This window comes from Panthera tigris, chromosome C1 (assembly GCF_018350195.1).
Source record: "Panthera tigris isolate Pti1 chromosome C1, P.tigris_Pti1_mat1.1, whole genome shotgun sequence".
NCBI lineage: Eukaryota > Metazoa > Chordata > Mammalia > Carnivora > Felidae > Panthera > Panthera tigris.
In genome coordinates, this window is record NC_056667.1 from 178,048,239 (window position 1) to 178,120,327 (window position 72,089).

The 72,089-nt window shown below is 34.5% G+C and overlaps 1 long non-coding RNA gene across 1 annotated transcript; it reads right to left on the reverse strand.

Annotated features, from left to right (window-relative positions):
* Positions 1–1,975: 1,975 nt before the first annotated feature.
* Positions 1,976–38,928, reverse strand: LOC122241552. The gene is made up of 3 exons (XR_006221787.1): positions 38,825–38,928; positions 12,237–12,308; positions 1,976–2,043 (listed from the first exon to the last, which is right to left on the reverse strand). It is a non-coding gene; the product is annotated as an uncharacterized LOC122241552 (long non-coding RNA).
* Positions 38,929–72,089: the final 33,161 nt, after the last annotated feature.

Sequence of the window (72,089 nt, forward strand, 5' to 3'; positions counted from 1 at the left end):
TACCCCTTCCCTAGGTCTCTTTACGTTGTCTTCTTTCTATCTGTGTCTGTATCCAAATTTTCCTTCTTATAAGGATACCATTACGGTGTAGATTAGGACACACCATAATGACCTCATTTTGTCTTGATTACCTCTGCAAAGACCATATCTCCAAGTAAGATCACATTCTGAGGTAACTGGGGATAGGATTTTAACATGAATTCTGGACACATTCAACCCATAACAATATTGGAATGTGTAAACTTACAAGAAAACAAAGTCGTGTAACAAACTGGTGATCAATATTTATATTATTTACATTCCTACCAGTAATTAGTAATTCCTTGCTGACACTATTTTTAGACTTACATTTTTTCCTATCCATTGGATATAAAGTGTTAACTCATCAAAGTTTTAATTTTCATTTTCCTGACTAATAGACAATGAACATATATACAATGTTTATAGACATTCACCTTTTTTTTCTTTTTATAGTTGCTGCTATAGAGTTAGGTAGAAAGTTTATAAGTGTTAATAGAAGAAATAGAAACATTGTTACATTATCCTTACCTCTTTAATTCGTTATAAAATTGAACATTTTAACTCTGAATTCATTCATGATTTCATTCTGATCCCTAATAAAACAAAAAAAATATTTTTTAATGTTTATTTTGAGAGTGAGGACATGAGTCGGGGAGGGGCAGAGAGAGAGGGAGACTGAGAATCCAAAGTAGGCCGCTTGCTCTCAGTTGAGCCTCACCTGAAGTGAGGCTCAAACATAGAGACCAGGAATTCATGACCTGAGCCAAAGTCTGACATTCAACTGAGTGAGCCACTGAGGCACCCCAAAACAACAAAAAAACATTTTTAATATATAACTATTAAAAAATAATTTCTTCTACAAAGACATTATATTTGCCAGGTTTTATACTTTGATACCAATGCACGGCATTAGAAAGGTTTTCTTTTTTGAATTCTATGACTTCTTCCCTTCCAAAACCTGAGGTTTTTTTTTTTTTTTTTTAATAATTTATGTATTTTAGCGCTTTTTCTTAAATTTATTTATTTTGAGGGAGACAGTGACACTGCAAGTGGGGGAGAGGCAGAGAGAGAATCCCAAGCAGGATCCACATTGCCAGTGCAGAGCCCCATGTAGTGGTTGAACCCATGAAACTGTGGATGAAACAGAGAGTCAGATGCTTAACCGACTGAGCATCCCAGGAGCCCCAAGTGTTTGTGTTTTAATTTCATACTATTTTTGGATTTTCCCATACATAAAATTTACATTTCAGCATTTGAATCCTATGTTTACATATTATCATCCAATAAAATCATTTGTTATGTTTATTTGCTTGCTTGAATGTACTATAGTGGTACCCATAGTTCATGAAAATCTCCTTCCTGTGCTCCTTTATATTACCTATGTTGATGTATTTGCTAAAAATTATCTACTGTATTTTTTTATGAAGTATAGTTGATATACAATGTTAGTTTCAGGTGTACAACATAGTGATTCAACAATTCCATACATTATACTACGCTTACCATGATAAGTACAGTTAACCATCTATTACCACATAATGTTATTGCAGTATTATTGACTATGTTCCCTCTGCTAATTTTCATCCTATGCTAATTTTATGAAAATTCCCCAATTTTCATCTTTGTGACTTTGTTTTGTAATTAGAACTTTATACTTCTTAATCCCTTTCACCTGTTTTACTCATCTACCCAACGCTCTCCCTTCTGGCAACCACCAGTTCTCTGTATTTATAGAGTTTGCTTGTTCTGTTTGCTTGTTCATTTGTTTTCTTTTTATTTCTTTTTCTTTTTCTTTTTTTAGATTCCACATATAAATGAAATCATATGATATTTGTCTCTCTCTGGCTTATTTCAGTTCACCTATTTCAGTTCCCTTTAGATCCATTGTGTTGTCCCAAATGGCAAGATCTCATTCTTTTTTATAACTCGGTAATACTCCATTGTATATATTTACCACATCTTTATCCATTCATGTACTACGGGTCCCTATTTGCTTCCATGTCTTTGCAATTGTAAACAATGCTGCAAGAAACATAGGGATACATAAGTTTTTGAATTAGTGTTTTTGCTTTACTTGGGTAAATACTCAGTAGAATTACTGGCTCATAGGTTATTACTGGTTTTAATTTTTTAAGAAGATGCCATACTGTTTTCCACAGTGGCTGCACCAGTCACCAGTCATTCCCAACAACAGTGCATAAAGCTCCCCTTTTCTACAGGTCCTTGCCAATACTCATTATTCCTCGTGTTTTTGATTTTAGCCATCCTGACATGTGTGAGATGATCTCTCATTGAAGTTTTGACTTGCATTTCGCTGATTATTAGTTATGTTGAGCATCTTTTCATGTATCTGTTGGCTATCTGTATGTCTTCTTTGGAAAAATGTCTATTCAGATTTTCCCATTTTTAATCAGATTATCTGTTTGATGTTAAGTTGTGGAAGTTTTTATGTATTTGCTATATTAACCCTTTATCAGATACATAATAATTTACAAATATCTTCTCCCATTCAGTAGGTTGTCTTTTCATTTTGTTGATGGTTTCCTTCACTGTGCAAAACATTTTTATTTTGGTATACTCGCAACAGTTTATTTTTTTGCTTTTGTTTCCTTTACCTTAGGAGACATATATGGAAAATGTTGCTATGACTGATGCTTAAGGGATTACTCCCTATGTTTTCTTGTAGGAGTTTTATGGTTTCAGGTCTCACATTTAGATCTCTAGTCTGTTTTGAGTTTATTTTTGTGTATGGTATAAGAAAGGATCTAGTTTCATTTTTTTTATTTTTATTTTTTTACATGTAGCTGTCTAGTTTCACAATACCATTTACTGAATATTCTTCATCATATATTCTCCAATGAAAACTGCACACCCCATTGTGTATTTTTTTCCTCCTTTGTCCTAGAAGAATTGACCATATAAGTGTGGATTTATTCTGGGCTTGCTATCCTATTCCACTGGTCTATGTATCTGTTTTGTGCTAGTACCATACTGTTTTGATTACTATAGCTTTGTAGTATATCTTGAATTCTGGAATAATGATACCTCCAGCTTTTGTTGTTGTTACTCAAGATTGCTTTGGCTATTCAGGGTCTTTCATGATTCCATATGAACTTTAGAATTATTTGCTTCTAGTTCTGTGAAAAAATAATACTGGTATTTAATAGGGATTGCTATCAAATCTATACATTGCTTTAGGTAGTACGGACATATTAACAATATCAATTCTTCCAATCCATGAGCATTTTTAAAAAATACTTCAAAGTTTATTTATTTTCAGAGCGTGTACACGTGGAAGGGGCAAAGAGAGAGGGATAGAGATGGGGAGAGAGACAATCCCAAGAAGACTCTCCCCCATCAGTGCAGAGCCTGATGTGGGGCTTGAGCCCATGAGAACCATGAGATCATGACCTGAGCCAAAGTCAGATGCTGAACAGACTGAGTCATCCAGGGACTCCAAGGATTTTATTTTTTAAGGAACAGCACGAGCCCAATAGCTGGAGGTAACCCTGCCAGAAATTTTACTTATTTAAAAAATAAGGGAATTTTTAGTATTTAACTGACAGTATTAATGGAATTAAATAAGTTAGCGGGGAAAAAAGAAACACATTTATGTGCTTAACACATAGTTAACATCAGAATCATCAATGGTTATTGTATTATTCTAATTGAATTTGTTTTTTTAATAGAAATAACTTTTATCATTTCTGAGTTCTCAAATATTCTCTTTTCTTTTTTTAACCCTGACAAATGATTGATATTTTAAGTGAATGTATGAGTTTTTAATTACTGTACATTTTTCTTCCTGTGTTGTATATGTTCTTCCAAGAGGGCACTGGTGACAGAAGTATAATGCTTGCCTTCTTTCTTTTTTCTTAAACCCATGTTTTATTTACTCAATGTTGTAGTTTTAAGTTTGATTCATCTTCTTTAATTTCTGGGCTGGCGATAATGTGTCCAGAGCCAAGAAGTGCTAAGAACTCATTCCTGCTCTCAGTTCTCTCTAAGACCTTTCAGGACAGAGATGCTTATCTCATAACCTGTAAGGACTACAATTCAGGTCATATTTGCAATAATCCCACCCAAAGATCATATACCATGGGGAAGAAAGACAAGATTTTCATCAAAGCCTCAGTAGTGTTCATATTTTGAAATTTAATGTTTCATATTGTTGCTACACAATATTTTTCTCCTTATGATTCTGATCTATTTTAGATAATCTCAAATGTTTGAGTCACCAGATGACTAATTTGTACTTAATTATTATTGACTTGCAAACAGAAGAAGACAAATGATTCAAATATTAGATACTTCTTAGAATATAGGTTAACCTAAAGCAGTAGACATCTGTTGATGAGAAACATTTTGTGAAAGCTTAAATGATATAATTCTTCATCTTAACAAGACTAAAAATAGTAATTAGCAACATTTAGTTTTGACCTTTTTTGTTTTATTTTGCGAAATGATCTTTTATTATAGTACAATTTATACATATTATCAGTTATAGAATTTATAATATGGAAATTGCTAGGGCTGACAAGTACTGCAATTCAGCAGAATAGTCATTTGTGAATGAAAGGAATATTGATTCCTTGTGGTTTGAAGAGATTAACATAACGGATAGAAAGCAAAAACATTGTGAAAAAACGAATAGTTCATCCACTCCCATACATTGTCTCATACATAAGACTCAAAATATATTTTGTTATTTGTTTGATTTTGTGAACTGACAGTAGTTGCTGTCTTGACTACTGATGCCAAGAATTTAGGGCTATAGCAGATACCTTTAAATTCTCACTACTGAGTGGAAGAAATGTGTTAAAGCAGCCAAACTACAGTTATTTATTTCTATACTGATACGTTTACTTCCTTGACTTGGGAGACACCTCCAAGAAAAGGAAAAAAAAAAACCAAACAAACAGGTGACCTCCTTGTCAATTGAAATTATGGGTAAAATAGCAGTTTTATATATATATATATATATATATATATATATATATATATATATATACACATACATACACACACATACATACACACACACATATTATGCACACACATATATATGTGTGCATATATATACATATATTATGTATATGTGTATATATACATATATTATGTATATGTGTGTGTGTGTGTATATATATATATATACACACACACACACATATATTTTGCAATGATAGTTTTTAGGAGGAAGATGGCTTATTTATTAAATACACTCAATAGGACTATATCCAACTAAGGATTTCTAGTGGCAAATAAAACCTGAATCTATGAGTCATGACTTTTTGGAGAATGTCATAGAAGCTATTACAAAGAGGTTAGCCAAAACAAAATTAGGGGGCAGAGCCTCCACATAAGATGTCCATCACTTCTGACATCAATTTCAAAGTTTGGGGTTCCTGAAACTACCCTCAGGATTAATAATTGGTAAGTAGTACTCAGCTACACTCCTAGTTGCAGTTTTTTTTATAGGAAGAAGATACATATTAAATCAACCAAAAGAAGAGACACAAAAGGTAGGTTTCAGGAGGGATCTAAATACTGGCATTTCCAGTTTTCTATTCCCCATTGATCATGCACAGTGGTAACTCCTCTTGGCCACAATGTGTGACAAAATGTATAGTGTTGCCAGACAGGGAAGCTCGCTTGAGCCTTTGGTATCCAGAGGTTATTGGGCTTCAATCACATTTCCCTTGTGGCTGACCTTTAGTCTTCAGCCCCTCCTGGAAGTCAGGACAATACTTTTTAGTCTCAAGTTTCTCCAGAGATCAGAAATATTAACACATGGTCTAAACCCCCATAATAAATCACATTGTTAGCTCAGTAGCCAAACACCCAGGCACGTATGAGATCATGACTCTCACTTTGAAGCTTTGAGTTAAAGTTTCTCCTCATCTCTTGTCCTATGCTTCAAAATAAAAGCTGCATGGTTTATGGCCTGTGCTGCTAGCTGCCATGAGATTCAGACATTGCTTCTGAGTGTAGGGAAGATTTAACCAGCAGATGTGATTATGTTAAATAAAAGACTTGGCAGATCATTTTTTTTTTTAAATGTTTGTTTATTTTTGAGAGACAGAGAGAGACAGAGTATGAGTAGGGGAGGGGCAGAGAGAGAGAGAGGGAGACACAGAATCCAGAGCAGGCTCCAGGCTCTGAGCTGTCAGCACAGAGCCCCATGCAGGGATCAAACCCAAGAACTGCAAGATCGTGGCCTGAGCTGAAGTCGGCGCTCAAGGCGCCCCTTGATCTTCTTGCTTAGATGGCAGTAATGCAGTACATGCCCAGTACTTTTGGGCAATCATCCTATTCTCATCTTGCTACAATGTGTGGTTCCAGAAGTCCTTAAGATGTAGTGTGGGATTTCGCAAGAGTTATGTATGAACAAAGAATCATTCTGTGATATTAAACAACTATTTTCAAGGTAGAAAAACTGAAAGTATTTTATTTAACAGTTTATTATCTTTTTTTGTAACTTGAACATATTTAAAACATACCATCATCTGTCTTCTATTTTTACTCTTGCTCCAGGCTCTTCAAATGTGAGGGATTAGACTGTTTCTAATTATGAACACTGGAGAAACCTATGCACATGTAAATGGAAACCTGTAGAGAGGCAAGCCCAAAACTAAGAAGTAGTCCACATTTCCACTAAGATTTTAATGGGTTAAAAAAATCTTTGGTGTTCTCTTAAAATCTTATGTATTAGTGAAAATGACTGCTTGAAGTCATTGATGAGTTTCTTAAAGTTTCACTGGTTGAACTATAAAACATAAAGAAGCAAAAAAAATATCAAGTTTCAAGTAGGAAAGGTAGAGTATCCCTTCACACAGGGCCATCTGCATAGGTATGACCTGTGCTGATACATAAGGCCCCACTCTTGATTAAAGGCTTTGCTGCTATCATCTTAGAATTCTTAGAAAAATTTTGAATAAGGACCCACCATTTTCATTTTCACTGGGCCCTATAGATTATGTAGCCTGTCCTAGTTCCTGTTAGAGTATATTTTAAAGACAGGAATTACATAATTTAGGAACACAATCATATGTCATGTAGACAATCTGTACAGACATAATTGTTATATGATTCATGTATTACAACTTATAATTGACTTCTGATGGTCAGTGATTCAGGATAGTGTTTATACCTGTGAGGGATGAGCAAGGATATAAACTGGAGGGTATACACGGAGTTTCAAAGCTATAAATAATACTCTATTTCTCTAGCTGAGTGCAAAGATTTAGTTTGTGGTATTACCAATATAAAATGTGACATATATATGTATATATGTACATGATGCATTTCACAGTAAACAGCTAAAAAGTATAAACATAATATAGATTACAGAAATAATAAAATGCAAGGGAAAATGTAAAAGACAAATTGGGAAAAGATAATTTCAATATACATGCAAAAGAGTTATTACTTATATTACTGTATGCACAAATCTTATATAAGAAGAAATCTAAATGAAATAGTGTAGCAGGATATAGGCAGATCATTTCAAGAATTGAACTGTAATTGAAAAACTGTAATTGAATAAGATACAGATATTCATTATAAAAATAGTGATATAAATTTAAATAGGATTCTATTTTTGCCTATCTAATGAGAAATTGCATATTTAAAATTTTTTTTTAACGTTTATTTATTTTTGAGACAGAGACAGAGCATGAACGGGGGAGGGTCAGAGAGAGGGAGACACAGAATCTGAAACAGGCTCCAGGCTCTGAGCTGTCAGCACAGAGCCCCACGCGGGGCTTGAACTCACGGACCGCGAGATCATGACCTGGGCCGAAGTCGGACGCTTAACCGACTGAGCCACCCAGGCGCCCCGAGAAATTGCATATTAAATAAGTACCTGAAATTTATAAAGATATAAAATGTGAGCACTCTAATATACACACTAGCAGTGTAAATTGGCATGGTCTTTTTAAAGGCCAATATAACAATATGTTAAAGCTTTTTAAATGTTTTTTTTAATGTTTGTTTATTGAGACAGAGTGCAAGTGAGGGAGAAAGAGGAGAGACAATCTCAAGCAGGCTCCACACTGTCAATGCAGAGCCCAACATGGGGCTTGAACCCATGACCCACGAGATCATGACCTGAGCCAAAATCAAGACAAGACTTGGAAGCTCACTGACTGAGCCACCCAGGTGCCCTGTGTTAAAACTCTTACAATGTGATTAACATTTTCGAGAAATATGTATAAATATTTTTTTAAATAAAACTTATAATTTCATTAAAATAAACTAAAATCAATATAAATTGATTGTCTCATAATAGGTTACAGGCTAAGTAAGGTGATTATGTGTTATTTGTAGGGGATAATAACCAGCTAGTAAAATTTCATCATAGAAACAAGTGGTAAATTGATCAACACTCAAAATAGCTAGTGGTTAATTTCTATGGATGAAAGCTAGACAGAGATATTATTTGGTAGTTAGTGAATTCATATAATTTTCAAATTTTCGTCAAACAATATATTACAGGGGCGCCTGGGTGGCTCTGTCGGTTAAGCGTACGACTTCGGCTCAGGTCATGATCTCACAGTTCATGAGTTCCAGCCCCACGTCGGGCTCTGTGCTGACAGCCCAGAGCCTGGAGCCTGCTTCAGATTCTGTGTCTCCCTCTCTCTCTGACCCTCCCCGTTCATGCTCTGTCTCTCGGTCTCAAAAATAAATAAACATTAAAAAAAATTTTTCAAAACCATATATTACATTGCTGTGAAGTTTCTTGCCTTTTTTTCTCCCAGCAAGTCTTCATTTTTTGCGCGTAAGCAAACAAATATTTCAGAGACTTTTCCAAAGGTTTTTGAGTGTTTGCTCTTTTTTCATTTTGTAGTTTCCAAAGGCTCATGTCCATTGAAGGGTTTCTTTTCTTAAACTTGTCAAATGGAAGCATCCCATTTTGCTATATTGCAAACCACTGGTAAGAAACATCCAGAGCAGCTCTCCATCCATCCATATAACCCAGCACACATGCAATGCAAATGATTGGAGAATACAAAGAGTCATTAGCTTACTTACTCATCACATCCTTTAAAATTGTTCTATTTTCACAATTACATTTGGCATCATTCTCTCTGGTAGGTAACATTGTTAACCATGTGTGAAGGGAAGACAATTATTTTTTTTTTCATTTACCAGTTAGGAAGAAAAATAAAATAAAACTGTCAAGCCAATACAAACATGGCCCTATTCTTTAAACTATATAGGGGGTGAAGGATACTAGTTTTGCAGAGTCCAAATCTGTCGTGGAAGTAATGCATGCAAGAAGTTGTAGGTTCACAATTATGGGTGTTAGCATCAAGAAACCAAACTGAGTTCTTATAGGTTCCCTCTCCCTCTCTCTCTCTTTCCAATAGAGTTAATATTTGTGGAATCCTTCATTTACACTCTAATGTAAATAGATATTTGCATATGGAATATAAATCTCATAACACATATATGTATATATAATTAAGTCTCTTACTTAAAGATATTTACCCATATACTGTAGCTTTATATTGTTTGTTGGTCCATGCCTATAACCTGGAATTTACTTCCATAGCTCTAGCTGCAAATAGGTATTGCCACAGGATTAAAAAAGAAAATATGTTTAAAGAATTGTTCCTTAGCAATTAAAATGGAGGAAAATTATAACCTATTTAACTGTATTGAAGGCTGTAAAATTATATGCTAGTGATTCACATATTTTGTATTTTCTACAGGTATTAAACTCTATTCTTAGAAGCAAATATGCAGTTAATCTATCATGAGCCCTGGCTTAGTAGTTCTTTCCTACAGACTGCCAATACTCTCAAGTTGACATTCAATAAAGCAGTAGTTAGTGCAGCAACAGATTTGGTATTGCTTTAGTAAGTGTACATATAGCATTTGAACAAATTGACAATTTGACTTAAAGTCCTAAAAGTTTGATTCACTGTTAATTGTGTTTCAATCAGTGGGGACTTGTTAAGGAAAAAAGTGCCACATTCAAAAGCAATCTATTCCAACCTTAGTAAACTTTAAAGAGGTTTGTGCACCTGAAGCATTTCAGAGTTTCTGCATATTCCATTTGTGCACTCTTTTTTTGACTTATTTTTTCACATGCCAGCCACATTCATCTGATGATCATATCGTTTTTTATTCTTAACCAATGAACTTGGAATTAAACCTCTATTTGGCAATAATATGAGATTTCCCATGAGTGGCCTGACTAGGTAGAACTGTGTTCAAGAACTCAGAGCAAAGTTTTAAAAATTGGGTAGTTAACAGATGGCAGTTAATTTTATATTTTTTGTTCTATTTAATACATCAAAAGCATTATTTTTTTAAGAAAGTAAAATGATAAATTCCTAAGAAATAGACCAGTTTTTCAGGCTAGAATATCCCTAAAGATACTGTGTTAAGTAAACATCATTCCCATGACATAACATACTGCTCTTAATTTTGGCCAGCCTTCTGGCATTAAGGTGAGTGTAACTTTACATTCTCCTAAATTTCGAGTATTCTTATTTAATCCACTGTGATAGTTTAGGATAGGATAAGTTTTTATAATCCTCTCTGAAAATGCCTAACACATTTATCTCATTTTAGATTTGTTAATAAATGTTGGTAGTGATATCCACAAAATAGAAAAATATATTTAAGTAAGGATTTGTTCTTATCCATGACATTGATTTTTTTTGTTCACCTCTTGGAATATTAATCAGCCTTGGGTTAAAAATAAATTGTATCCTTACCAGAGTAAACTGTATAGAGCTTTTTTTTTTTTTTTTTTTTTTTTTTAATTTATTTTGAGAGGTAGGGGGTGGAGAGCAGAGACAGAAGGAGAGAGGAGAGAAAGAATCCCAAGCAGGCTCTGTACTGTGAGCACAGAACCTGACATGAGGCTTGAGCTCATGAACCCTGAGATCATGGCTTAAGCTGAAACCAAGAGTCTGATGCTTAACTGACTGAGCCATCCAGGTGCCCCTAGAGTTTTTCTAAATAAGAGTTTTTATTTATTTATTTTTTAATTTTTTTTAACATTTTATTTATTTTTGAGACAGAGACAGAGCATGAACGGGGGAGGGGCAGAGAGAGAGGGAGACACAGAATCGGAAGCAGGCTCCAGGCTCTGAGCCATCAGCCCAGAGCGCGACGCGGGGCTCGAACTCACGGGCCGCGAGATGGTGACCTGAGCCGAAGTCGGACACTTAACCGACTGAGCCACCCAGGTGCCCCTAAATAAGAGTTTTTAAATGAAGCAATGTAGTCATGAGCATATCTTGTACATTAAAATGCACATTCCTCACTATTTTTAGCTGCAGTGGAATAACACCTAAAGGGAATCTGTCAAAGGTAAACAACTCAAATAAAGATAAATCAATTTGGAAGAGGCCAATTATAAAACATATGTTATTTTATTTAAGGCACTTTTTCTTCTCTCGTGTATGAGAATAGTAGACTTCTAACTGTGCTCCATTGTTAGGCTGACCATGTATCATGGTTTATCATGGCAATCCTGGGTTGAGCTTGATGTCTTTGAGTTCCCTTTTATCTCAAAAGTTTTCCTGTTTAATTTATAAATTATGTGGTCATCCTAGCTACATGTAATAGGGACCGGCAGAAAAGAAATGATGTACTAGCCAAAACACAGCAAAGCAACTAGAAAGCAGAAGGGTTAGGAACACGTTTGTGAACAGGGCAGACAGTATACTTTCACAATTGCCACTAGGGTATTATATATCAGTCCAGAAATACTACATGAAAAACAAATGTGTCAAAATAAGATTCGCTAATATGTCATACCAAATTAAGCTTTGGAAAAAAAATCATGACATATATTATCATAGTAAATTTTCAGAGAATAATTTAGAAAATAAAAAAAATAAATAAATGAATTACATTATTCAAATTTCTTTAACCCAGCATTCCTTGGATGTTTATGACCATCAACAATTACTTCATATATAATATGAACTAATGTCTATAAGAAATAATATTTTGGAACTATGGTTATTATATCATTTATTATCCAAACCTGGATACTTGTGAGAGGGTATGCATCACTATTAAACTGGGAGAACAGTGTAAATAGGCATTTACGTGAATAAACCAGAAACAGTTTGGGGATGATCCTGGAATTAAGATCACCCTATACATTGCCCATGGAAACAAGGTCACTGAATCTTTGCGTTACTATCAATATTGAATATAATGCCCAAACCAATGGATAAACTCACCATTAGTAGTAAAGTAGTGCCTGGTCGTCACTTATATGCAGTATGGTATAAATAGAGATGGGATCCTCATTCCTGTTGCAGAGTGGTAGAAATTGAGACAGAATAAGGCTAAGGCATTTATTTTTCAGCCAACAGTTGGCCTGGGCAGTGTAAGCTGGGGAATTCATGTGATAATAGTTTAATAAAACAATAGGAAGATTTTAATGCCATATGAAACGTCAATGAAATCTCAAATTAATTCAGTAATTTGAAAGGTGTTAACATGTTACATATTCTTAAATGTAACTAAATTGCACATTCTGAATATGTATACATAGCAAGTGAATGTTTTAAAGGTATTATATATATAAGTATATGTAAGTGTAGGGGCGCCTGGGTGGTTCGGTCGGTTAAGCGTCCGACTTCGGCTCAGGTCATGATCTTGCAGTCCGTGAGCCCGAGCCCCGCTCGGGCTCTGTGCTGACAGCTCAGAGCCTGGAGCCTGTTTCAGATTCTGTGTCTCCCTCTCTCTGACCCTCCCCCATTCATGCTCGCTCTCTCTCTGTCTCAAAAATAAATAAACGTTAAAAAAAAAATTAAAAAAAAAATATATGTGTATATATATATAAGTATATATAAGTGTATATATATATAAGTATATATATAAGTTTATATATATAAGTATATATGTATAAGTATATATAAAAGTATATATATGTATATATATAAAAGTATGTGTGTATATATATACACACACATACATATATACATATATATACACACACTAACTTGCCTAAAATGTTCACGAAAGGATTTGAAGTTAAAAGAATAAGAAAATTATTAGAAGTCAGAAGTTTTTCAGATTATGGTACCTTCATTAACTCATAGTCCTAATTTAACCTAGTTAAATATGGTGATGAGGCTTACATTTAGGCAGTCTGAAATCTAATTTTCTGACTTCATAGCTGATTATTTCATCCCAGGCCAGATAATAGAGGAAAAAAAAAAAATCAGAGCACTGGTAATGAGTCATACAGCATTTGAAGTCACAACACAGCACAAGGATCCATGATGGAAGGGGAGAGGGGGGAACATAAAAGAAAAAGTAAAAATGGAGAAAAGAAAGTAGCATACCTAAATCTAAACCTAAGGTTCTTACAGAATGATGACATTCAAAGTAATTTTTCTTGGCTCCTGTAATTGAACATATGATGAATTCTTGAAGGTTGACCAGTCATTATGAGTTATTTTCCACTGGTCTCTTTAGTTTTACCCTTTTCCCAACTGGCTCTTGTCTCTAGGTGAATGGGCAATATCAACAGTCTCCTTTGTCCCCCACTTCCTATTGGGTATTCCAAGAGAAGCTTCTACATGAGATCAGAAGAAGGAATAAATAAGACTAGCCTTTGTTCTTCTAGCCACACCCATGTGGTATCAGCTTGGGCTGCATCCTCTGACCAAATATGTCTTTCAAAGTAGCCTTATTTCCTTCTTTATTTCAATAATCCTACTGTCCCTGTCCCTCTGGCTCTGGGGGGGGGGGGTGGCGTATGCCGCTCCATTTAGTAGTCTGAGTGCATTATCCCTTGTGGGTCCCCTACACACACCTTCACTTTGTGAATAGTCCCTTTATTAAACATTTCTGAAATCATCCTAATTTGAGTATGCCATCTGTTTCCTATTTGGACCTTGTGCAATTCTAAGAAAAAAAAATAAATGTCCAGTTGGGCTATATTTCTGTGGTTAGACTCTATGATTGTTTTGGACATTTTGTTTAATTTATATCTTTTTCTTCATTCTTCGGGTTGACTTTTTGACAGATGAGAAAAGTAGGTGTGATCAAGTCTTAGCAGTTATGTGGTATATCAAATCTTTATTCTTGATGATCTGGTTCAGAAAGGAGCAGTGACATAAACAGTGTTTTGCCAGTTTTCTCTCTCAACCAATATGCCCTTGCATCTTAGGGCAAGGATTCAGTTTATAGAAAAATATCACATTTACTAAGAGAAAAATTGGGCAGATTTGCTCAAGAAAATAACCAAATTGTTTTTCTGGATATATAAAAAGGCTGTCTGGTTAAATGTCCAGCTTTCCTGTGATATATAATAATGCACAGACTATATGTATAATTTGGCTTTGTCAAACCAATGTAATGTGCTTCCTCTATTGTCATTCTGTAATGAAAAAAAAACTTAAGCGAGCTAAAGACATGTTGGTTATTTAGACTCTTTCGGAAGATATGCAGACTATGGTTCTTTAATTCAGCAGACGTTTAGTATCAGTTCAACACACAAGAGCTATTTGCCTTACCATTATGATAAATAAAATAGGATTTTTGTTCTATTTTCTTTATTCTCAACTGCATATCATTAGAGAAAATCCTATGAGAAATTCCCAATGCCAAAGGCATTTCTCTGGACACTAATTCTGAAAAATGTCCATGGGAAACAAAAAAGAAAGGATATGAGATCACATAATTCTAGGAGATAATGTAAGATATATCCTGAGCATCAGATTAACAATACACATTAAAAGGTCTAAGCAGTACTGTGTTAAAGAAACCTGAACACCTATTTTAAACCAGGCGTATATTTTTTGTAAAACTTGACATCTAAATTATTTCTTTCAAAGCATGTATTTTACACAAAATTGACTTATAAAGGTAATGATGATGCTAATTAGCAAAACTTCATAATTCCCTTTAAAATATTTTACTTCTCGCAATGAGATTTATTGCCTAAAGGGCAACAAGTTTATGATCCCTAACTGGTATCATCCCCCAAATCCTTGAAAAATATCCAGACTGGACAGTAATTAAATTAGTAAAATCTTCAATTAACTGTTAATTTTTCTGATAATCAAGAAATACTCGAATGGGAGGTTTAACTGTCCTTGTGGTTCCAGGGTAAATACAGTGCTCTAACAACTTGAAGCAGTACCCCTTTCTTTGCATCCTCACCAACACCTGTTGTTTCTTGTGTCATTAATTTTAGCCATTCTGACAACTGTGAGGTGGGATCTCATTGTGGTTTTGACTTGTATTACCCTGATGATGAGTGATATAGAGCATCTTTTCATGTGTCTCTTAGCCTTCTGGATGTCTTCTTTGGAAACGTGTCTAATCATGTTTTCTGACCATTTCTTAATTGGAATATTTGTTTTTTCAGTGTTGAGTTTGATAAGTTCTTTATAGATTTGTATACTAACCCTTTATCAGATATGTCATTTGCAAATATCTTCTCCCATTCTGTTGGTTGCTTTTAGTTTTGTTGATTGTTTCCTTCACTGTGTAGAAGCTTTTTATCTTGGTGAAGTCCCAGTAGTTCATTTTTGCTTTTGTCTCCCTTGCTCCAGAAACATGTCTAGTAAGAAATTGCTGCAGCCAAGGTCAAAGAGGTTGCTGCCTATGTTCTTCTCTAGGAATTGGATGGTTTCCTGTTTCACATTTATGTGTTTTATCCATTTTGATTATATTTTTGTGCATGGTGTAAGAAAGTGTTCCAGTTTCATTCCTCTGGAGGCTGCTGTCCAGTTTTCCCAACAGCATTTGTTGAAGAGACTGTCTTTTTTCCATCGAATATTCTTATCTGCTTTTTTGAAGATTAGTTGACTTTATATTTGTGGGCCCATTTATGGGTTCTCTATTCTGTTTTATTGACCTATATGTCTGTTTTTGACCAGTACCATACAGTCTTAATGACTACAGGTTTCAAATATAGCTTGAAGTCTGGAATTGTGGTGCCTCCAGCTTTGCTTTGCTTTTCAAAATTGCTTTGACTATTTAGAGTCTTTTGTGGCTCTATATAAATTTTAGATTCATTTATTCTAGCTCTGTGGAAAAGTGATGTTGGTATTTTGATAGGGATTGCATTAAATGTGTAGATTTCTTTGGGTAGTGTGGACATTTTAACAATATTTGTTCTTCCAATCCATGAACATGGGATGTTTTTCCATTTCTTTGTCTCATCTTCAATTTCTTTCCTAAGTGTTCCATAGTTTTCAGAGAACGGATCTTTTACCTTTTTCGTTAGGTTTACTCTTAAGTATCTTATGGTTTTGGGTACAATTGTAAATGAGATGGATTGCTTTGTTGCTCTTTCTGCTGCTTTGTTATTGGTGTATAAAAATGCCACAGATATCTGTACGATGATTTTGTATCCTGTGACTGCTGAATTCATGTATCAGTTGGAGAAATTTTTTAGTGAGGTGTCATCTGTGAATTGTGAATGTTTGAGTTCTTCCTTGCTGATTTGGAGAACTTTTATTTCTTTTCATTTTCTGATTGCTGTGGCTAAGACTTTCAGTACTATGTTAAATAACAATGGTGAAAGTAGACATACCTATTTTGTTCCTGATCATAGAGAAAAAGCTCTCAGGTTTTCCCCATTAAGGATAATATTAGCTGTGTGTCTTTTGCATATGGCCTTTATGATGTTGAGCTGTATTCCCTCCATCCCTATTTTGTTGAGAATTTTTATTAAGAATGGATGCTGTACTTTGTCTAATGCTTGTTCTGAATCCGTTGAGAGGATCGTATGATTCTTATCATTTCTTTTATTAATGTGATGTTTCACATTGATTGATTTGCAAATCTGGAACTAACCTGACAGCCCAGGAATAAATTCTACTTGATCATGGCGAATGATTCTTTTAATATACAGTTGCATTTGATTTGCTAGTATTTTGTTGAGAAATTTTACATCCATGCTCATCAGGAATATTGGCCTTTAATTCTTTTTAATGGGATCTTTGTCTTCTTTTGAAATCAAGATAATGCTGGCCTTCTAAAATAAGTTTGAAAGTTTTCTTCCCATTTCTATTTTTTGGAATAGTTTGAGAGTAATATGTATTAACTCTTTAAATGTTTTACAGAATTCCCCTGGGAAGCCATCTGGCCCTGGGCTTTCATATCTTGGGAGATTTTTGATTATTGGATCAATTTCTTTACGGGTTACGGGTTTGTTCAAATTTTCTGTTTCTTCCTGTTTCAGTTTTGGTAGTTTATATGTTTCTGCAAATTTGTCCATGTCTTCCAGATTGCTCAATTTTGGAGATATATATATATATATATATATATATATATATATTTATATTTATATTTATATTTATATTTATATTTATATTTATATTTATAATATATACTTATAGTTGTTTGTATTTCTGTGGTGTTAGTTGTGACTTCTCCTCTCTCATTCATGATTTTATTTTTATTTGGGTCCCTTCTCTTTTCTTTTTGATAAGTCTGCCTGGGGGTTTATCAATTTTATTAATTTATCAAAGAACCAGACTTTGGTTCCATTGATCTGCTTTACTGTTTTTGTTTTTTGTTTTTGTTTTTTTTTTGTTGTTGTTGTTGTTGTTTCTATATCACTGATTTCTGCTCTAATCTTTATTATTTCCCCTCTTCTCCTGGCTTTATGTTTTGTTTGTTCTTTTTCTACCTCTACTTGATCGTTTGAAAATACATCTTGTTTGTTTGTTTGTTTTTTGCCTGTGTTCTAACATGACTGGAGCTCATATGGGTCTGGGGTTTGTGGATCCCGGGCTCACTGAGTTCACAAACTCCCTGTGATGACTGGACCCACCAGATATGGTGTTGGGACCCAATAATTATTATCTGAGCCTGCCTCTTATAGTGTCCAAACATTACTCTGGTCTAGGCTTTTGAGGTGGGGTGGGAAAATAAGTCATTCTTTAGTCTCTCTGATCTAGAGAGATTTTCCACAGCTCCTTGGACATTTGGCAAAGTTCTAGTGTTGTCTCTTTCATATGCTAGTTGCTCTCTAAACCTTGGTTTTTCTGTGCTCAAGGACAGACTGAATCTGTTCCCAGTCACTCACGACTATTCCTTCCCACTATCATTAATTGTTTGGGGGTGGAGTTTCCTTTGTTACCGTGTTCACATCTCTCTCCCGGTTTTCTTGTCATTCTCTGTATTTTTGGTTTGTTCCAGGGAGAAGGTGAATTCAGTCATTTAAAAAAAAAAGTTTGTTTATTTATTTTGAGAGAGCATGGGGGAGAGGCAGAGAGAGAGAGGGAGGGAGAGAGAATCTCAAGCAGGCTCCACACTGTCAGCGTAGAGCCCAACCTGAGGCTCAAACCCATGAACTGTGAGATAGTGACCTGGGGTGAGATCAAGAGTCAGACACTTAACTGACTGAGCCACCCAGGATCCCTGAATTGTCTTATATCATCATCCTGAGCCAGAATTAAATGAATCTCTTAGAATAAAATTATTCTATTGAAATTAATATATGTGTGAGACTATAAGTGTGTGTGTGTGTGTATTGAGTACTCAGACACTTAAACCATAAAGCAAATACATTTCCTCATTTCTATAGGTCAATTACACTTGAAAATGAAAATACTCATTATAACTGCAAGTCCCCATAATGAAACACATATTCATGAGCGTTCTTTTTTCTCCATAGTCTCACCAATACATTATTTTTTATGTGGTTATTATTTATTTGATACTAGCCCTTCTGACAAGTGTAATGTTTTATCTCATTGCGGCTTCAATTTGCATTCCCCTGATTATTAGTGATGTTGAGTATCTTTTCATGTGTTTGTTGGCCATCTGTATGTTGTCTTTGGGAAAATGTCTATTCAGGTCTTCTAATTTTGTAATCAAATTGTATATGTGTGTTGAATTGTTTGCATAAGTTATTTCTTAATCTTATTTATTCATTTTGAGAGGGAGAGAGAGAGAGGAGAAAAAGTAGGCTGCACTTGTCAGCCTGGAGCCCACTGCAAGGCTTGATCTCACAACTGTGAGAGCACGACCTGAGCCAAAAATCAAGACCCAGACGTCTAACTGACTGAACAACCCAGGTGACCCACGAGCATAAATTCTTTATGTATTTTGGATATTAACCCCTTATCTGAAATATTTTAAAATATCTTCTCCTGTTCATATGATTACCTTTTTGTTTTATTGATGGTTTCCTTTGCTGTGCAGAAGCTTTTACTTTGGTGTAGTCACTATAGTTTAATTTTATTTCCCTTGGTAGACAGGACCTATCTAGAAACATGTTTCTATAGCCAATATCAAATAAATTAAAACTTCCTATGTTTTCTTCTAAGAGTTTTATAGTTTGAGGTCTCACATTTATGTTTTCAATCTATTTCGAGTTTATTTTTATGTATAATATAAGGAAGTGGTCCAGTTTTTCCATCTCCATTTGTTGAAGACACTGTTCCTTTCTTACTGTATATTCTTGCCTCTGTTGTGGATCAATCAACAATATAACCATGGGTTTATTTTTGGATTTTCTATTCTGTTCTACTGATTTATGTGTCTGTTTTTGGTCCAGTACCATACTCGTCTGAGAAATAAAGCTTAATATTTAAAGGGGATTAGGAGTATACTGATCTTGGTGATTACTGAGAAATGCATAGAATTGTTAAACCATAATATTGTACAGCTGAAGCTAATATAAAATTGTGTGTTATTTATACTTGAATAAAAACTTCTATCTTGGGGCACCTGGGTGGCTCAGTTGGTTGAGCATCAAACTCTTGATTTTGGTTCTGGTCATGATCTCATGGTTTCTGAGATTGAGCCCCATGTTGGGCTCTGGGTTGTCAGCGCAGAGCCTGCTTGGGATTTCCTCTCTTTCCCTCTCTCTCTGCCCCTCTCCAGCTTGTGCACCCTCTCTCTCTTTCTCTCTCTCTGTCCCTGCCCCATGCAGAGCCTGACACTAGGCCTGATCTCATGAACTGTGAGATCATTACCTGAGCTGAAATCAAGAGTCAGACGTTTAACTGACTGAGCCAGCCAAGCCAGCCACTCCTGACAAGGTCTTATAAATAGATTATTTAAATAGTCATTTTAATAATTTATTTTCATTATTTTTTTCCTTTATGATAGCAGTGTTTCTGAAATTCCACTTAATTAAAATACAGTGTAATATTAGTTTCAGGTGTATGATAAATTTTTTATAATTTAGACTTCAATTTTTAGAGCAATTTCAGGTTCACAGTAAAATTGAAAGGAAGGCACAGAGAATTCCTTCATGCCTCCTGCCCTCTTATGTGAATATCCTCCCCCATTCGTCCATTTATACTTAATTTCATTTTTGACAATGTTTGGCAGTTATAGTCATTGAGCAGTTAAAGATTTTTATTCCATTTTTATTTCTGGATTCCATTGTTGATGCTGAGAAGGCATTTGCCAATTTTACTGTTCGTTAAAGGTGATAATCTTTGTTCTGTAGTTGATTTTAGGAATCACTTTGTCCTTGCATTATAGAATTGCTTAATGCTGTTTGGTATCGTTTATTTGTGTTCACACTGCTAGCACTTTTAAAATCTGTAGTTTAATTTTTTTCCAGTTTTGGCCAAAAAACTCAGTCTTGTCTTTTAAATATTGCTTGCCTCCTATTCATTCTTTATGAGAATTCAATTAGTCACATGTTATTTTCATTATACCCAATATGTCTCTTAAGATCTTTTTAATTTTTTTCTTACTGCTTTATTATCTTCATGCTTCAGTTCCAAATTATCCTATCTATCTTGCACTATATTAATTTCTTCTTCAAATCTATAATTCTAATTTGCATCCTAAAAAAAATTTCTATGTGTTTTGGGTTGTCTTGGTGGCTCAATCTGTTAGATGTCTGATTCTTGATCTCAGCTCAGGTCATGATCACACAGTTTGTGGGTTTCAGCCCTGCATCAGGTTCTGTGCTGGCAGCGTGAAGCCTGCTTGGTATTTTGTCTCTCCCTCCCTGTGCCCCCCACCCCAAATAAATAAGTAACCTTTAAAAAAATTTTAAAAACTATGTGTTTTGGCAATACCTATTCAATTATTGCAATCATTTATCTTCCTTTGTATTCTTGAGCCAATTATATAATAAGGTATAAAATATTTATTGATTACAATATCTAGGCCATCTCAGAATTAGACTTATGCATTTTTTAAGAATTATGTTTCACATTTCCCCAATTTTTGGTAATCTTTTGTAATGTTTGGATTGTATGTTGAATATTTTGAGTGATACTCTTTCTTCAAAGAGTATTGTTATTTGTTTTTCAGAGTCATTTTTCACGGTTGGACAAAGTTTAAACTCCACCTCCTTTGCAGTGCAAAAAGAATCTCTGATTTGTTTCTCTGGTCTTAACTGGGATTCTTGGAGTTTAATCCCCATATACATAGATCAGGGATCAGTCAGATATTTACACCCAATAAATGCAGAATTTGGGAAGAAGTAGGAGATGAGAGTTTTTACCCCAAATTTGCTGTTTATCTGTTTTGTCTAGAATATCCACCTTCTTCTACACCTGCTATATTCACCCTACACTATGCTCTAGTTGTTAAAGCCTGTGGGTATAGTGTCTATCTGATAGTTTTGCCACCCCACATGGTACAAATTGTTGTCAATTTTCACACATGGAATTTTAAACAAGTAAACATACCAATGCTTTTCCTTTTTTCCAAAACTCTAACCCTTCAAATCCACCTTCCTTTGGTCACTAACATCACCCTCAAGTACCAGTTGTATATTTTTTCTAGGGTTTTAGTTGTTATCTATAGGGTGGTTGGTCTGATAGATGCTATTACATGTAAATTCCAATTCTTTCTTCAGCTGAATTAATTGCACTGGATGGTTAACTTTAGCTATTTGTCATAATTATTTAGTTAAGAATAAATCACTGAATAGAAATATACTTTTAAACCTAATCTTCTCATTTTTATTGTTTATATAGAACCAACTTGTTTTAACTATTTTATTTTCACACAATGTTTTAAAAACTATATATTGTTTGGAGCAATTACTACAGATATTATAGTTCCCTCCTTTATTACATATTTTATTAAATTGTAGACTAAGGTCTGGATTTACTGTGTTTTATTTTTTTCCTTTTGTAACAGCTGTTTTGCTTGATTTTTCTATTCCTGATACCCAGTTCTTGCAGTCTTCTAATTATGATTTGCAGTTTTGGTATGCAGAAGTTGAAATTCTAATGCAGTTTTACAAATCTATTTTTACAGTCAAGGGGGATTCAAATTTTAGATTTCAGAATGTCTGCACTTATTCATATTTCTATTCAATGAACACAAAATAAAATCTCCTATGCTGGAGTATGTACTAGTTATTATGAACACAGTGATGGATAGGAACCTAATATTTGTCCTTAAGGATTGAGGCACATGCAATTAAACCATTACAACATAATCAATGTGATACGATGTCCCACGCTATCCAGAATTGGTAGGTAAAAAGTGCTAGTGTCCCAAATCTTATCTTACAGAAAATAGTTGGCTGTATTTAACTGTAGATTCAACCACAAATTCTTTAGGAGAGCTTTAGCATTTCTCATAGATATTTTCTTTCCCTTTTAAAAGAAATCCTTCAGGATCTTTCTCATTTATTACCTTTCGCAAGGATTTTGCACATCACGTAACATGTAAGATGCCTTCAACCCAATTCTGTTTTTAGACTCACAAAATCACCTTGTGCTGTTCTCACGTAATGCTGCGATGATTGAAATGTTGGCAGTTCATTTATTATGATTTTAACACTTTGAAAGATGGGATTTATAAAAAAATGTTAGAGGCTCTAGAATACTAACACGTAAATCGCACTTTGCTTCTAAGTTAATATGTGTACACATTTCTGCAAGGTCAACTGCAAGAAACTATATCTACTCACCGAGAAAGGAATGGAAAGTTGTCTCCAAGACAGCAAAAAACACAGCGACAATACCCGAAGGCCACTACTTCAAAGAGAATAATTGTCAACTAGTTCTAATGAATTTATTCATCATTTCTTTCACCAGAGAGAGTGAGAACTCTTTCTTATATGTCTTTGTGCTTTCAGTTCCAAAGTAAGTTTTACTTTCAAAGCAAGAGTTAGGAAATATTTGTTTCCCTAAAATGACAGCCTACTATGTGCCAAACTGAGTTTGGTGAGAATTATGAGTAAATTCTAATACACTTGTTGTCCTCAAGGAATTCACAAAATTGGAAGAGACAGGCAAATGAGCTAAACATTTACTTGTGATTATGTAATTGAAATCACATTAATGTGACTGTGATCTGATACTACAGGGTATTATGGGACAACAGTGAAAGACCAACCTTAGCCTTTGTGTAAAATAGCCCCTTAATGACAATTATGAGTCGTGAATGACAAAATAGGAGATTTCCAACTTAGCTAAGATGCATGACCCTGACAGCAACCCAAATCAATGTTTAAATAGAATGGAAGCCAGATCTCCTTTTTAGGAAATTTAAGCAATTCTCTGTGTTGGGAAGTCAGCTGCTATCAGGTCAAAATGATTTATAGGTTTATTCTTAAGGTGATCTGGAATGATATAACATACTTAAATTAGGAAAAAAAACATTTTGGATGTGTGGTGAATGTTTCTGTTTGCTTAGTACCTCCGTGTGCCATAACTCTTACTTCATTAGCCAGTTACCTACATTTTTAACTTAGTCATTTTGGTTTAGGGAGATAAATCTGATTCTAGGTTCAGGGGTGAGCATTGATTGTTCTCAACACCTAGGGCTTCCCAAAATTTTTTTATCATCACACACATACATAATGTAGAATTTCAAGTTACATTAGGATAAATGGCTGAAGCTGCTCTCAACAGGAAGAACCAGATGAACCTCCACTGACTATGCTCTGCTCTTTGGAGGATAGAAAGATGCCGGCATCTCAGCACATCTGTAATGCAGTCACAGTACTTCATTGGAGAATGATTTCTCTAAACAGTTTATATTAATTATAACTTTTTGTACTTTATTGGAGAATGACTCATTTAAACAGCTTATATTAATTATATCTTTTTGAGTTATGAGACCATGACATAACTCCATTAACATAAGCTTTATCTTACTGTTGTTCTTCAGAAGTAGACACATGGCTTATGTTTGACAAGATTAGATTGAAGGGATGAATTGGTGGAGAGTGAAGCTCACTTTTGTGCATGAAGGAGCTCTATAGCCCTTGTTGATATGCACAGCCATCTCATTATCATGAAGGGCACAAAACACAAGAAGAAACTGACACGCAAAAGATAGAATGGAGACCCAGGGTCTTTGAGCAGATTGCAAAGCAGTTGTATTAACCGCCATGAAGCCTCATTCCATATACTACCAAATGAGCCTACCTAGTGTTCAAGTCCAAAAGTACATGTACTGGGCCACCTTCATATTTACTTCCTAAAATCAAATTTAAAAAAAAAATCCTAAATGCCAAGTTTTTACATCAAATGTGGTGGGGAAGAGATCGCCTTTTCTCTACATCTTGACCAATACTTATTTCTTGTCTTTTTTATACTAGTTACTGACTGTTGTGAGATGTTATCTCATCATGGTTTTCACTTGTATTTCCCTGATAATGAGTGATGTTGAGCATATTTTCATGTGTCTGTTGGTCATCTGTATGTCTTCTTTGGAAAAATGTCTGTTCACGTCCTCTGCAATTTTCCATGTTGGGAAGTCAACTGGTATCAGGTCAAAATAATTTATAGGTTTATTCCTAAGGTGACATGGAATGATGTAGTGTACTTGAATTCTCTATGGTTTTTTGGTGTTAAATTATATTAGCTTCTTATATATTTTGTATATTAACCCCTTATCAGATACATCATTCGCAAATATCTATTACGATTTAATAGGTTGCCTTTTTGTTTTATTGATGGTTTCCTTTGTCATGACAAAGCTTTTTCTTTTGGTATACTCATAGAATTAAAAATAGAAATACTGTAAAATCCAGTAATGTCACTACTGGATATTTACACACACACACACACACACAGAAAACACTAATGTGAAAAGGTATATGCATCCATATATTTATTGCAGCATTATTTATAATAGACAATATATGGAAGTAACCCAAGTTATAACAATGGATGAATGGATCAAGAAGACGGGGTATATTTATATCTATATCCTCTATATTATCTATAATGGAACACTAACATTTAAAATTCTGGTAGAAACAGATGATTTTGCAAATGGAATTCAGGAATGCCAAGTGTTCAGAAAGACCCCAAAGAAAATAAATATGGGTAAGAGAAAAATTCAGGAAGAGACAGTTAACTAAATCAACTGCTTGAATGAGTATAGATGTGCCTATGTGTGAAAACCAGCAGTGATAAAGCAGGGAAAATAGAATATGAAAATAAGTCACTCTGTGGCCTAGTGTAAAAGGGTGGGTGCTATTTTCTAAGACAGGGAAAATCTGAGCATTCCTATACCAGCCCTCCCAAAAAAAAAGGAGTAAATAGACATGGAGAATGTGAAAATATGGAACAAAAGAGACATGAGCTATGCCTATTGGAAATATAGGAAGATATTGATTTTGAGTAGGTGAAATAATAGACAAATAGATCAATAATAGACAAATAGATCTGCAGAATAGAGAGCCCAGAAATAAACTCACATAAATATGGTTGACTGATCTTTGGCAAAGGGCAGAGCAAATGTAATGAAGCAAAGATAGTAGTTTGAGTAAATAGTTCTGAAACAATGGGATATCTCCATGGAAGAAGAAGGAGGAGAGGAGGAGGAGGAGGGGAAGAGGGAGAGGGAGTAGAAGAAGAGGGTGAGGAGGAGGAAGTGGAGAAAAGGGAAGAAAGAAAACTCTAGACATAGACTTAATACTCTTCATAAAATTAACTTAGAATGGATCATAGACCTAAAGGAAATGCAAAAATATAAAAATCCTAGAAGTTAACATAGAAGAAAATCTAGGTGACCTCAGTTTTCGTTATGACTTTTTAGATACAAACCAGGGGCAAGATCCTGTGGGCAGCTCACTCCCAGTAGGGGAATGGGAGAGGAAGAACACTGAAAACACATGCTAAAGAAGGAATTGGTAAGCTGGACTTCATTAAAATTAAAAACTTCTGCTCTGTGAGACAATATCAAGAGAATAAGACAAGCCACAGACTGAAACTACTTGCAAAAATATATGATAAAAGATTGTTAGCCAAAATATACAAAGAACTCTTAAAAGTCAACAGTAAGAAAACAAACCACCGGAAAAAATGTGCAGAAGACATTAGCAGACACCACACTGAAGAAGATATACAGATGGCAAATAAGCACATCAAAAGATGTTCCACATCATATGTCATCAGGAAAATGCAAGTTAAGACAACAATGAGACATCACTATACACCTATTAGAATGGCTAATATCCAGAATGCTGACAACACCAGATGACAGTGACGAAGGGAGTGGAGTAACAGGAACTCTCATTCATTGCTGTCAGTAATGCAAAATAGGACAACCATTTTAGAAGTGATTTGAATTTAAAATATTATCATTAATCCAGCAATCACATTCCTTGATATTTACTCAAGGAGTTGAACATTCTTTTTATCTTCATTTTAGTGCGAATTTAGGGATTTGCTGGACCAATAGATTGGGATGTAAGTGACACTTTGAGTTTTGGGACAGTAGGTCCTAAGATGATTTTCAGCTTTTGCTTCCATATTTAAACCTGTTTTTGAAGGCTGTCTCTTGGAATGCAGTCACCATGACAGGAGAAACCAAAGCTGAAAAATAGGTCTACAAGTTAAGTGTCGATACTGAACACTGAATAACCTTCAGAAGACCTTACCCCCAGCTGACATCTGACTGAATAAAAGAGCCAAGTGAGAATCTACTCAGTTGAGACCAGTCAACCAGAGAACTGTAAGAGATAAAATATAAAATTTTTCACCCACTAAATTTGGAGTGTTTTTATATAGAAACAAATGGGACACATGGAAATATGTTTTATATTCATTAATCTCCTTTTAAAATTCATATTTCTCTCAGATATATGTATAAATAAAACACATAGTAGTATTAGAAATACTTTTATCTGTCACCAATAGAAACCACAGGTAATTTTATATCACATACAGTTGGAATAGATTTTTATTAAATGCTTTCCACAGATAGCACTACTACTTTTGAGATTGTAATATTACTAGGCATGCAATAATTATTGTTATCAGTGTGTTAATAAAAATACATGAAATTACACATTCATTTTTAAAATTTGCTAAGTCTTTATACTTGATTTCCTTTTAATTCTATAAATTTAATTGAAGGCATTTAAAAACATTATTCTAAAAGAAGGTTCTTAGGCTTCAAAAGTCCTCAAAGGAGTTCATGACACAAACATTGTTAAAATATCTGCTTTACAAGTCTCTTTTTTCTTTTTTCTTCTTAATTTAATTTTTTATTTTTTTTAATTTACATCCAAATTAGTTACCTTATAGTAAAACAATGATTTCAGGAGTAGATTCCTTAGTGCCCCTTACCCATTTATCCCATCTACCTTCCCATAATCCCTCCTGTGACTCTCAGATCTCCATATTTATGAGTCCATTCTGTTTTGTCCCCCTCCCTGTTTTTATATCATTTTTGTTTCCCTTCCCTTATGTTCATCTGTTTTGTCTCCTGAAGTCCTCATGAGGAAAGTCATATTATTTTTGTCTTTCTTAGACTAATTTCACTTAGCATAATGCCCTCCAGTTCCATCCATGTAGTTGCAAATGGCAAGATTTCATTCTTTTTGATTGCCGAGTAATACTCCATTGTATATATATACCACGTCGTCTTTATCCATTCATCCATCGATGGACATTTGGGCTCTTTCCATACTTTGGCTATTGTTGATAGTGCTGCTAGAAACATGGGGGTGTATGTGTCCCTTCAAAACAGCATACCTGTATCCCATGGATAAATGCCTAGTAGTGCAATTCCTGGTCATAGGGTAGTTCTATTTTTAGTTTTTTGAGGAACCTCCTCCATACTGTTTTCCAGAGTGGCTGCACCAGCTTGCATTCCCACCAACAATGCAAAAGAGATCCTCTTTCTCCACATCCTTGACAACATCTGTTGTTGCCTGAATTGTTAATGTTAGCCATTCTGACAGGTGTAAGGTGGTATCTCATTATGGTTTTGATTTGTATTTCCCTGATGATGAGTGATGAGCATTTATTTTTTTCATGTGTTGGTTGGCCATCTGGATGTCTTCTTTGGAAAAGTGTCTATTCGTGTCTTTTGCCCATTTCTTCACGGATTATTTGTTTTTTTGGGTGTTGAGTCTGATAAGTTCTTGGTAGATTTTTGATACTAACCCTTTATCTGATATGTCATTTGCAAATACCTTCTCCCATTCTTTTGGATGCCTTTTAATTTTGTTGAGTGTTTCTTTTGCTGTGCAGAAGCTTTTCATTTTGATGAGGTCCCAGTAGTTCATTTTTGCTTTTGTTTCCCTTGCCTCCAGAGACGTGTTGAGTAAGAAGTTGCTGTGGCCAAGATCAAAGAGGTTTTTGCCTGCTTTCTCCTCAAGAATTTTGATGGCTTCCTGTCTTACGTTGAGGTCTTTCATCCATTTTGAGTTTATTTTTGTGTCTGGTGTAAGAAAGTGGTCCAAGTTCATTCTTCTGCATGTCGCTGTCCAGTTTTCCCAGCACCACTTGCTGAAGAGACTGTCTTTATTCCATTGGATATTCTTTCCTGCTATGTCAAAGATTACAAGTATCTTTTTTTCAAAAATTTTAGCATTTTTATTGCAATTGTCCACTCATTTAGACTTAATAATATGGTTTAAAATATGGGAGGAAAATATACTTAGGTACACTGCTAAATTGAAAATGTAGAGTCTGTGTGTACTTGTTTCTGTGTACAATGCATCTTTATTAGCACATCTATTATAGAAGCTATTAAATTTACCCTTGTGTGTACATCAGGTATATCAAGTGGTACCTCTCTTTTATTTCAACAGGAGCATGATTAACCACTATTCTGAACTAATGCCCTAAACAGAGATTTTTAAACAAAGTTTTTGCTGAGAGAACATAAGAAAACAAAAGGAAAATTAGTTTTTGCACCACCAGAGAGGTCATCTTCTAGTTAAATGAGTAATAGAAGGGGTGCCTGGGTGGCTCAGTTGGTTAAGCATCCGATATCAGCTCAGGTCATGATCTCATGGTTTATGGGTTCAAGCCCCGCACTGGGCTCTGTGCTGACAGCTCAGAGCCTGGAACCTGCTTCAGATTCTTTGTCTCCCTCTCTCTCTGCCCGGCTCCTGCTTGTGCTCTATCTCTCTCAAAAAAATAAAGAAACATTAAAAAATTTTTTAAAAATGAGTAATAGAATACCTATTTCTAAGGTAACATTCTTCCTTACAATAAATATTTTTATAGTTTTATGAACTTTAAAATAATCTACAAGTGAGAATAGACTATTAGGTCACCATGACACCCGCTCCAGAACTCAGTAAATAAGACAAGTGTATTTATTGCTAATAAATAGTTGCAATTCCATGTGGCATTCCAGGGGAGCCAGCTCCATAGGAGAGAGAATGCCATGCTGGCTTCCACTGTGTCTGCAACAGGAAAGAGTGCTGGACATGCCCATACCAGAATTAAATGCAGGTACCCAGGGTGAAACATGTCGTATCACCTCACTCTAACAGAAGTATAATCATGCAAATGTCCCATGTGTCCAGAAGGGGGAGAACTGGAACTCTGGCTGAGCAGTGTTAGTTTCGACCATTAAACATATTTATAGACATTTAAAGTTAACACAGTTCTTGGGCTTACAGGGCTATAGACAACTATTTAATAACGGGGTTCTGAAGTAAAAGAACTTAACAAAAATATTCTTATACCTTTATACTGATTACCAGAAAGATAAAAACGATCTGTAATTTACGGTACCCGATAGAACACTATAAATTTAATTCCTGCGAGAAATTCACCCAAGCGTGTTTAGTCATCTAACAAGGCAATGCCTTTTAGCTCACAGGATTGTCAAGATTTTGTGTTCTTCTTCTTTCTTATGCCACAGAGAGACAACTTACCACATAGCATTTGAATAAGCAGTATTTTTAGGTCCAATGCATATGTGCAGAGCTCTTGATTTATATGAGAATTGTGACTTTTCATAAAGGTTGAATGGCCAGACTTATATGTTAATTGTAATATTTCTTGCCGAAAAGGGAGCCTTAATTTTTTCTGATTGGATTATCTACCTATTATTCTCAGCACACCACCCCCTCCCAAACACACACACACAGAACAAAGCATAGCCAAAGACAAAGGAATAGTCAGAAGCATGTAGGGGAGAGAAAAAAAATAAGTAAATAAACAATAACAAAAAGTAATATTATCAGCAAAGTGTGCATAAAAGATGGGATTTCTAAATTACAAATCCATTTTAAATAGCAATGTAAAAATGAAGAAAAATGTCAAGCTTACCAGGTTTTCACCACTTGTTCGTAGTGGGAAAAGAGCAACTTTCACATGTGGTTATTATTTTCATAAATATATGTATCCAGAGACATAACGAAATCAGGGAGAAATGTGTTATTCCTAAGAGGTCTAGGTTTGTGGAAGAAGGTCAAGGATTCATTATTTTGGGGACCAGAGTCACAGTGAATGACCTCATTATTATTGGTTTATCTTAGTGTGAAAATGTTTATTTTTTTTCTTTCCGACTGTGAAAGTGCCTAGCATAATGAAGCAGAGCAAAGTGTCAGCTTCTGCTTCTAAAACAAGGGTTGTGAATGTATATCCTAGAAGAATTTCTGGGCATAGAATAAGTAGCTTTTTCTCACAGTGATTAAGAGAGCGAGATCTTTAAAACCAGACTACCCGAGTTGATATCCTATCATAACCTTGCTATGTCGGCAGTAGGTTGCCTCAGCCTTTTAGATAATCTATGTGTGCCTCGATTTCCTCACCAGTAACGTAGGGATAATGATAGTGCTGAACTCATTAATGTTAGTACTGAACTCATTAAAATTTCTGAGAATTAAATACAAGGCAGTATTCACATAGAATAAACACAAGGCAATATTCCCCAAATACAAGGCAATATTCCCCAAATACAAGGCAATATTCATATAGAATAAATGTTTCCTATTTACTTTTGACCGTTATTTTCATCATAATCGCCCTCCTCATCATAAGCCTCTCCTCTGATGGCCTTAGAATCTTCTGCCTCGGATAGCCCTTCCATTCACATGGACGGTCTATCCATCGTCCTATCATTCCACATAGCTGGACACACACTGAACTTGTTCTGTATCTATATCATTGCATGTAGGTCATTTAAAAGTTGGCTATTTAGAGTACAGGATTTTCAAACATTTGGTGAGACTTCAGTGTCTTTTGGAGGTTGGTATATCATATTTCATTGGGGTCAAAAGGTGGCGCTTTCTCCTATTGCTTTGTATATATTTTTGGTTGAAAAAACTGTATATTGTAACTTGATGCCTTGCATGTAGAACATCCAGTAATGTCCATGTATTGATGCATAAAAAAGCGTATGTACACATACTTATGTAGTTGCTGGAATGAAGCCTTGATACATAATACGCTTATTAAGTGTTCATCATCAGCAAGATATTTTTACGCACTGTAAGTGTATAATTTGATTTACTTGATCTTTGCAATTACTCTGTGAGGTAGGTGTCATAAGGAATCATATTTCATAGGTACCTATTTTATATACACCCTGTGCCTAAGGATAGTAACTTAGCCACTATTACATAGTAATGTGTTTTTCCAGGGTAACTGACTTCATGATCTGTGCCCTTAACTAGTATGCTATTGCACATACAGCTTTATAAATTTTGCCCCGTACAATGGGATCTCATCTTGTTCTCTGTTGTCTCTGCAGTGCTACATCTACTATACTGTGCTGCTCAATAATTTTTCATGATTAACCTATTAGATTAAATTCCTTTATCATTTTTATTAGGCGGCCCAAATGTTACTTACTTCTTGTCTTGCTTTCCTTGTGTAAGAGAGGACTGTCTTAACATCTTTCAGTGTGTTTGTGGATTTGTAATATTTTTTGCCACAATTTGGGCACATGTGATTTGATTTTGTTAAGTGTGTTTTGGTAGAGTGTGTTAAAATTATTACAGTTTTTATTTACGGTTGGCTTGTCTCTCCATCATCATTACATGTATAGATTCTTTCCCCTTATGCTATGTTGTCTGATACTAGTATTTACTCAGTTGCTGCTGTTCTCCTTGGCATTTCCCATCAGATGGGCACTGCTTGTCCTGGAGAACAGGGTCTCATTTGGGAGTTGTCTTGCCTCAGGAGAGAGTCCGCGTATGAAAACCCCATCCTGCTTTTGAGGACGGTCCTCTGCATCCTGTCTCAGCCTCTGCTGCCCTAAGCTCTCACCATGTCAGGAGCGGAGCTGAAGCCGGCTGGGATCATGGTTTCTCCCATGAGCTCTGGCTGCTTCATTCTACTCTGCCTGCTTTCAGCTCTGCTGGAATCTCACACTGTCTGGCCATTTGAGAATTCTCCTGGTTTGGGGCTCGTCATTTAAGCTAGACTTAACTTTTGTGCACTTCTGTGTTTGTCACAGGGTCGTGCTAATGAAGCAGGTGCTCACTGATACTTCTTGAAACCTGGCACTTAGCATGGACTTGAAAAGGGACCTGCTTTTCCATCTCTGGACAACTATTTGTTATTACCTAAGTGTAAAACAAAAGATTTAAGTTCTTTGTTACTAGTCCGTGTTCCTTTTACCTAAGTGTAAAACAAAAGATTTAAGTTCTTTGTTACTAGTCCGTGTTCCTTTTTGAGACCAAATGGATATTGGAGATCATTCTGTTATTTAATGTCATGATATTTGTACAAAGGATATGCTGAATTCATAGTATTTTAGCAAGTAGCACTATTTCTATTAAAATCAGACATGAAATACCATTTTTTACACTTTTAACTATGGAAAAGTGAGACTCTGCTAAGGAACGTCATCACAAAGTATGGGAAGAGCTCCTTATCTTAAAATAAGTGTCTATACATTCTGTCACATAAATAAATGAGCTTACGTATAAATAGTGATTGACATTCATCTATGTAGGCATATAATACAGCGTCTGTATATTAATATGACATTTATTTTGATATGTTTATTTTAAAAATATTTCATATCTAAAATTTCATATTTTCACTGATATGTACAGATACCAAATATTCTTCTTAAACTGAGTAAATCAGCGGTATTTTATATATTAATATACTGAAGAGGAGTATGTCTTTTAATCTGGTTCTTTTTTTACTTTTTTAAAAATTTAAATCCAAGTTAGTTAACATACAGTGTAATAATGATTTCAGGAATAGAATTTAATGATTCATCACTTACATATAAGACCCAGTGCTCATCCCAAGAAGTGCTCTCCTTAATGCCCATCGCCCATTAGCCCAACACCCCACCAGCAACCTTCTGTATTTAAGAGTCTCTTCTGGTTTGTCTCCCTCTCTGTTTTTATCTTATTTTTGCTGCCCTTCCCCTATGTTCATCTGTTTGGTTTCTTAAATTCCACATATGAGTGAAAGCATATGATATTTGTCTTTCTCTGACTGGCTTATTTTGCTTAGCATAATACACTCTAGTTCCATACAGATTTCTGTACATTGATTTTACATCCCACAACTTTGCTGAATTCATGTATCAGGTCTAGTTTTTTTTTTTTTTTTTGGTAGTGGAGGTTTTCGGGTTTTCCACGTAGACTGTCATGTCATCTGCAAGGAGTGAGAGTTTGATTTCCTCCTTGCCAATTTGGATGTCTTTTATTTCTTTTTGTTGATGATGATGGCTGAGGCTAGGACTTCCAACGCTATGTTGAATAATAGTGGTTAGAATGTACATCCCTGTGATGCTCCTACCTCAGGGGGAAAGCTCTCAGTTTTTTCCTACTGAGAATGATATTAGCTGTGGGGCTATGTTCCTTCTATCCCTACTTTCTTATGGGTTTTTTATGATGCTACATTTTGTGAAAATCTTTTTCTTCATCTATTGAGAGGATCATGTGGTGCTTACTGTTTCTTTTATTATGGTGACATAAGACAATGATTGATTTGCAGATATTGAACCAGACCTGCATCTCAGGAATAAATGCCACTTGATTGTGGTGAATAATTCTTTCAATATATTGTTGAATCCAGTTTGCTTGTATCTTGTTGAGAATTTTTTCATCCACGTTCATCAGGGAGATTGATCTGTAGTTCTCTTTTTTAGTGAGGACTTTGTCTGGTTTTGGAATCAAGGTAATGCTGACCTTGTAGAGTGAGCTTAGAAGTTTTACTTCAATTTCTTTTTTTTTTTTTCTATTTTTTATGTTTGATAGAATTCCCCTGGGAAGCCATCTGGCCCTGGAATCATTTGTGGGAGATTTTTTTGATTAATGATTCAATTTCTTTACTGGTTATGCCTCTGTTCATATTTTCTACTTCTTCCTGTTTCAGTTTTGGTAGTTTATATGTTTCCAGGAATTTGTCCATTTCTTCCAGATTGTCCAATTTGTTGGCACATAATTGCTCATAATATTCTCTTATTATTGTTTGTATTTTTGTGATGTTTGTTGTGATCTCTTTCATTTGTGATTTTATTTAAGCCATTTCCTTTTTCTTTTTGATAAATCTGGCTAAGGGTTATCAATTTTGTTAATTCCCTCAAAGAACAAACTCCTGGTTTCATTGATTTGTTCCACTGTTTTTTTTCTTTATTTCGATATCATTGATTTCTGTTCTAATCTTTGTCTTGAGAAGGTTATAGAATGAACACCAAAAATTCAGTCAGTTGGTTTAAATAGTATGTGTGAACATTTGCCAGTTTTTTCCTCCTTGAGTTAGTGAAGACAATGACTAACAAACAATTAGACAAGAAAAATAATAAAAGTCTATTAAAAATACTGAATAAGTGACATTGTGGTCTAGAGTAATAGGCAGTAGAGAAAGTAGGAAATAAGCCATGACTAAGTGACCTATCTGAAATTATAAGAAAAAAAATTCCATCACATTCCATCACAGAGGTCAATTTTTATTTATTTTTATTTTGTATGTGAAATTTTTTGGCAAATTGGTTTCCATACAACATCCAGTGTTCATCCAACAGGTGCCCTCCTCAATGCCCATCACCCATTTTCCCCTCCCTCCCACCCCCCCATCAACCCTTAGTTTATTCTAAGTTCTTAAGAGTCACAGAGGTCAATAGAATGTAGGATATTTTAGATAAAAAGGAAAATGGGAAAATTGGAAATATATAAAAACTTAATAAAGCATTCTGTACTAACATAGACTTCAAATAGAACCTTGTGTTAAGTATTACCATTAAACTATCAAAGAATTGGGGTTTTAAGTATTTATAAACATTAATAACTTTAGCATGTTTATAAGCATTAAAATCTTAAGAGTATAAATAGTTTTTCTATGTTATCTTTCTTACCTTCATCATAATTTATTAAAATATTTTTTAAACTTTATATCTAAAAACAAATACAAACTAAAAACTATAGTAATGAGGATAGTCTAGTAGACATTATTTTTTTTTATGCTTTTCAACATTTTATTCAGTATGCTAACAGAAAACAGAGTTTTCCTTTCTGGAAGTGAAGAAAGAGTAGTGATACCTGAGGAGACTACCCAAACACGTGGCACTTCCTTCTGTTCTGTAGGTTTAGAAACTCCATTGAGATTGCTCAATAAAAAATCATCTCATTTAGGGGCGCCTAGGTGGTTCAGTTGGATAAGTGTCTGACTCTTGATTTTTGCTCAGGTTATGATCTCACTTTGTGTGTTCAAGTCCCGCATCATGCTCTGCACTGACAGCAAGGAGCCTGCTTGGGATTCTTTCCCCCTCTCCCTACCCTTCCCCCACACTCACTCACTCTCTCTCTCTCTCTCTCTCTCTCGACATAAATAAACATTAAAAAATAATAATCTTATTTGTCAGGTAGTTGGCAAATGACCCAAATCAGGACAACCAGAACTCTTATGTAGGAGTAGCTATTCATTTTTGATTCAGATACTTTTTCTTTCCTATGGAATCTTCAGATGAAAGAAAGATTGCAATAAATAAAAATTATATAGGAAATAGGAATGCATTCCTATTTCTTGTCATTAAAAAAAAAAAAAAGGTCTGAATGGAAATCTTGAAGAATTGTGTTGCAAGCAATATACCCTAAAATATGGGCTTTTCTGTATCACTGTGGAATTGACACAGTGAGGCTTCCCCATTTTCCCCTGGGAGGACATTGATCATTGTAATGTGGTACAAATAAACAAACAACAACAACAACAAAAAACTGTTGGCTAAATAATAGTTTTTAGGTTCATGAGACACAGAACAGGTGGAGACTGAGGTAGGTAGACTTAATATGAAAATATTGGAGTAATGGAGCTATTTGGCTAATTTTCTCAGCTTTTAGTAAATTTATACACAAACAAAATAAATTTTATCACATTGGTCCTATGAAATTACAGAGAAAAGGAAATACAACCCAGTTAATGGTTGATCTTTCAGCGTGAGGCCAGAAAAACAAATGAGGAAATTTTAAATTTTGTATGCCTTTCAGGGTTTGAGAACCCCAACTTGGGGCCCAAACTAAATTCAGAATAAGGCAGAGTGGGGGGGAAACACCACTGGAAATAAATTTAGCAAAGGAGCACAGTAAGAAATTTGATTCCCCAGTGTTCTCCCTGCATCTCTCATGACTCATGTTACCTTGCTTATAAATACTAATATCCACTTACAAAAAGCCATCTTCTCAGTTACATCTATGGGCACGTGGCAAATCACCATAGCCTCGGTGCATTATTTCCTTAGCAGAATTAAGAATTAAGGCAAGCCCTTGGTGTACAAGAGAGACACAAGCCCCAGGGCAGATATAACTTTGAGACCATGTATGCACTCAGTGAAAACTGAATAAAAACCTTCTAAAGGTTGAAGGAGATTGTTTTTTGTAACTTTTAATTTAGTTTTTGTTTTGGTTTGTTTTGCAGAGTAATGCCACGCCCAGTAAAGAAAGCTACATGACATTGTTGTCCTTTACAGCAGTCTCCTGGTCATTAAACCCACATACTCACAGGAACTATCTTATTCAAGTGGTTAGTCTTTGAAAGAGCAATCCTCTGCATCCCCCTGTCAGATATGGCCTTTAAAAGCATAAGCATTGGGGGGGGGGTCCCAGAATTCTAAACCATCCATGGAATTACTCCAATATCATTTTCTACTGATGTTACTGAAGACCTTCCCAGAAGACTACCTAGCACCATCCTGCTTTCTTACAGGCTACAGTGGGTATGTTTTGATGTTCATTGAAAGGATAACTTTTGAGTACTCTTTCTACCTTTTGGCCAAAGCCATACTTTTATCTTTCTTCCCTTGGTTGGCTTCTTAGACACACTTCAGTCGCTGTCCTTTTCCTTTGTGTCCCTGGGATAAGATCCCAACAGTTCTCACAACTCATGCCATAAGCTTCTTTTTCTTTCTTTTTTTTTCTTTTGTTAAATTTATTTTTTTAATATGAAATTCATTGTCAAATTGGTTTCCATACAACACCCAGTGCTCATCCCAGCAGGTGCCCTCCTTAATACCCATCACCCATCCTCTCCTCCCTCCCACCCCCCATCTTTTTAATATTTGTTTGTTTTTGAGGGAGAGATACAAAAGGGAGAGAGAGAGAGAAGGGGAGGGGCAGAGACAGAGGAAGACAGAATTGGAAGCAGACTCCAGGCTCCGAGCTGTCATCACAGAGTCTAACACCTGGATCAAACTCATGAACCATGAGATCATGACCTGAGCCGAAGTCAGAGGCTCAACCGACCGAGCCACCCAGGTGCCTCCTTAAGCTTCTTTTTCCAATCACTTTCCTGTTGTCATTGAGTACTAAATGGTATTCTACCTATTAGGTATCCACAATGTGTGTTTGCACCACAGAATGTGTGGGGCTGTATCCCTCAGACTGTTACATTTATGCAGGTAGGACATAATGATGGTTCTTCCTTGCTTGCTGCCTTGCACATAGGACACTGTTGTTCAGTGATTAGAATCTGGCTTCCCTAATGACATCTGATGGATTTGGTGACATGTCTCTGAAGTGCCTGGAAGCTGTTATCCTGTAAGTGAACATTGACCAATGGAAGATAGGAGCCAGGGATAAATTCCCTCTCCTTTCTGCCATGGTTGAACCGTTCAGAGAATGCTATCTCTGCAAACAATTCATAAATCTGAGAGACAAACTCAGTAATATATATACATTATACATAAATATTTTTCTATTTCCTCCCCACCCTCATTCTTTGTTTCCCTTTCTCTGTCTTGGGATTTCATTTTATAATAAAGTATTAGCATCTAGGTTTTCTCCTGAAGCTATATGCTCTAGAAAATGTGGCATAAAATCTACAGTAAACAAAATCTGATGAAGCCAGCTTAGCAGACAACAGGTCTAACTTCACTGTTTGAGCTGAGAGTTTGTGGCTTTTTGGGGGGCATAGGCTATTTGCAGAGAATCCATGTAGCTTTCCCTTTTTTTTTTAAGCAAATGAGACTGTTCCTGTTGCTGTTATGTTCTCTTTCTGCCATTATATAGGAGGAATAACAAGAGAAGAGAAGCATGATATTTTAGCCATAGGTTGCAAGTCTATGGCACACCATAAGTAGACCTGTCCACAAAGAGTGATTTATCCAGTAATCCTGGCCTGGCCTTGGACTCAATAGCCTTGAAGCCTTGAAGCTAGGGGATAGTTGGTCATAGTCAGCAGTATGACCTGTGGGCCAAAGTTGTTTCTACCTTTTCATGTACTAAACTCATATAGGGAATACATACGTGAATCAAGATCCAGCTGTAGTGCAGACATTGTTCTTTGATATGACGATGGATATCAGTGTAAACTGAGAATAATCTTCTATCACGTTTTCTCTCTCTCCCTCTCCCTCTCCCTCTCCCTCTCCCTCTCTCTCCCCTTTAATACCTGTTTACATCACAATGCAGCATCCAGTTTTTAAGTTCTTTAGAGGCACTTCTTGGGTTGAAGTAGGTCCATCACATCCTGTTCATTGCCTGCTTTCCAATCCAAATATTACTCATATGTATTAACTAGGGTCTTGCTCAGTCTCTTTATATGAAAATTACAAGCACTATTTGTTCTTAAGATAAATGGAGTTTAAAGATAATCTTTTGTTCAATCTCAAGCCACCTATTGTATTTCTAGCTTAAGTTTCTTGAAGCCTCTGGCAAGTGAGTGCTTATGATGACTTATGCCATTGCAATTTTTATATGTATGTAAAATTGATATACTTTTATATAATTATGCCAGCGGTAATTTAATAAGGATCTAGGACTAGGGACTGAATTACAGGATCCATTTATAACTGTGTGTACTGTTACCAGAATCCGTTATCCAAGTGGTCATATAAATTCTGGTAGAAACCACTAGAATCTGTACACCTGCACATAAAGAGGAATTCGCTTTTATAAGCATTATTTTTTCAATATAGAAAGGTCAAAAATGAATTACTCTTTGTCAAAAGAAATGGAGCCATGAGTAAAAAAATAAGTAAAACCACATAGAAATTTTTTCTGTCATGCGATATATGAGAATTTTATTTTAAAAATTACTTAAAATAACAAAAACCATCTCATTAAAATTGGAAAAAGAGAAAAAATGAAATTGAGATCTTACTTCTTACCTTGCCCTATTTATAAAACTCAGTAAACTATGATTTAAATTTCCAGTAGCCTCTAATTTATTTTAACTAGACATGAATATGTTTCCATGTGTTTTTGAAAGGCACTGGGTGATACATTTTTTTTTTTACTTGGAGATGAATAGAAATGCTTAATTTAAATCATAGGATACACTTTTTAACATGTAATAGATCTCACTTTTACTGTTTTGGGATGCACTTAAATATTTTCAGCCTTGTTAAATCTTAAAAATATTAGATGAAACAAAATAAGAAAACTTTAATGTGTAAATACATATTTATTTGGATGTAATTTCCAAATAAAATATTTAAAATGATCTTAAATGAGGGATATAAATGAATGGGGAAAAACATCAATGAGAAAGTCTGTGTATTGTGTGTGTTTTTGTATGTACCATAGATATTATAGGAGTTTTCTACATATGTAGATGATGTAAATCTTTGTGATTGAAGGTTTCTTCCAAGTTCTGATATTGGACCTGTGTTCTGTTGGATGGATTATATTATAAAATTTTGGAAAGTAAAATTTTAAATTAGAAATAATTGATTTTAAAAGTCACTATATTTTTTTAGTACAGAGAGTAAATGAGGGGCAAGGAATGATTTTCATCTTCCATGTACCGTAATGAATGTAATTGTCAGAATTTTCTCATTTAACTTTGACCTCCCTCATCCAATCTGAGGGTATTTCATTACAACATTAAAACATGGAATGAAATGGGCCACTCTCAAGTCTATTTATTTTATAGGTTAAACATCTATGTAAGTATATCATAACTGTATATATTACATATTGATCTTACAGGAAATCCTTAGTCTTTCTGTATTATTTCAAATTCTTTAATCATGCAGATGTGTCTTTTTAACATTTTTTGAAGTAAGTACTGGGATGATTCTTAAAGTTTTTAATGTTTATTTTTGAGGGAGAGAGAGAGAGAGAGAGAGAGAGAGAGAGAGAGCGAGCTTCAGTGGGGTAGGGATAGAGAGAGAGGGAGACACGGAATCCGAAGCAGGCTCCAGGCTCCAGGCTCCGAGCTATCAGCACAGAGCCTGATGTGGGGCTTGAACTCACGCACCGCCGGATCATGACCTGAGCCAAAGTAGGAGGCTTAACCGACCAAGCCACCCAGGTGCTTGCCCCTGGCATGATTATTTCAAAGATAATGAATTCAAAGAAGAATCTCTGTAGACACACAAAAATTCCTCTTCTGTGTTACCTTCCCATTCTTTTTCTTATCCTCCAAAGTGAGCTTGAAAATTATCTTTGTGGAAATTAAGAACTATTTACAGAAGCTCTTATAATATCAGTAGAATAATTTACTTTTTTAAAAAATTATTTTTTAATGTTTATTTATTTTTGAGAGAGAGAGAGAGAGAGAGAGAGAGAGAGAGTGTGTGTGTGTGTGTGTGTGTGTGTGTGTGTGAGCAAGGGAGGGCCAGAGAGAGAGGGAGACACAGAACCGGAAGCAGCCTCCAGGCTCTGAGATGTCAACACAGAGCCCAATGCAGGGCTCAAAGTCAGGAACCTTGAGCGGAAGTCAGCCACTTAATCAACTGAGCCACCCAGGTGCCCCATAGAATAGTTTACTTTTAATAGTGCTTCTCCCTGCTTTTGAAGAAGGAGGGTATTTTTTAGACATCTCATACATGACTTGTACTTTTCCTTGATTTTGGATTTGTGATTTTCTTGATGGTTTTCTTTTATACAGTGTATTCTATTATACTTCCATATACATAATTAGTCGCAAAGAAATATTTAAACTAAACTGGGACAGTTAGAGTTTTCTCATGTGATATGACACCTTATGTGTTATTATTTCAAGTTTGCATGTAGAAGGCAAAGGGTAAAGCATCTGTAGACTAATTCTCAAATTAGGTACCAGGGAAAAGATTAATCCTACAGATTAAATGATATATATATATATATATATATATATATATATATATATATATATGCACACATACATATATACACATGTATATACATGTAATCTCCTATTAGAAAGAATAATCAAGGATATGCTGCAGTAATAAATAATTCCAGATCTTTATGGCTTATAACAATAAGTGCTTTCTTCTCAGGTTGTATGTTGACTGCAGTTCATTTGAGATTGTGCTCCACGGCGTTTTCCCAGGCTGACAGGGTAATTGCTATCTGAAACATTGGCCATCACTGTAGCAAGGCAATAGAATGAAAGAGTGAGTCACATTAATAAACCTCCTGTTTGTTGGACAAATATGGCAATATGACCCATCCAGGGGGGCCAGGAGATGTTCTTTGCCTAATGGGAACAATGTAAATATATGATATAAATAGTACTGGTTACTATTACAATCAAATCATCATTCCCAATGGTTGCGCTAACAACCTCTTCAATTACGTTTGCTTAATTGTAATCCATAGAGAGATTATTAGTTGTTGTTTTTTTTTTTTTTTAATCACCCCTAGGCCTAAAGGAAAAATTTAAGATGACTGGCTAAAAAAGTCAACAAATGGAAAATCCTCTCCTCTATTGATCTTAGGTAATGTTTAAGTTTTGAAATAAACCATCAATAGATAATTTATAATAGCAGCCTTAAATCAGCAGACCTCTAAGCTATAAACATTTTTTTCTTAAAGAAAAAAAAGGTATTACTCAAAAGACCAGAACAAAAATATTTATAAATGAAAAGAAGGGTAATCCTACTAGTAGGAAGTAAAGAAATTATACATCTAGTCCCGTACAACTGGCTACTCATGAAACATTAAAATCAAATCACTTCAGGCAAGTGCTTTGTAATGGATTAACCTGTCCATGGTGTAATCAAGTTTTAGAATAATACTACAAATGCCAAACAAGACTTTCAAACAGCAACATTAAGACCCTTTGCCAGCTGAATCCATTACTGTAGAAAGAAATCCTTCAGGCAATGTTAGGTCACTGATTATAGCAATTTATTTCTCATTAGCTTATAACTACCTGACCTCTTCATCTGTTTCTGCTCTATGAAATCGCACTTCAGAATTTATACATACAAACTCATAAGGAATCATTTTATTGCTTTCACTCAAAAAATGAGTATTCTCTGGAATTCTAGTCAGCAATGCTGACAAATTGGCTCTTACACTTGCAATTTCACAAGAGATTGATATTCCATGCAATACAGAAAATCAGAATCAGACCCTCTAAAAGAGCATAGTTGTAACACTCATTAAAGTATATTCAAAAGACTGCCTGTTGGTATAAAAATGGAAGATTCAAATACTAAAGAAATAGAGCAAAACTTCAAGGAGTAGAAAATTCCTAAGTCATTTTGAAAAATGTATAGATAGTATAGAAAGTGATGGTAAAGATTCTAATCTGTCATTAAGTTTAGCATAGCCTTGCTATTACAACTAAGCATAAATAAACACAGAAAAAAAACCCTGCTGTTTGCCAGAGGGAAGTGGAGAGGTGGGCAAGATGGATGAATAGGAGTGGGAGGCTTTTAGTTATGGGACTAAAGGATTGACATAGGTAATATAGGCAATGGTATGGTATGGTGACCTGAGCATAGATAGTATGATGCATAGAGTTGTGGATTCACTATGCTATACACCTGAAAGTAATGTAACACTGTGTGTTAACTATACTTAAAAAAAAAAAAAAAACAAAAACAACTCAGTATATATATGTATACACATAAAGTATAAGTGTGTGTGTGTGTGTGTGTGTGTGTGTGTGTGTGTGTGTAGCATTAGTTTCTATGCCTGATTTAACAAAATTACCATGAATATGGTATCCTAAACAACACAGAATGGTACACTTACAGTCCTGTAGGTCAGAACTCACAGTTCAGTGAAGTAGGTCAAGATCTGAGGAGGGCACCCTCCCTCTGAAGGCTTTAGGGAAGAACTCATTTCCTTGCCATTTCCACTTTCTCCAGATCCATTCCCTGTGTTCTTGGGTCATGCACAGTCTTCAAAGCCATCAGCATGGCATCTTGCTTCAGTCATCGCATTGCCTTCTTCAATCTTTCTGACCTTTCTCCCTCCTTATTCTCTTATTTAAGTGTTTTTTTTTTCCTTGAAGCATTAAAGGAATGAAAATTACTGGACCAGACATTTAAGAAACTTAAAGGATTACTCAAAGAGAAAACTGCCTGGACATTTCCAGGAAAATATTTTAATTGTCTCTGTTTGTATTATATGCCTACTATTTTAATCAAATTCTGTGGGCAGGAAGAGGTTTTAAAATAACCACTATTTGGTAATATGTCCACCACTATGTCAACAGTAGTATACTATGATTGACAGATCTATCAGAAATGTATAGACTTGGGGGTTCATGAAAGGAAAGTGGAATTCTTATTACCAGAATAAGAAATGCTCAGTACGGAGTCAGTTCTAAAATTTACAAATGAACCCAAGGTCTATATATCACAGTTGATTCAGTAAATTTCTACAAAATTGTGCTGGTTTCAGTAATACCAAGGGTCCGTTCCAAAATAGGCATTGCCAGTCTTGTAAAGATTCCGATGTTTTAAATGCAGACTGTTCTGTGTTAGCTCTCAACATTGGCTATCTTGTGTCTAATAACAATGACTAATAATTATGTCTAAAAACTATACCTAAGAATAGAGATCTTTACATATGAAATACATCATATTTCTCTATCCTGGATGCTGCCACTCTTATCATATCTGGATAATAGTAACAACGTCTTATTTGAATGATATCACATTATAACCTGCAAACCATCCTCCGTTCAAATCGAGCTTCCACATTCTTTTCTCAATTCTTTTCATGTAATCATTAAATTATGTTCTTTTGTTTGAAAAGGGCAGAGGCGCTCTTAGTTTTATTAAAACATGGGAGGTTCTCAAAAGTTAAAAGAGGAAATTAAGAAAGAATGGTGCACAATCTAAACAAACTTGGTGAATACCAGAAAATAAGAAGATGCATTTCAGTTTTAGTGGCATAATTAGCTTGTTGCCTCCTCAGACATGTATTTATTTTTGTGGTGGTTTTACTCCGTTGATTGTCTTATTGATGATAGTCTTTGGATCATGTGCTCAATTCCCTCCTGACAATAATTTTCATGAGAACAGGGATGTTCAATTTTGAACAGTACAATGTATCTTTAATATCTCGATAGCCATATATAGATTTCCACACTAGAAAAAAGATGAAGAATAGATTTAGAGCGAAATATGCAAATATTATTTTGTCAAAAGACCAACCAGAATCAAGAATGGAGAGAATAGAGGCAGCAATTTTGTAATTAAAATTATTAATCAGAGTGGTCTGCTCTCTAATAGATGAAAAACCACCACACAATATCTATGCTAAAGCAAACTTAATAGAGAGCTCTGAAGGGTAAAGACCCAGCTAAATGTAATTACTAGCCCTGAGAAGAGAATAAGAAACTGAAAATAGTATATATTAACAGATATATTAGAGAAACGAAAATATATTTTGAGTGAAGGGAAAACTGAAATTGTAGGGGAAAAATATGTTCTAGAATAGAGAATAGCCTACATTAAGATATAACGTGGTGAATTTACTCATGGTAAAGAAATTATCTGCTGTTATTAGAATAAGAAGAACAAAAATATAATGGGCTAAGGTAAAATTGGAATGGAAACATATTGATGCTAGAAATGGGGCAAAGTTAAATATTTTAAGGAAAAGGAATCTTATCCCCAAGGGCATTGTAATTCAGTTAAAAAGTAAATAGACAAATATACAGGTTTTAACCTCATAGAGTGATGATTAATAAATTGAAAATAAATCAGAATATATTTTAAATTAATAGATTTTTTAAAGAAGCAAGAAAACCAAATAGACATATAAAACTGAACATATTAATATTATCAGAGAAAAGATGAAAAGTATTGTGTCAAAAATCGATAAATTAAAAAAAAATAGTGAAAAACATCACATCTATTGTTTAGGTCTTAAGGTAACAGTAAGGTCATACTCCCTCTGACAGTCTCTAGCTCTGGAAAGCCTCCCTTGACTTTTCCTAGTTTTGGGTATGTCCTAGAAATCTTGGGTTCTAGATGTATCATTTCAATAGCTGCCTCCATATTTACATGACTTCTGTGTGTGTATGTCAGTGGGTTTGTCCTCTTCTATAAATATACCTGTCACTCTTACAAGGCCCACCCTAATTCAATATGACCTCATCTTAATGGCATGTGAAAAGGCCTTATTTTCAAATAAGATTATATTGTGAAGTTCTGATAGACATGTATTTGGGGGAAAGAATACTGAATCCATTACATGTAGAATTCAAAAGTTCATCAAATGTATAAGAGTTAAGAAAAAAATAGGTGAGAAAAAAAAAGATGGAATATGGACCACCAGAGTTCAGGGAAGAAAAAATATCTCCCCAAAGAAAGTCTTTTTGTAACCAGCACAAATGAGAATAGACACCGTTGAAACATAGTAATGGACATGAAGTAACATATAATAAAAAATGAAAAAGCAAATTAAAAATAAGTAAAGGCTTTATCAGAGAGAAATGATTGAAATGGTCACCTAGGAAATCAGATGTGTGCATCATCAATCTTCAATGCCTTAGAAGTAGATTACAAAAGTAATATAAAAAAAGTAGCCAAAATACAACACGCATTTTGAAAAACAAAAGCTTTAAAACTTTAAGTGAACAATACCCAGCACTTTAGAGGTGGGGAGGGAAACAAAATTGGGTGACTAATATTAAAGAGATTTCTTAACACAAAAATTTGACCTCAAAAGTAAAGAACAAATCACCTAAAAGAAACAGAAGACTGGTTTCACACTTCTTTACAGTTATATTCAATACTAGAAGGCAGTAGAGCAATATATTTAAAGTGTTGAGTGAAGAATGTATGACTGAAACTTTTTTTACATTATCAAATATTCCTGACATGCAACAAGTCATGGAATTTCGTTCCAGAGTCCTTTTTTGAGAAACTGCAATTCAACACACTTAATTCAGCCAAGTGTGGCTGAAGTAACAGGACCAATCCGTCTCAGTAGGTGGTGAGAATACTCAAGTAGCCCTGTGGAGAGGCCCAGAAGAATAGCGACTAAGCACTCCAACCAACATCCACCACCAACCTGGCTAAGCATGCAAGTGAGTTACTGTAGAAGGAGTTCCTCCAGCTCCAGTAAAGACTTCAAAGGCCCGCAGTCCTGGCTAACCTGTGAGTGCAACCTCTTAAGAAACCCCTGGGTCAGAATTATCCAGCCAAGCTTCCCATGAATTCCTGACCAACTGAGGCAGGACTAAAAGAACTAAACCCCCTTCCTCCCAATAATGAAGAAGCGCGTGCGCGCGCGCGCGCACACACACACACACACACACACACACACACACACACACACACACTGTTTTTCTTGGAATTCTACTAAAGTGTTAAACAAAAATAGGCCACAAAGGAAACCAATCCAAATAATGGCTATTTGAATTGTATAGATATGTACTTGCTGATATCACTTCAGTAAAATGAGAAAGTAATTACAACCATAAATTTTAAGTTGGATTTGGAATTATAGAAATTCTTAGGAATAGATAAAAATAAAAAATATTGGATAATAATTTGAATCACTAAAATTAAATCAAATCTCTGAAACACTAAAATATATTCATAAACAAAAAACATGAAAATAAATTATTCACCTTACATTGTAAAAGTAAAAAAATTACAAACAAAATTTATTAAAATAATGTTTCTGCTCTAAGTTTGATTATCTTTAATACAGTTTCTTTTAGGTATATGTGCCCCCTTTTTTTCTATTTTATTAAGGTGGGGCCTTACATTACTGATTTCAGATCTTTCTTCTTTTCTAATATATGCACTTAATGCTATACATTTCCCTATAAGCACTACAAACTTTGGTAAGTTGCATTCTTATTTTAGTTCAACATATTTTTTTTTCATTTCTCTTGAGACTTCCTTTTTGACCCATTTTCTGTTTAGAACTGTATTGTATACCTCCAAATATTTTGGGATATTCCAGCTATCTTTCAGTTACTGATTTCTAGTCTAATTCCATTCTGTTATTGGTTTTTAGTTTAATCCCATGCACTGAGAACATATGTTGTAAGATATATACTGTTTGAAATTGATAAGATGTTTTTTATGGCCCAGATTGTGGTCTGTCTTTGAAGATGTTCCATGTGAGGTTAAGAAGAAAGTGTATTCTGCTATTGTATGAAGTATCCTATAAATGGCAATGTTCCACTTCACTGAGGTGCTATTCAGCTCAACTATATCCTTGCTGATGTTTTTGTTGGATATGTCAATTACTGGTAGATGTTGAAGTCTCTAAATATAAGAGTGGCTTTTTCTATTACTCTTTGCATGTCTATCAGTTCTTGCCTTAGATATTTCATATTTTGATATTTTCTTGTTAGGTACAAATGCATTAAAGACTGTTGTGTCTTTTTGGAGTATTGATCCTTTTACCATTATGTAGTGCTCCTCCTTATCTCTGAAACTTGCTCTTGCTTTGAAGTCTTCTTTTTTGAAATTAATATATTGACCTCAGGTATCTTTTGATTGTTGTATTATCGTATATTTTTCTCCATCTACTTTCTTTTAATCTATCATTGTGATTGTATTTAAAGTATGCTTCTTTTAATATATAATTGGGTCCCTTTTCAAAAAATCAATTCTGATAGTTTTTGTATTTTAATTCATGCATTTGGACCATTCACATTTAGTTTTTAATTTTTTTTTTTTTTTTTATGTTAGAGCGTGTGAACAGGGGAGAGGAACAATGGGTGAGAGATTTTAAACAGGCTCCATGCACAGCACAGAGACTGATACAGGGCTCCATCTCATGACCCTGGGATCATAACCTGAGCCCAAATCAAGAGTCAGATGCTCAACCAACTGAACCACCCAGGCACCCCAGGCCATTCACATTTAAAAGTGATTAGTGACACAGTTGAGTTAAATCTGTTGGTAACAGTTTTCTACTCCTTGTGATTATTCATTTGTTTTTTCCCCTTTTTCTGCCTTCCCTGGTTTTATTTTTTAATTATTTTTTAATTTTTTTTTAACGTTTATTTATTTTTGAGACAGAGAGAGATAGAGCATGATCGGGGGAGGGTCAGAGAGAGAGGGAGACACAGAATCTGAAACAGGCTCCAGGTTCTGAGCTGTCAGCACAGAGCCGGACCCGGGGCTCTAACCCACGAACTGTGAGATCGTGACCTGAGCTCAAGTCGGCCGCTTAGCCAACTGAGCCACCCAGGCTCCCCTATTTTTTAATTTTTTTAACATTTATTTATTTTTGAGACAGAGACAGAGCATGACTGGGGGAGGGTCAGAGAGAGGGAGACACAGAATCCGACACAGGCTCCAGGCTCTGAGCTGTCAGCACAGAGCCGGACGCGGGGCTCGAACTAATGGACCACAAGATCATGACCTGAGCCAAAGTCGGCCGCTTAACCGACTGAGCCACCGAGGCGCCCCTACCCTGGTTTTAAATGAATATTTTATGGTTCCATTTTCTCTCTTCTCTTAGCCACTGATTAAAATCATATTTTAATCTACTTGTTTCTCTATACTTTGCAGTATATGTTTACAACAAATTTAAGTCCATTTTCACATTATGCTGTACTGTTTACCAGGTAGTTCAGGTACCTTATAACAGAAGATACCCAACTTCTGGAAATAAGTAGAAAAAAATGAATTAAGTCAAAAGCTTATTCTACAGAAAGATCAATAATATTGACAACCCTCTAGCTAAACTAAGCAAGAAAAGAGAGCATAAACACGAATTACTCATAGTAGAAATAAGAGAGGTAACAGATACTGATCTTAGACATTTAAAGGATAATAAAAGAATATTGTGAATGATAACACGCTACCAGATTTGATAATCTATAGGACGTGGAACAATTCACCGAAAGAAATAATCTATAAAACACACACCTGGAGAACTAGTTAACCTGAATAGATCTATAGCTATTAAAGAAATTAGACCCATAATTAATAAATATCCAAAAAAAAGGAAGCACTAGCCAAGATGGTTTCACCACTGAATTCTTACATCTATTTAAGGAAGAAATAAATCTATTCAATCTCTTTCAGGAAAAAGAAATGAAAGGAATGTTTCCTAATTTATTCTGTAAGCCATCATTACTCTGATAACAAAACTAAATAAAAACATTAAAATAAAGGAAAACTACATATCACTCTTTTTTATGAACATAGATATAGGCATTTTCAAATATATTGGTTAAAACCAAAAATATATAAATAATATACTACAACCAATTGCGATTATTCCACATATATAAGACTGGCTCAACATTTGAAAATCAAATAATAAAACTTAAGTAAAATCTACAAAAAAAAAAACACCTCACAACAAATATCACACTTAATGGTGATAAACTGTATGCTTTCCCCTTCAGATCAGTAATAAGGCAAGTTCTTCTCATTACTCTTAAACAATATTGACTGGAAGTCATAGCTAATTCAATAAAACAAGAAACAGAAATAAAACATATACAGATTGGTGATGAAGGAATAGAACTCTTTTTTTTTTTTTTTTTATAATGAGACAATTTTTTAATAGAAAGTCCCAAACAGGGGCGCCTGGGTGGCTCAGTCGGTTAAGCGGCCGACTTCGGCTCAGGTCATGATCTTGCAGTCCGTGAGTTCAAGCCCCGCATCAGGCTCTGTGCTGACAGCTCAGAGCCTGGAGCCTGTTTCAGATTCTGTGTCTCCCTCTCTCTGACCCTCCCCCGTTCATGCTTTGTCTCTCTCTGTCTCAAAAATAAACGTTAAAAAAAAATTAAAAAAAAAAAAGTCCCAAGCAATTAACTACCCTAGAACTAATAAGTGATTAAGGCAAGATTGCAGTATATACCTATCCAAAGTTTAATGATAAGTTTAATATATAAGTTTTATATAAGTAGAAGAGTGGGGAGAGATTAATATGTTGAGCATATGATTTTTAGGATAGTAAAAATACTATTATAGTGGTGAATGTTTTTCATTATATATTTGTCCAAACCCATCAAATATACAACACTAAGAATGATGTGTATTGTAATCTGTGGACTTGGGTGATTATAACGTATCAGTGTAGATTTATTTTTGGAAAAAATGATAGCACTCTTTTGAGTGCTGTTGATAATAGGAGAGGCTATGCATGTCTGAGGACAAAAGGTATATGGGAATTCTCTCTAACCTTCCTCTCAATTTTAATGTAAACTGAAAATTGCTCTAAAAAACATGATCTTGGGGCGCCTGGGTGGCTCAGTTGGTTAGGTGACCGACTTTGGCTCAGGTCATGATCTCACACCCCCTGCGTCGGGCTCTGTGCTGACAGCTCAGAGCCTGGAGCCTACTTCAGATTCTGTGTTTCCCCTCTCTCTACCCCTCCCCTGCTCACGCTCTGTATCTCTGTCTCTCAATAATAAATAAATGTTAAAAAAAAACAAAACACGATCTTTACTGAAAATCGAAGTGACCTTGGGTTTGGGTATGAATTTTTAGATATAACACCAAAGACATGATCAATAAAGGAAAAAAATGAAATTTGAACTGTATTAAAATTTAAATCTTTTATGTAAAACAGTTAACAGGATAAAGACACAAGTCACCATCTTTAAGAAAATATTTGCAAAACATATCTGATAAAGAATTTATCAAAATACACAGATAATTCTTAAAATTCAATAAAAGGAAGACAAGCAGCCTATTTTTTTAAAGATTGGCAAAATATCTGCGTAAAACTTTACCAGAAAAATATACAGATGGCAAGCAAGCATGTGACGGGATGCTTAATATCATTTATCATTTGAAAATTGCAAATCAAAGCAAGATAATGTCTCCACATACCTATTAGAAAAGCTAAAATCCAAAAAAGACTGACAGTATCGTGCTGGTGAAGAGGCAGACAAACGTGAACATTCATTGTTGGTAGGAGTACAAAGATAGTTTGATATGAATTGTACCACGTCTTTCAAGAGGAGGTAAGTACAGTGCTTTATAAAGAATACTAGTAGAGAAAGAAGAAACAATTCCATTACTTTCCATGAAGCAAGAGACCACTTCTTTAATCTCTCTTTCTCTGAGACACACACACACACACACACACTTGACAAAAACAGAAGTTATAGGCAAATATCAGTTATGATATAAGTCACAGATTCCTAAATCAGATATTCACAAATATAATCCAAGAGTATACTAAAGAATAATAAACCATAGTCATGTAGTACTCCTACTAGGAATTCAAGGATAGTTTGGGTTAAACATATATTGATCATATGATCCTTTTTCTTTCTCTCTCTTGGTTGTGTGTGTGTGTGTGTGTGTGTGTGTGTGTGTGTGTGTGTGTGTGTATTGTCTATAATCCTTTCTGTGAACTATTTTTTTTAACCTACCTATCTACCTGTCTCTTTATCCAGCTAACTCAAAAGTCAGTATTGTGCTTAATAGAAAAACCCATGCAAGATTTCAATTCATTATTAGTACAGTTTTAAACTTTTTGGTGGAACAATCAATACCATTTCTAAATAATCAGATGGAAAATAAAGTGGTAGAAAACACCCCATTTATTATTGGAAGGAATATATAACAGAGTAAATTCAACAAGAAATGTTCAGTTTATAAATGAGGAAATGTTTTAACTGCTACACAAAGATTTAAATAACTAGAAAATGAAGCATGGTAACTACCATATTATTCTAAAATTCCTGATTTACCAAAAGCTTTAATACAGAGTCATAAAAATGCAAAGAGAAACCTGGGAGACTTCATTTGCAATGTCTTAGTTTGGGATGACATTCTAAGAAAAAAAATGTAATGATTAGTCTTAAAAGAAGTCCATAACTTGAAAGTCAGCAAGGCCAAGTCAAATAACAAATGATATAGTTAAAAATATATATATATTAGGAGGTCACAGTTCGGATGCAGATATAACATACGTAAGTTATTTTCAGATCAAACAAAAATACACAAAAAGTATATAGATAAGTGACACGAATAAACCACTTTAAGATAAGATATAGGAATGTTAAAAACTAACAGGGGGCCTGGGAGGCTCAGTTCAGCGTCTGACTCTAAATCCGGCTCAAGTCATGACCTCACAGTTCACAGTTCCTGAAATCGAGCCCTGTATTGGGTGCTGTCAGCCCAGAGCCTGCTTATAGGACTCTGTCTCCCTCTCTCTCTGCCCCTTCCCCGCCTGTGTGTGTGCTTGCACGCATGCTCTTTCTCTCAAAAATAAATAAATATAAACATTTTAAAAAAGATTAAAAGCTGAAAATACAATAAAAGATTCAAATTAAAACTAAAATAAGTTCCATTTTTTACCAATCAGGTTGGAAAAGATTAAAACATTTTTTTTAACGTTTATTTATTTTTTTTGAGACAGAGAGAGACAGAGCATGAATGGGGGAGGGTCAGAGAGAGGGAGACACAGAATCTGAAACAGGCTCCAGGCTCTGAGCTGTCAGCACAGAGCCCGATGCGGGGCTCGAACTCACGGACCGTGAGATCATGACCTGAGCTGAAGTCGGCTGCTTAACCGACTGAGCCACCCAGGTGCCCCAAGATTAAAACATTTTGATAAATCGTTGTTCCTGAGCGCTTATGGGAGTAAGACCCAAGCTAATAAAACAAATACCCCTGAAATATCAGGTGTTTTGATAGACAAAAAAGAGAGCTCCAGGGTGTCTTACATGCTCATGGTCCAGCCACCCACAACTCAGTGACCAGAACTAATTATAGTGCCCCACATAGTCACAGAAGGTCTGTGAAAGGAAACCGTATAGATAAGTTGCCCCAAAGAGAGAAATAAACGATATTTGATACATAGTGCTGATAATTACCACATTCTGTTTGTACTCATCAAATATTCAGTATATCTTCGTCCACACAAAATGCTGTTCAACCCTCCCCAAAGCACATTATTTAAATATCACAGCTTCTATCAAAGTGGAAAAATGATTTTTTGCTTAAAAATGAGTCAAGGAAATAAAGCAGATATGTACAAAATAGGTTTAACAACCCCTTTAAAATAAAAAGCAAATGGCGAAGCCCCAAATCAACAGTTTTAACGTATACTGTGCATTTTTTTTTTTTTGGTAGATGATACTTTTGTGGCAGTAGGCAGAAGGGTAGAAATTGCCTCTATAAATCTGATTCATTTGTAATATGCACTTGTTTAGCTTATTGACCTATTCTTTGCAATCAATAAATAACTTGGTAATTAATGAAGTAATGTGGGACAGATTAATAATTTTATAATCCAAGTTTGGGGTCTTTATTTTTTTGGTAAAATATTTTAAAATTTTAGAACATCTTTTTGTAGTTGGAAAAGACCAAAGCCAATGGCATATATCCCTGGCACTGAATGTAAAAAGGATTAAACTAACCAAAATTTGCATTTAACTGATGGTTATGATGTTATATATAAGCAATTAATAATGTATTTTTTTAAGATTTTTTTTCTATATTTTTTGAGAGAGAAAGAGAGAGGAGGGCAGAGAGAAAGGGAGGGAGAGAGAATCTCAAGCAGGCTCCATGCTGTAAGCCCAGGGCCCTATGTGGGGCATGATCCCATGAACCATGAGATGATGACCTGAGCCTACGTCAAGAGTGGATTCTCAACTGACTGAACCACGCAGGCACCACATTATAAATATATTCTTAATGTTTCATGATTCACGATGAAAGTCTAGTTTTATCATAATCCAACAGTTTATTTCTATTCCTTGTGACATCATTTTATATAAAGAGGTCAATGTTAAAATATATATATTGTTGTAACATTAAGCAATTCTATGTTTTCTACTAGATAGTATTATAAAATCAAACATACCATGATTATATTGTTTATACCTTGTTTCTTCTAAACTAATTTCTTCTATGAGTAGATTTGAAACACTGGATAATAGGCAAATGTAAAAATAAGATTTTAGGGCTCATGTTTTAAATCGTTTCTACTAACAATTTTGAAGACTATACGTATTCCCCCATTAATGTAAAAATGCAGTCACCATGTCATATGCTGATTTGTCTGTCTGTTCACCTTTCAAGGAAATGTGTTTTGAAGGATGGAATCTAACATAGTGAATATATGTCTGAGGTAAAATTACTGAAATAGCAAAAAAAGAAAAAACGGAATGAATAAAATGCCTCGACGTTCTAGAATGTGGAATTAATGCTGACAATACACTCTTCAGTGTGCTTATAGTATCTTTATTGTTGTCATCTGTAGTCTAGAGGTTCTCTTGGGATTGCCTTTTCTTGCTCATGGAATTTTGTTGACACATTAGATGTCAGCTTCTAAAAAATTTATGGAGTGGAACAGAAGGGTGTTTCCTTCTTAAAGTTTTATATACTTCAGTTTTCTTCCTGTGATGTGGCAGCTGGGATTATCTTTGGATCATATACAGAGATTTTTACCAGAATATATTTGAAGAGGAAAATGAAGAACAGAAAATACCAAAGTTTCACATAGACGGCAAATCTTCAATTTTGAAAAAAAATAGCAGGTTTTTTTTAAGGGAAATCTAAATAAAATAGATATCAATTTGATAATCTTAGGATATCTTGATATTTTATATATTTAGTTTGACATTTTTAATTTTTCATAATCAGTTTATATACTTAATCTTATTTTGATTCTGTTTTCTTTTTTTTTTTTTTTTTGCTTGTGCATTAAACTATGACCATGCAGGTGTTTTGCATATAGTACTTTAAAGCTAATTTAATGGTTTTTGATCAAGATATTAGGGAGGATATTTTGTCTCTTCACCAAATGTCACTGGCTTAGCCTACACAGAGGACAGAAATTTAGGCCAATTATCTTCCCATCTGAGCCCTTGTCTCTCTGAACCCTTTTATATAATTAATCTCCCATTTATGAGAAATAGCTAAATTAGTGGGACTAAGCACAAGTTTTATCATGCTGCATTTTTCTACATGGCAGAATTGTATGACCTATTGATGCTTTTTGCTACATACTATTTACAACTAAGTAATGCAGTCCCTAAATCCTTGTGCAGAGTCCTAGGTCAATAAAACTGAATATAATACATTTACAGGCAGAAAATATTTCTGGAAACAGGAATCATGAATGGACTAGGAATTCCTTTTTAGAATCTCATGGAAAGAAATTTTTTAATTGTGGATATTTACCATTTGTATTAAATATTTTCATGTTGATAGAAAAACAAACTTCAAATTATAAATAATATAATTTATAAGATAATTATAAATTATCTTCACATAAGAAAGAAACACTAGTGGGTAAAATAGATTTCCCTTTAGTTCAACAGACCCTTATATGTAGTTCTGCAGTAAAAATCTGTCCAATGTTTCTGCTTATAAATCAATCTTATAGAAGAATATCCAAGACAATGAAGACTGAAACGGAAAATATAAGACCTCTTGGGGGAAAATATAGTTTTACAAAAATAAATAAGTTATTACATCTCCCGATGTTGACTATCACAATATAATACTACAGGTTTATTTCAAATTTTGTTCTACAAAGGGAGGTAAGTATTGCATCAAAGAGAAATTAGTCTTACTTTGACACTTTTACATGGGAAACAGATAATTTTGAAAAGAAATATTATATGTGATATATAAAATTACAGAAGACCTTGAAAGCATAGAACAAAAAATTAAAAATGAGAGAAGAAGATAAAAAGAAACTGGCTGGAAAGCCAAAGAAATTTAAAGGAAAAGTTGTAAGGCAAATGGAATGAATAACAGATAATATTATCTATAAAGAAAACTGACAATGCAGAAAATTTTACCAGTGATGTGAAAGACTAACTTTCAAACCTCTTCCTAAATAAAAAAGTAAAATAATATGAAGGGTAAATTGAAGAAATTTTACAAAATAACGGTTAAGTCTCATGTTTTTTATTTTGTACTTTCTAGATAGTAGTTTACTGACAGCCACTTTTCATCAGGGAATCAAAAAAAAAATTAAGAAACAAAATTTGAAACACTTTTCTTTATATTAAATGAATACGAACAGTATCTTTCTTTATTTTTAACTATTCTTTTAAGTATTTTGCCTTAAAATATTCAGTGTTCTACCTGATATGATTTTCATCATTCCTCCTCCTCCATCACTAAATTTCTGTAAATATTATAAAGATCTTGATTTGAAAATTTAACCATGTCAGTGACATCCTGGAGCTGGTTTTAGCTTCCTTATTGCCACAGTCCCTGTGAGCAATGACGTGCTTTCATTTATATTAGTGGATAATCCATATTCTGAATGAGTATTTCAAAAATGTGAGCAAAATTCTGGGTGTAGTAGTTTAGATTGTTAGTGTTCTTTGCCACTGTAATGCAGCTAATAAAGAGCATGTACTAGGATAAGGATGGACATATATACATACACACACACAGTCATTTGATTCATTTTTGTTTTCTCATATTTGTGTATTTGCTTATCCTTCGCTGTGGTTTCATTGAAGAGTTTTCCAAGTCACGTAACAGTTTTGTGAAAGTTAGTGGAGTTAAAATTAGGGCATTTCCCAAGGCCTGTACATGCAGCATATTGCAATGCTCCAAAGGCAAAAGGGAGGAGTGAAGACACTTTATAATATAGTGTGGAACTTACAGTAGGAACTCCTGTGCATTGTGATACATGAAAGGGAGTCTCCCGGATCCAAGGAGGACCATGGGAGCAAGCTGTACATCAAATATTCGTACAGCTTAATGTCTTTGTTAATTTTTAGATGAAATATATGTAGATGTTGTCATATTTTTCCCAAGAACTCACTTTTCCCCCTCCATACAGTGGAATCCATGGCTGTTGGAGACACGGCCCTTGATCAGGACAGCCGTATAAGGTAGAGGTGACAATCTTTATGTAGGACTGGATGGAGTTCAGTCCTGGGTTAAATAGTTTTCTATATTTAAAATGTTTTTGTTTCACAAAATTATAATATCCATAACACTTGCAGGAAGTATTACCTCCTGCCAAAGAATCTGGCAGCCAAAGAGCCAAAGAACCAAAGGAGCTGAAGAATCTGGTTTCTGATTTCTATGAGATGCTGCCTCTCAAAATCCAGATCCCACTAATATTGACTTAGAGGCATAGGACTGGGATTCAATGACATGTGAAGCATTAAGAACATTTTCACACACAGCACTCATTGTGTGCTAAGTTATTGTAGTAGATGTTTTGTTGCCATGTGGTTGAGACTACATGTGGGGCAGGAGATGAGAAGAAGGGTAATGGTTTTTAGAGAAAAGTGGAAGAGACAAAGAAAAAAGGTTGAAAGTATCCCAAGGTATCAACCATCTTGTTTCTCAAAACACTTAAGGCCTAGCTGCTTTCCTGTACTTTCTGTGGCTTGCTTCTATATTGTCAATAAGGAAATTCCTTAGATTTGAAGCATGACAGTTTTATCTCTGTGTCTCATTGACTGTAATAACCCTCTGTTAATTATTTTGTTGAATAAAACACTTGAAAAAAAGAAAGGAAAAGGAATAAATGGAGAAATAACATTCAGTTCTTTTTTGTAAAAACTATGTTCAATTCTGACCACAGAGTGAAAATTTACAGGCAAATAGATTAAGCAGTATTTACTTAGCATAAAAAAAATAAATGAGTGGCATTATGCCATCAGAAAAATTACTCATTTATTATGTGTATACACACTTCTATTTAATACTCGGAAACCTAGAAATATTACATGAAAAACTGTTGCCTAATATTACACAAAACCTTTGGATCACTTTGTGTGTGTGTATGTGTGTGTGTGTGCGCGCACACACACACACACGCATGCCTGTACTTGCGTTTGCCAATCTTTCACTTTTAAGAAGTTTTCTTTTTAATTGATCTTACATGGTGCCTGCCATTAGAGCTTATAAACACTCCTTAGGTGATTCTAATATGCAGCCAAGCATGACAGTCACTTCAATATAGGGCTCACCACTGAGTAAAATGCTTACCTTTAAAATATAAACTCTTGGGGCGCCTGGGTGGCTCAGTCGGTTAAGCGGCCGACTTCGGCTCAGGTCATGATCTCATGGTCCGTGAGTTCGAGCCCCGCGTAGGGCTCTGTGCTGACAGCCCAGAGCCTGGAGCCTGTTTCAGATTCTGTGTCTCCCTCTCTCTCTGACCCTCCCCTGTTCATGCTCTGTCTCTCTCTGTCTCAAAAATAAATAAGCGTTAAAAAAAAGTTTTTGCAATTTGTTCATACAGTCTGAAAGAATAAAAGAAGAATCCTCATCTCATTATGGAGAGGACCATAACCTAATCACACAGAAAATTCCCACCCAGCTCACCTACTTGTTCAGGGTGTCATTTTACTTCACACATTAGGTAAATCACTATCCTTACTCAAGGCAAATCAAAGCAGACTATATAAAGTTCTCTTTCATACTCTCACTTTCTCTCTATATACATTCGACTTGAGGGATTGGAAATAAAAACCAATCTCGCTTTTCTCAAATAAAACTCAGAGACAAGCGTTTCAGTAGGAGACAAAAGAACATGACATCCATTCTACTGTGAGCAGTACTGGTTTACATTACACTAGTGGGAATGCCTTAGAAATTGATCTTTGAAATATTTTTCTAATGTCAAATATTTTCCCAAGGCTTGAAAAGGAATATATAATTAAAGGAATAGGCTCAGAATATGGCATGCGGTGACCACTCCTGGCTCATCAAACGTGTGTTCACTGTTAATTGGCCTTCCAAGTGACCATGGTTGGGTTAAGAAAAATAGTTATGACTAATCTTCCTGTGTCTATTAACTCAGAATACAGTAATTCAGACATTCAGATATCCCATACATCTTACTGGCTGAAAACTTTTGCTTGATTATCTGATCATGAATATTTAACATAAAAGAATAATAGCAATATCTATCTTTGGATCTGTTCGGAAGATTAAGTAAAATATATGTAAAACAGTTAAACGATGCCTTGTACATATTAGGCACTTGATAAATCATACTGAGAGCAGTAATAATACCATTATCACTGTTAATAATGATATGACACTTTTGGAACTTTTACTCATCTCCTAGGCAACCTACACAAAAACCAAGAAGTAATTACTTTTAATGACTCTGATTTGTATCATACTATAACAAGGCACAACAACTACTTTTTGGAAACTAAACAATAGCTTTGTTTATATAGAACTGGAAGGAAAGAAACCCTTTTATTATTTGAATTCATATTTCTATTTTCTTTTTTATTTCTGACAGAGTAGAGCTTGATACCTAGGAAGGTAATATAGATCTTTTCTTAAAATACAGTGACAGATAAGAAATTCTGAACTCAGCCATAGGTATCCTCTTTGCTGCTTAAGTGACTTCATTGCAGCAGATTTTTTTCATAGAGAAATTTCTTGAAAACCTTAGTTTTGCCCATCATATCTAATAATACAGAAAGGAATCTGGTATGATCAGTAGTGATATAATGAATGCCGTATGAATTAATAATATTTGGCCACTTCTTGAAGTTTTAATGGCTCCATCTGTCTCTTAGTTCATTTGACATAATTAATATTCTCTTCCTTTTACTTGTGACAGTAATTCATACATTGTAGCCTCTGATGGTTATATTCACCCCTGAACACAGAACCAATTATTTGAGCTAAGAGAGGATGTAGAGATTATTTCCTACTTCTTTAATCTTAAGAAGATATACCCCACCTTTGCCGTTAATTCATGTTTATGAAGTACAACCTCTAGGTTGCCAGGATGGCAGAAAGAAGGAAATAAATATAATTCCTGCGAGGAGCACACAATCATTGCTACTGCAGTAAACAATATGAAATAAGTAGCTTATGATGTATTTATCTGAATTACATGTTCTCAAAATATCCTGTAGCTTGGCATATATATATATATATATATATATATATATATATATATATATATATATACACACACACAGAATGCAGTGCTTACTTAATCGGTTACTAGCTGACTTTTTTTTTTTTTTTCGTATTTTGCTTTGCTTAGTTACTGAAAGCGCAATGCTCACTTGAAAACTAAGCCTATGAATACCAACTTAAAGGACACTTTTTAAGAACGTATTTTGAAACCGTAATTGAAAAAGTGTTGGGAAAATTCAAGGAAAATTTTGAAAATAGAAGTTTAACTTTGTTTTAAGTGGCATTACCACAGCTGGGGGGGGGTAGTACAATATAAATTAGGGAGATTTTTAAAGCTATTTATTTATATATTTTGTTAGAAGCTGTTAGAAGTTCTAGCTGTAGGATTGTACTGACATCAAAGTGGATGTTGTACAAGAAGTTGCTGACCTGACATCTGAAATATACATTGTATCGATTGTGAAGAGTGTAAGATGCCTGGTATATTACTCTTTAGCATTAAAGGATTCATATTAACAGAGCTGATAGTTAAAGGACAACTACTAATTGACCCACACCCAAGGATGGCCTTTCTAATGCACAGGAGAAGTTTAATAAATAATAAAAATAATGGCAAATCTATACTTAATCTTAAGCTAAACCAAAATGTTTGCGGGAATACAGATAAGGAATTCCAAATATCTTTGACTTGTCAATCATGAGGGTGGAAATGCAACATACGTAGTTTTTTTTTTTTTTCCTTTTTTATCACTTCATTTTGTCATCATAATAAGCATACTCTTTAATCCCCATCCTCATTTTTTTTGTTTTTTAAATTCCACATATGAGTGGGATCATATGGTATTTGTCTTTATCTGACTTATTTCTCATAGCATTATATTCTCCAGCTCTATCCATATTGTTGCAAATGGCAAGATTTCATTTGTGATGGCTGAGTAATATTCCATCATGTATATATACTACATCTTCTTTATCCATTCATCTATCGGTTAACATTTGAGCACTTTCGTATCTTGGCTATTGTAAATAATGCTATAATAAATATAGGGGTGTATGTATATCTTTGAATTAGTATTTTTGTATTTTTTGGATAAATACCCAGTAGTACACAATTCCTGGATTATAGGGTGGTTTCATTTTTTAGTTTTTTTTGAGGAAACTCCATACAGTTTTCTAAAATGGCCACACCAATTTACATTCCCACTAATGGTACGAAAGAGTTTCTTTTTTTCTATATCTCCACCAACACTTGTTTCTTGAGTTGTTGATTTTAGCTGTTCTGACAGGTGTGTGGTGATAGCAGATTATAGCCTTGATTTGCATTTCCCTGATGATGAGTGAAGTTGAGCATCTTTTCATGTAACTTTTGGCATCTATGTCTAATCTGGAGAAATATCTGTTCATTTTTTTCTGTCCATTTTTAAATTGTATTATTAGTTTTTTAAATATTGAATTGTTTAAGTGCTTTATATATTTTGGATGCTAAACCTTTATTGAACATGTCACTTGCAATCTTCTGCCATTCAGTAGGTTGTCTTTTTGTTGATTATTTCCTTTGCTGTGCAGTTTTATACATTTACTTATTTATTTATTTTATATGTGGTCCCAATAGTTCATTTTTGCTTTTGTTTCCCTTGCCTCAGGAGACATTTCTAAAAAAAAAAAAATGTTATAGCCAAAGAGAAATTACTGACTATGCTGTCTTGTAGGATTTTTATGGTTTCAGATATCACATTTAGGTCTTTATTCTATTTTGAGTTTATTTTTGTCTGTGGTGTAAGAAAGTGATCTAGTTTCATTCTTTGCATGTAGCTGTCCAGTTTTCCCTGCACCATTTGTTGAAGAGACTTTTTCCTATTGCATATTCTTGCTCCTTTGTCAAAAATCAATGGACCATATAATCCTCAGTTTATTTCTGGCTTTTCTATATTGTTCTGTTAATCTATGTGTCTGTTTTGGTGCCAGTACCATATTGTTTTGAATACTACTCTTTGTAGTAGATTTTGAATTCTGGGATCGTGATGCCTCCAGTTTTGTTGTTATTTTCAAGATTGCTTTGATTATTCAGAGTTTCCTATGGTTCCATACAAATTTTAGGATTCTGTTTTCTAATTTTGTGAAAAATGCTCTTGGTATTTTGATAGGGTTTGCATCAAATTTGTACATTGCTTTGTGCAGTGTGAATATTTTAACAATATTTGTTCTCCCAATCCATGAACAGGGAATATCATTTCATTTGTTTATGTCATCTTCAATGTCTTTCATTAATGTTTTATAAATTTTCAGAGTATAGGTCTTTCCCCTTCTTGGTCAAGTTTATTCTTTTGTATTTTTTTTTTTTGTGCAATTGTAAATGGTTCATTTCTGATTTCTCTGCTACTTATTATTAGCACACAGAAATGCAATGCACTTCTGTATACTGGTTTTACATCCTGTGACCTCATTGAATTCGTTTATCATTATCGGTTTTTGTTTTGTTTTTGGTGTATATTTAGGGCTTTCTATATATACTATTATGTCATCTGCCAGTGCTGGACTTTTCATGACTGTGACTTTGTACTTCTTAAACCTCTTCACCTATTTTGCCCATCTCTCCACATAGCTAAGCTCTGACGACCATTTTGTTCTCTGTCTTTATGATTCTGTATGTTACATTTGTGCATTTATTTGGATTTTTTAAGATTTCACAAATGAATGAAATCAAATGGTATCTGTCTTTGACTTATTTTGGGTAGGATAATACCCTCTAGGTCCATCCATGTTCTTACAAATGGCAAGATCTCATTTTTTTCTATGGCTGAGTAGTATCTAGTTGTAATATACACCACAACTTTATCCATTCATCTCTCAATGGACACTTGGGCTACTTTTTGAACATTGTATATTAGCTTTTATAAATAATGCTTCAGTAAACATAGGGGTACATATATCTTCTTGTTTTCATTTTCGTGAGTTAATACCCAATAGTGGAATTAATTAATCATATGGTATTTCTATTTCCGATTTTTTGAAAATCTTCCATACTCTATTCCACAATGACAGCACCAGTTTACTTTTCCACCAACAGTGCACAAGGGTTTCCTTTTTTCTACATACTTGCCAACACTTGTTATTTCTTATCATTTTGATAAGAAATTTTCTGACAATTGTAAGGTATTATCTCATAGTTTGATTTGCATTTCCTTAGTAATTAGTGATGTTCAACATCTTTTCTTGTGTCTGTTGGCCAGCTAAGTGCCTCTTTTTATTTTGGAAAATTCTATTTCAACTACTCACTTTTAATGGGACTGTCTTTTGGGTGTTGACTTGTTAAATTCCTTATATATTTTGGACATTAACCTCTTATGGGATATATAGTTTGCAAATAACTTCTCCTATTTGGTTCATTGCCTTTACATTTTCTTGATGGTTTTCTTTTACTGTGCAAAAGCTTGTTATTTTCCTGTAGGCCTAATAAGTTATTTTTGTTTCTGTTTCCCTTGCCTGAGGATGCATATCTAGAAAGGTGTTGTTAAAGCTGATATCAAAGGTATTACTTATTGTCTATGTTTTCTTTTAAGAGTTGTATAGTTTTAGGTCTCACATAGGTCTTTAAAACATTTTGAGTTTATTTTTGTGTGCAAGTAAGAATGTAGCCCACGGGCACCTGGGTGGTTCAGTTGGTTAAGTGTCCAACTTCGACTCAGGTCACGATCTTGTGGTTTGTGAGTTGAAGCCCTGTGCTGACAGTTCAGAGCCTGGATCCTGCTTCGGATTCTGTGTCTCCCTCTCTCTCCCTGCCTTCCCCCCACTTGTGCGCGCGCTCTCTCTCTCTCTCTCAAAAGTAAATAAATAAACATTAAAAAAAAGGTAAGCTGTTTAAATCTCAATGCCATCTTTGAAAATACATTGCATAGGGAGTAATGAGATTAATATTATAGCACTTTTGTTTTCAAACATTGCTTTGCTATTTGTAAAATGATTAAAAAAGGAATTCTTAAAAAAATAAAAAAAAGAAAATAAATTCTTCTGTAATCACTGGCACACAGCCTGTTCCTGAAAGATCTCACAGAGAATGGAGTGAGGTGGGATCCCTTCCTTTTCCATGTAAGGAGGGATAATTAATATAAGAATAACTCTATTTGTAGAGTGAGCATTTTTTAATGAAAGTGGAAGCAATCATAAAACAGAGGAAAGAGGAGAAGACAGTTAAATCTCAATTTTTTCTACATGTTGATGTCAAAGTTACTATATAAATCTGAAAAATAAAGATTTGAAAATTTAAAAATATTATTTAAAAACATGGAAGTAAGTATTATTTTCAGCTAAACAACAACAACAACAAAAAAAAATATTGAGAGCAATTTCTACTTGGAAGTGGAAGGTGGGAGAAAGGACCAGGAAAATGATGATACCTATTACATCTCTTATAACTGATTGACTGTACTATGTGCACATATACTTTGGGTAAAAGTTTTTTAAAAAAAATAAGGTGAAACTAAAACTAAAAATATTGACTTAACATTGAGAACAATTAAAAACATTGAAGCTTAGTTACTAAACCGGAATTAAAACAATTACATGTGTTTTCTATGCCTGTTTATGAAGACTTTTTAAAAATTTTTTTTAACATTTATTTATTTTTGAGACAGAGAGAGACAGAGCATGAACGGGGGAGGGGCAGAGAGAGAGGGAGACACAGAATCTGAAACAGGCTCCAGGCTCTGAGCTGTCAGCACAAAGCCCGACGTGGGGCTCGAACTCACGGACCGGGAGATCGTGACCTGAGCTGAAGTCGGATGCTTAACCGACTGAGCCACCCAGGCGCCCCTGAAGACTTTTAAAAATAAAGGGGATTTGAGAGACTTTCAGGTGTAAGTTGCCATTTTTGAATTTTGGTTGTCTTTGGTCACCTACATTCAATTTTTTAGATAACAATGTACACTAATGTTTCTGTTCTTAAAGAAAGTTTACTTTTTGAATAATGAATTTTCATAAGCTTATATCTATGTATAAGCCTGCAAAAATCACAGAAATAATTTTTTCCCAATACTAGTCCATTTGTTTTATATTTCAATATATGAAGTTGTACTTTTTTAAAATAATGGGCAATAGAACTGTACTTCACAATGAATTAGTATATTACTTATGAGACAAATCAGGCCAGCCACTGTTATTTTACTTTAGTTTCTCTAAAATGTCAACAAATGCAACTTCACTCTGTGTAAATGTCCTAATTATGTGTAATATATACACTTTATTTAAATCTGAATGTATACTCTTGCGAGTTGCTCTCAAAATGTTTTATTCCATAGAATTGTATGTTTCCCATGTATATTCCAATTAATTATACATTTTTCTTCTTAGTAACTAAAAAAAACATATGGGCACCTGGATGGCTCAGGTCATGATCTCCGGTTCATGGGTTCGAGCCCCACATCCAGGCTCTGTGCTGACAGCCCAGAGCTTGGAGCCTGCTTTGGATTCTGTCTCCCTCTCTCTCTCTGACCTTCCCCTGCTCACACTCTGTCTCTGTCTCTGTCTCTCTTAAAAATAAATAAACATTAAAAAAAATAAAGTAACATATATGGATGATTAAGTGTTATTTGAGGGATGATAGTGTATAAGAACACAAAATGAAATATACTGAAAGTCAGCAGAAATATGTAATGTAGTTCTCACCTCAAAAAACATATCTATAAAGTCCTTGCTCATAAACATTAAAAAAATTTTTTTTAATGTTGATTTATTCTTGAGACAGAGTATGAACAGGGGAGGGGCAGAGAGAGAGGGAGACACAGAATCTGAAACAGGCTCCAGGCTCTGAGCGGTCAGCACAGGGCCCTACGCGGGACTGGAACTCATGAACTGTGAGATCATGACTTGAGCCGAAGTCGGACGCCCAACCGACTGAGCCACCCAGGTGTCCGGCTCATAAACATTCTTAAAATTCTAAATTTAAATGCCTATGTCTTAAAGGATAGGCATGCAAATATAAGAAACTCTACACTTTATTTACATTTCATTCTCGTTATTTAGAGTAATTATGTACTATATAAAGCCACTGTCAGATCTGAATTAGTGATTACTGAATCACTGACATGAGGGGAAATCCGATTAAGTTTCTAAGCCTCTGGCTGTAGCATTTTTTCAATTGATCAAAACATAACTGTTTTATATGTTTATCTGTTTAAAGACACTTTGTTTAAATATATTGCTGTTTCATTAACACTGAATTCATGGACGGCAGCACTACAATTCCTGGCTGAACAAATCTTATTTAACATATATACTTCTCCATAGGGCACATCGCAGTTTTCTTAACCAGTAAGGACACTAGACAGCACTTTAACACTACGCTTAGGGCCATTTTAAACAATGAAATCATCACACACACACAAAAATATGCCACTAAATAGATCATGCAGAATGAGATCTGAAACAAGAAGACAGAGTATCCCCTTATACTATCTCAGCTGGGGACTTGGGAGGCAGGCATGTGACTTTTTTTGTTGTTCTGCACTTGTCCAGGAAAACACCAATGTCTGTTGATTTGGGGATCACAAACAAATTGTAGTAAGTAGGCAAATATACAAATACAGAATTAAAAAACTGATCAGTTGTACTTTAATTCTTAAGTTATCTTAAGAATACTTAAGTAACTGTAAAACACATATGACCTGTTGAAATGTTGACTGAGTCCCCATCTAGACTTCCAACTCCTTGAATGTTTCTGCTTAAATATCTTAAAGGAATGACCATTCCAACATGCCCCAAACAGAATTATTCTTCTTAATCAGCAAAGTCTAATTATCTACATTCTGAACATATTTAAACTTAAACATTATTTATCATATCCAGTTTGAAGCCGTGTTTACAGCCACTGTGCTGTATACAGTACTGTATTCTTTGTTTTCATTTTTATTTTTTATTTACAGTTCTGTATCTTTAATATGAGTCTCTAAGATCGGGCCTCATCTTCCAGTCCACCTTCCTCACTCTTTGAACTCTGGCCATTAGAATGTATTTCACTTCTTCAATATGCCATGTTCTTTCTTGGTTGTCATTAATTGACTTGGTTTTCTCTGTGTTTGGAATACCTTTTAACACCTTTAACCCCTTTACCTATGTAATTACCATTCTGCCTTTAGGAAACTTTAAACATCACTTCTTTAGCGAGAGCTTTCTTGACTCTATAGACTAGGGAGGTTTCCCTCATTATACCTTAATCTTTGACTTTGACAATACTCTTTATTCTCGTCATTTATTATATAGCAGATTTAATTTTTACTATTATACACTCAGATAAAACAAATGTGTCTGTATTTACTAATATGTTTGGTTATGGTTGATATATTGTTTGTTTGTTTTTTTTTACTACACCCAGACAACACTCAGTTTATTCCTGTCACATCCAATAAGATCAGCCACATTAAGATTATAGTAATTGTACTATTAAATTAAGCATACTGTAAGATCTTTCAAAATATTGAAATTTTCATAACATAGCCATAGAGTGTCTCTCATAAACAGTCCAGAAATCTAGGCGTATAGTTTAATTCTGCTCAAAAAAGTAATTCTGGCACCCAGGTTCCTTCTATCCTATAGCTCTGACATCTCTAAGTATATCATCCTGACCTGCATGTTTGAAATTTGGCTACTTCCATTTTCACACTGCAGTCTATGAGAGGAGAAAAAATTAAATTCTAAGGAAGAAACCTTAGAGATAGCCTGGGATTACACCCATAATTTGTACTATGTCAGATTGGATTCTTGTTCACAGCTCTTCTCTTCTTCGCTTAACAGCGTTATACATCCACACCTTTTGCCACAAGGCTTTGCAATGTCTACCATTCTATTAGGTAGAGAAGACATTCCCTCTTCATCGATTCAGGGCTTGCCTACTTAACTGTTAGAATGTGGATGGAAGTGACAATTTTGGATGGGATGCTAGTTCCAATCAGAGACTTGAAATGGTTTTTTGTTTCTTTTTATCTTTCCTCAGCTTCTACCTGTCTACAAGAAAACAAAAACAAACCCACCAAACAATGGCTGCTTTCTGAGGATTCCCCAAATAAAAAGGTATTATGACTCATTGTATAGATATACCATATTTTGTTGATCCAGTTGTCGGTTGATGGGCACTGACTTGTTTCTATTTTTTGCCTAATATGAATAATGAATACCGCTCGGAACATTTGTGTAAAAGTTTTTGTGTGGGCATGGGTTTTCATTTCTCTTAAGTATATACTTAGTAGGAAAATTTCTGGGTCATATGGTAACTCTGTTACCTGTTTAATTGTTTGATAAACTGCCAGACTGTTCCAAAGTGACTGTGTCATTTTATGTTCCCACCAGCAGTTTATGAAGCTATCCAGTTTCCTCAAATCCTTAGTAACTACTCTTGTTATTATCTGACTTTTTGTTTCTAGTCACCCTAGTGGGTGTGATATGGTACCTTATTCTAGGTCCTTTGCAATTCCATATGAATTTTAGAGTCAGCTTGTCAATTTCTACAAAGTCAGCTAGGATGCTAATTGGATTGCATTGAGTCTCAGTCTGGATTTATTTCGGTCTTAACAATGTTATATTTTCTGATCCTTGAAACAGGTGCTTTTTCAATTATTTATATCTTTAACTTATTTCAGGAATGTTTTCTGTTTTTCAGAGAATAAGCTTTGCATTTATTTTGTAAAATTGTTTTTGAGTATTATTTTGAAGATATTTTAAATAGAATTGTTTTCTTATTTTCACATTCAGAATGTTTGCTGCAATTGATTTTTGTATAATGAACCTTGTATCCTGTGAACATGCTGTTTCATTTATTATTTCTAATAGTTTTTTAATGGATTCCTTAGGATACACAGGATCATGTCATCTGTGGTAGAGTTATTTTTACTTCTTCCTTTCCACTTTGGATGACTTTTGTTTCTTTTTCTTACCTAATTGCCATGGATAAAATCCCCAAAATAATGTTGAAAAGAAGTAGTGAGAGTGAACATTCTTTATGTTGTTCCTGATCTTAGGGGCAAATAATTCAGTCTTTTACTATTAAATATGTTACAACTGAGGATTTTTTGTAGATTTTTTTACAGGTTGAGGAGGTTTCTTTCTGTGCCTAGTTTGTTGAGTGTTTCCATCATGAAACATTGTATTTTTATTAAGTGATTTTTCTGCATCTCTTGAAACTATCATATGATAGTTCATTATGATAGAATTCGTTATTCTTTTAATGTGATGTATTACATTAATTGATATGAAATGTTGAAATGTTCTTGAATTCCTGGGATAAGTCCCATTAGGTCATGTTGTATAGTTATTTTTATTTTGTTGGATTCAGGGTGCTGGTATTTTTTGGAACATTTTGCATACATATTTATGAGATCTGGTCTGTAGTTTTGGTTTGATCTCTTTGGTTTTGGTATCAAGATAATTGTGGCACAATGAGTTAGTTGGCAAGTGTTTTCTTACCTATTTTTTGAGGAAGGAGGATTTTATACAGATTTGGTATTAGTTCTTCAAATGCTTCATAGAGGTGTATCCTTTAATGTTATCTATACAGTTGGATTTATGTCTGCCATTTCAGTTTTTAAAATTTTCTCTAGGTTTTCTGACACATTTTGTTCATCTATTTTTTAAATTTATTTTTATTAAGTAAATATTTCATCATATAAATATTAAAGTTTAATAATAATTTCAGTCTCTAATTTACATTATTATTACATTTATTTCTGCTTTAAAGTACCATATACATTTGAACTTATCTGAATTACTTTCTGATTCATAATTGCTTAATTCTAGTGATAAATAGACATGTTCCTCTATTCCCTCTCCCTTGTTTGCAATATTATAATTACACATATTATATTTATTAATGTTTTAAACCCAGCGTGTCTAATTACTTTTATCTGTAGTCATTTTCTTAACCCAATACAGTTTTATTCTTTTTACCTCTTTTTTGCTATTGTTGACAAATACATTACATATATGGTATTTATTTTTCATAGGCTGAATAATATATTATAAATACACCATTTTTATGCAATTGCTTTAAATCAGCAGAGAAGACAGAGGAAAATATGATTTCTTCTGTCTTGTAAAATTACATAATTTCTTTTACTGATGCTTTTGTTTTTTCACGTGAATACAAATTACTATCCGGGGTCACTTGCTTTCAGCCTGAAGGACTTTTTAAGTATTTCTTGTAAGGTGAATCTAGTTGTATCAATTTATCTCAGTTTCTTTTTGTTTTGTTTTGCTGTCGTTTTTAGTCTAGGAAAGTCTTTTCTTAGCCTTCATTTATAAAAGATAGCTTTGCTTAATATAGGATTCTTAATTAAGTTCTATTCTTTGAGTACTTTGAATATGTTATCCTCCTGTTTTCTGGCCTGTATTTTTTCCACTGAGAATTCAACTCTTAATCCTATTGAGTTTCTTTTGTTAAGTAATGAGTCATTTATCTCTTAGTGCTTTTGAGGTTTTCTTCTCCTCTGACTTCTAGCACTTTTAGTCTGGTGTGCCTGTGAATGTTTTTGTCTTTATCCTATTTGGAATTCACTGAGCTTCCTGGATTTAGAGTTTAATGTTTTTCATCAAATTAAGGTACTTTTTAAAACAATATCTCTTCTGGGGCACCTGGGTGGATCGCTTGGTTAAGTGTTTGACTCCAGCTCAGGTCGTGATCTCACAGTTCGTGAGTTCGAGCCTCATGTCAGGCTCTGTGCTGACAGTTTGGATTCTGTGTCTCCCTCTCTCTCTGCCTCTTCCCTGCTCACACTTGTGTCTCTCTCTCTCTCTCTCTCTCTCAAAAATAAACATTAAAAATTTTTAAATATTATCTTGTCTAATGCATTCTATGCTTTGTCCTCTCCTCTCTCTCTAGTACTTTTGTTATATCCATTTCACTGTTCTTAATAGTTCCCCACATTTCTCTGAGGCCCTCTTCATTTTTCTTTATTATGTTTCTCTATGTTTTTAGGCTCGCATGATCCCTGTATCAATCTATCAAGTTATCTTATTCTTTCTTCTGCAATTTCAGTCTATTATGGAGCCCCTCTAGTGAACTTTTTATTTCAGTTAATATAATTCTCAAATCCATGATCTCTGCTTGGTTCATCTCTATACTTTCCCTTTATTGATATCCTCTCTTATTGTGACATTGTCATCATATCAACATTTACTTCTTTAATCATGGTTTCCATTATTCTATAAACATGTTTATAATGGTTATTTTAAAATCTGATAAATCTGTTATCTGGTTCTCTCATACGAGTGTGTGTGTGTGTGTGTGTGTGTGTGTGTGTGTGTGTGTGTGCGTGCATGCTCTTTTATTCTGCCATATGAGTTGTTTCTTCCCTCTTTTCATGCCTTTTAAATTTTTGTTAGAAGCTGGACATGCTAGATAATATATTGTGCCAATTCTGGATACTGGCTCTACCTTTCCTTTAAGCTTCTTATTGTTATTTTTAGTTATATGTTTAGTGACTGCTTTAGATGACTGATTATTTAATGGAGTCTACTCCCTTCTATTCCTCATTCATACACATGTATGTACACACACACACACACACACACACACACACACA